General features: G+C 35.1%; 4 protein-coding genes across 4 annotated transcripts; 3 read left to right on the top strand and 1 right to left on the bottom strand.

Moving 5' to 3' along the window:
- The first annotated feature begins 3,416 nt into the window (after positions 1-3,416).
- On the top strand, positions 3,417-3,902 carry LOC112020830 (uncharacterized). Its single transcript, XM_024053388.2, has one exon. It carries the CDS (start codon positions 3,417-3,419, stop codon positions 3,900-3,902), a length of 486 nt encoding a protein of 161 aa, XP_023909156.2.
- A 9,797-nt stretch (positions 3,903-13,699) lies between these two features.
- On the bottom strand, positions 13,700-15,427 carry LOC136066473 (uncharacterized). Its single transcript, XM_065770834.1, has 2 exons — positions 15,221-15,427; positions 13,700-14,239 (listed from the first exon to the last, which is right to left on the bottom strand). Exons 1-2 carry the CDS (start codon positions 15,425-15,427, stop codon positions 13,700-13,702), a joined length of 747 nt encoding a protein of 248 aa, XP_065626906.1.
- A 7,232-nt stretch (positions 15,428-22,659) lies between these two features.
- Positions 22,660-25,293, top strand: LOC112020834 (L-ascorbate peroxidase, cytosolic). The gene is made up of 10 exons (XM_065770789.1): positions 22,660-22,792; positions 22,940-23,070; positions 23,167-23,341; positions 23,565-23,630; positions 24,134-24,182; positions 24,290-24,375; positions 24,513-24,592; positions 24,699-24,801; positions 24,901-24,959; positions 25,062-25,293. Exons 2-10 carry the CDS (start codon positions 22,952-22,954, stop codon positions 25,075-25,077), a joined length of 753 nt encoding a protein of 250 aa, XP_065626861.1. The 5' UTR covers positions 22,660-22,792; positions 22,940-22,951; the 3' UTR covers positions 25,078-25,293.
- Positions 25,294-43,757: 18,464 nt separating this feature from the next.
- Positions 43,758-48,076, top strand: LOC112020827 (mitogen-activated protein kinase 3). Its single transcript, XM_024053386.2, has 6 exons — positions 43,758-44,213; positions 44,340-44,469; positions 45,158-45,295; positions 45,390-45,722; positions 46,060-46,243; positions 47,544-48,076. Exons 1-6 carry the CDS (start codon positions 44,038-44,040, stop codon positions 47,711-47,713), a joined length of 1,131 nt encoding a protein of 376 aa, XP_023909154.2. The 5' UTR covers positions 43,758-44,037; the 3' UTR covers positions 47,714-48,076.
- Positions 48,077-72,089: the final 24,013 nt, after the last annotated feature.

A 72,089-nucleotide genomic window follows, 5' to 3' on the forward strand; every position in this document is an offset into this window, starting at 1 on the left:
CTAATCACTTGTGATCAGTGGAAAATATTTAGAATTTTACTAAGTGTTTGTTGATCGTCCACACCCTTTAGTGATGTGGACAACCTATATCTCTATGGATGATTGGTATCCATTTGGATGGCTTCCTTTTACATTTGTGGTGCTCTTTCTCTTTTCTCCCTTCTAAAGGCTGTCTTTGACGTGGTTGGGCTTGGATGAACCTTATGGACGGATTATATTTGTTATGGATCACCATCAACATTGAACATAATTTATTTTAAGAATGGTACCAAAATATATATATATATATATATGTTTAACCTTTTTTTTTGGGTTACTTTTTTAAAAATATATCAAAATAAAATAACCAAAAGTGTTCATGATAAAATATGTGTATATTTGATCGATTTTATGTGTAAACATTTGTGTATATGTTTATTTATAGTTTCTTTTGACATATAAATATTTTTTTTGTACATGTAATATACAACTTTGTTTAAGAAGTTCCCAAATTTTTTTTTTTTTGAGAAAGAAGTTAAAAGAAACTAATCATTAATTCGTATGGTAGGGTATAGAAATTTTGGACACAACATTTTGAAATGGCGATATATATAAGTAGTAATAAACAAAAATGCTACTAAAGAATTTTCTTTTTGAGAATCTGTAGACAATAATGCGTTTAATATTGGGTTGCTTTGTATAAAAGAACAACAATTTTTAGTAAGATTAAACTAATATAGTTTTAGCTATTTGTAACTTTAAATTTAAAAAAGAAAAAAAGAAAAGAAAAAAAAGATGTATAAGAATGATGGTGTGAAAAAAAAAAAAACAGTAAATTTACAAAATTTTACGTGGCAACACTAGAAAAAAATCTAGTTTGGTAGAATAGAAAAATGGAAGGATCAATGTACATTTATACAAAAAAAATCCCCCTCCTCCACTTGTTGTAATAACTGAATTATCAAAAAACTTTTCATGTTATACATGTTATAGATTTGAAATTACCGTATGCATTTTCTATATAAGTTGTTTACCTAGTAAATTTGGGTTCAAAATTCAATTCTTAATACTTTCATTTTTAAAGGAACACAAACTTTAGTAGCATAATTGTATAAAAGTGAACTTGGCAGGACATTACGACCCTCTATAAAATCTAGGTCACTCAAAATATAATATGTTTGGTATGATAGAAAAGTGGAAGGATAGAAATGAAGAAAATAAAAAAGATAGATTGATATTTTATTTTGTAGAGTATAATAGAAAAGTGGAGTGACAATTTAATATAAAAATACAATAGATATTATAAAAATTTCTTTATTTCCTCTTATTTTTCTATCCCTCTTAATAAACACCTTTAATGCCTATTAAAGAGGGTCAGCCCATATCCATCATCTCTCTAATTTTAGTAATTTTGTTTTATAAAATTACACTTTGCCCTCCTTAATATTATCATCGATTCTTTTACAAGTAATGCTACGAGCACAAAGTTTTCTACATCATTTATTGGTTAGCATCTAGGCCCATCACTTTTTAACTTACCAATAACCATTCACTACATCAGTAATTTATAATAAAAAAATGTTATAGCACTAGCATTTTCCTCCTTTTAAAGATCATAAAAAAATTTATAGATCTAAAATCTAAAACAAAATATACAAGTCCAAAAAAATTAGGCCAACAACAAATTTACCATTAGTAAAGCTAAAAACAATTAAGCTTAACCAACCAATTTTACCCAAAATAAACAGCTCAATCCTTTAAAAAGTTTTAAATGAAATAATTTTGTCCTTACCTAGAAGCAACACACACATCAAAAACACACAAATAAATAAATATAACTTATTAGCGCTTAAGTAGTAGAGCCCAAGGCCAGAGCTGCTACATGTAACCAGTAGCAAAGCTGCCTCCCAAACTCTAAGTCATGATTCCGTCCCTGGCCATAAGGCCTACATTTTCTAGCGGGGTGTATTCATGATCAGGCTCCATCCCCCAAAAAGTACAAGGAATCACTTGAACTCTCATGTTGATGATAGGACAATTGGCCAACCAAAAAGCTATCGCACTAAACATTTTACTCTTGGATCGCTCAACAAAACCAGTAATCCAATCGAGGAAAAATGGTCATTGTACTAGGAGATACTTTTACTCAATTTCCTCTTAGAATGAGTATCTTTGGGTATCTCGCTTAAGACGCTTTCTCAAACTTAATTTAGTTAGCTTCCTGTAGAAGGCAATAGTCACATTTGCAGTTAATGCTCTTACCAAGTATCACCTCTACATCAAATGCAAAATGACCGCTTTGGAACAATGAAGGTGGTAGAGTTAGCCCCCAACCCATCCCTTTGTCCTAATAACTAACTAAGATTTGACTGAGACCTTCGTTCTCCCTTTTGGAGATACAAACCAAGAGCCCTTATAAATTCCCATCTAAAATCTTAACAAAATATTTTGCATCCAAGAGTGAAAAATTAGAGAGAAATAGGGTGTGAGAGAGAGAATCAAAGTCCATCACTCTCGAATCATTAGCCCTTCGTACTTCCAAACCAACATTCAATTCAACTCTTGAAGGATGAGAAACACACATAGACCATTTTGTAAAAAGTTAGAATAATTTGGCTATTTTAGTTCAACCTAATGTAAAAAGTTTATTGAGCCAATTCATAGGTCTTGTTTGTAGTCACTATCCATAAAAATAAATAAAGATAAAATTATGTTATCTCTACCCACTACATCTATTTAAAAAAAAGCTTGTAATGAAAAATATTACTATTTTCTTTCCATCTTTCTTCTATTTTGTATCTTCTTGTTTTTATCCTCCATACCAAACAAAGCATTTGGGGCAGTCGTAATTTAAAGTTTGAATAGATCAAATAGATTTGATCGAGTGGACCACAACAAATCAAACTTCAAAAAAAAAAAAAAAAAAAAAAGCTTTGCCTAATCTCTTGATTTATTGTCCAACCAATGCTTAGTTTAATAACACATTAACACTAATTTAAAACTCATATATATATATATATATATATCCCGGAAAGGTGTTGGTGTCTCCCTGAGATAACAACGTTATCTCTAGGGCTTGTGGTTTTTTTTTTTTTTTTTTTTGGGGTTAGGAAACAGAGTGTGTTCTATCTTTCTTAGCTTCATACTATAGAGACATTTACATCAGAATGGAACCGTTTCTCTCTCTCTGAGAAAGAGGGTTCGAGTTTCTTGCTTTTCAATAGCTACCAGTCCAACAACTTTACTCTTGCAGCAAAATTTTTGACAAAAAGAGCATTGAGTGTCGATGCAGTGATCAAAACCTTCAAGCCATTGTGGCGGTCTCGAAACGGCTTTAAGGTAAAATATGTGGGGGATCATATTTTACTTTTCATCTTTGACAACAAACTGAGGCAGATAGGGTGATTAGTAGTGAACCATGGAGCTTTGACAAGCACATGGTTTTATTTCAACACTACAATGGGGCGGTGCCTATCCGCAACCTTGTCTTTGACAAGGTTTGCTTTTGGGTTCAGCTCCATGATATTGTAGTCAGATTTATGAATGTGGAGGTTGTAAAAAAACTGTGTGATGTCATTAGAGAAGTGTGTGAACCAATAGACGAGGCGGATTGTGATGGGGGTGGTTTCATGAGAATCCGAGTATCTATTGATGTCAACCAACCTTTGTGTAGGGGTCGGGTAGTCACGCATGAAGATGGTAGTCAATTTTGGGTGGCATTTAAGTATGACAGGTTACCGAACCTATGCTACTGGTGTGGGTGTCTTGCCTACAACAACAAAGATTGTGCCATATGGATAAACAGCGAAGGGAGTTTGTTTGATGATTCAAAACAATTTGGTCCCAGTTTGAGAATTGCTCCTTTCTTTCCATCTCGGAGAAACGTTGTCTCTGTTCCAAGCATATTCTCGAGTCAAAGGTAAGCACGACGAAACCAAAGATGGGATCTTCGTCGGAGCATTCAGATCCCGATATGGAAACCGATGGTGTTGGGGAGTATTCAATGTAGAATTTGAATACAATATTAGTTACAAACACGCCTCCTCTTAACTTGGGACCGAATATGGAAAACGAGTCAAGTAAGGAAGGAAGTAATGAGGCATACCAAAATTGTAGAAGTCCAGATGATTCGGGTAACGTAAAACATGCAAATAACGCTGACAGTAAGGACACGCACGTTACTGCAGTAAATCTGAACGTTAATGAACCTTACGTACTTCCCACTCCCACAACACATGCCCCTAATAACCCAAACACCCATGCCCATGAGACCCAAGCCAATCCACACAATACCCCTAACCTCTACCAGGATCCCACTTCAAATACTCATCCTCAAACAACAACCTGGAAACGCCTACCCCAAAAAACACCTACCCAGAACCCATCCCAAGTTACTCCTCTCACAAAAAAACGCCACTCCTCTCTTGATTATAATCAAATTGAAGGTTCCTCAAAACGTCGTCTAGCATCTCAAGATGATTCTGAAATCCATGTTTTAATGGCGGAGGCTGTCAACCAGCCCCGCCAACAGCCATGAGTCTTCTATGCTGGAACTATCGTGGGCTTGGGAACCCATATACAGCTCAAGAGCTTGATGACTTAGTCCGGGCACAAGATCCTATAGTCGTGTTCTTGGCTGAAACATGGCTGGAAGAAGCTAGGCTTGATGGTATTCGTGATAAATTACAAATGGGGCATAAGTTTGGAGTGTCCAGAATCCAACAAGGTGGTGGATTAGCTATGTTCTGGAAGCAGGATATAGACTTAATAGTGGTTGACTCTTCTTCAAATTTTATCGATGTGATTTTCAATATGGGAAAAGAGAATTCATGGTGCTTTACAGGGTTTTATGGTGCACCAGAGACTTAGAACCATCACTAATCATGGAACTGCCTTTGGTAATTATTCCCAACATTTTTTCTACCTTGGATTTGCACAGGAGATTTCAATGAGATTACAAGATCTCATGAAAAGGTCGGGGGAAGGCTGAGACCATACAGGCAGATGGAAAAATTTCGAGATGTGTTTGATGAGTGTGGCTTTGCTAATCTTGGATTCGTGGGAAATAAATTTACATAGAGTAAACATTACCTTGATGGCTATACGGTTTGGGAAAGGCTTGATAGAGCTGTAGGCACATGTGCTTGGTTAACAATGTTTCCAGCTTCCATGGTATGTCATTTGGAATGTGGAACCTCATATCATAAACCGAATGTTGTTCACCTCAATGGAATCCCAGAATGTAAACAAAAGCCATGGTGGTTTGTACAAAGCCATGGTGTTAGCAAGTATGGTTGAGTGAAAGTGGGTGTCATGATGTAATTAAATCTGCTTGGCCTAGCACGAACAAAGGTTGTTATATGGAGGATGTTATGGTGAAGGTGGATAGATGCAAGAACCGACTTCAACATTGGAGTAAAACCAGTTTTGGAAATATCACAAAAGCCTTGAATGACAAAAGAAATGCACTGAGGAAGGCAAAATCTGAAGATCAAATGGGCAGTAGCTATGAGAGTGTCTTTATTCTCAAAAAGGAAATCACAAAATTATTGGCCAATGAAGAAAGACTCTGGTAGCAACTTTCAAAAGCACATTGGATCACATCGGGCGACAAAAACACACTTTTTTCATAGGAAAGCTTCACAAAGATTCCGGCGAAATCAGGTTGATGGTCTCGGAAATCAGATAGGTGAAATGTGTCTTGGAGAAAATAATGTGGCTAATATTATTATTAATTATTATCAATCTCTATTCACTACATCTAACCCATGTGAAATAGACTTTGTCCTCCAGTTTGTTCCATAGGTTGTCACTGATGAAATGAACAATATGTTGTTAACTGAATTTACAAAAATTGAAGTTGATATGACACTCCAGCAAATGGCCCCTTTAAAAGCACAAGATCCAGATGGCATGCCCCCATATTTTACCAGTATTTTTGGGAGAGCATTGGGGATGATGTGGCCAAGGCTGTTATCTCTTGTTTGAATTTAGGGGTGATCCCAACAGGCTTAAACCACACATATATCACACTTATTCCCAAGGTCAAGAGTCCGGAGCATATAACTGAATTCCGCCCAATAGCTCTATGCAACATCCTGTATAAGTTGATTTCAAAAGTCTTGGCAAACAGGTTGAAGAAGATCCTACCTAAAATAATTTTTGAGTCACAAAGTGCCTTCCAATCAGACAAGGCTATTAGTGACAATATTCTAGTGGCGTTTGAGACTCTCCACCACATAAAGAAGAGAAGAAAAGGCAAGATGGGTTTCATGACTATGAAGCTGGACATGAGCAAAGCGTATGACAGAGTAGAATGTGATTTTCTTCTTAAATGAATGGGGAAAATGGGCTTTCAAAGGACATGTATTAATCTCATCTCAGCTTGTATTAGCACGGTGACATATTCGATTCTGGTGAATGGAGAACCCAAGGGTAATATCATCCCCACAAGAGGTATCAAATAGGGTGATCCAGTATCTCCCTACTTATTTTTATTTTGTCCAAAAGGGCTAATAGGTTTTATTAGACAAGCTGTGTAGGAGAAAAAAAATTAGAAGGTCCTCATTATGCAAAGGAGGCCCAAAAATTTCTCTTTTTTTTTTTTTTTTTTGGCAGATGATAGCTTGCTCTTTTGTAGAGCTCAAATGGGAGATATTCAAAGCATCCAGAATATTTTGGAGAGATATGAGAGGGTCTCGGGGCAACAAGTCAATAAATCCAAAACTACTTTGTTCTATTAGTACAAATGTCTCTACCGCTACAAAAAAAACTCTATCCAAGAAGTTCTTGGCGTCCCTAAAGTTAAGGAATATGAGAAGTACCTGAGGTTACCGGCAGCAGTGGGGAAAAATAAACGAACAAGTTTGAATTTCATCAAGGATAGAGTGTGGGGAAATATACAAGGTTGGAAAGAGAAGTTATTATCTCAGGCGAGTAAGGAGATTCTTCTCAAAGTGGTTGTCCAAGCCATATCAACCTTTGCCATGAGTTGCTTCAAATTACCCGTGGGGCTATGCAAAGATATTGAAGCAATGACGAGAAAATTTTGGTGGGGACAATACGGAGATAGGAGGAAAATCCATTGGAGAAAATGGGAGGTACTATGCATGCCAAAAAGTGAAGGTGGGATGGGTTTCAAAGATTTGTGAGATTTAATGAGGCAATGCTGGCAAAACAGGTGTGGCAATTGATAATGATACAAACTCCCTCTTCTATAAGGTGTTTAAAGCGAAGTATTTTCCCAATGGATCAATATTTGAGGCAAAGCTAAATTCGGGTTCATATGCATGGAATAGTATTTTGAAGGCAAGGAAAGTCATATCTCAAGCATGGTTTTGAAACCCGGACCGGACCGTACGGTCCAACCGAAAAAACCGCGAACCTCTGAGTTTTGGGTTTTTTTAGCTTCAAAAACCGTTCTATGAAAAAAAAAAGAACCGTGTGAACCGTGGTCGGACCTTACGGTTCTGAGAACCGTGACCGGTTTTTAAGGTTCGAACGGTTCCTTTTTTTCGGCAATGTTTTGGCCAATACTTCAGCAGTTCTTTGATTTTTTAAGATCTGGAACCAAATGAAAGGGAGAAAAAAAAAAAAAAACAGAGAAGGAAGAAGAAAGAAGAAGAAGCAGAGGAAGAAGAAGACAACGAAGAAGAAGGAGAAAAGCAAAAATGAAGAAATCAACCCTCACAAGTCACAGCAAGCAGCCTTCATCATGTGAACCCAAGCATATGACTAACTTCCAGATGACTAACCCAAGCATCTTACTCTTCTTCTTTGTTTCGTCCTCACCTCCAGATGCTAACTTCTCTTTTGCTTTTTTTTTTTTTTTGGCTTTCTTTTGTACTTGTTATTAAGTATTCAAGCCATTGAGATACTCCAAGAGCCGGTGCTTTCTTTTGTATTGATTTTTAGTTTTATGAACCCAAGCATGTGACTACATTGGAAATGATAAAGGATGGTGGAAATGACTACATTGACAGCTTGCTTTCTGTCAACCACTCTTTTTAAATTTCGTTGGGCTCCTTCTTTAATCAATTTTGTAAAGCCTAAGTCTTTATCCGGCCACTCCTCCAGCTTTTGTTTATTTTTTTATTTTAAAAATTTTCTTAAAGAGTTAATATTCAAATGGGCTTGGGCATAAAACAATTGATTGGATGGTCTAATGGGCTTGAGTATAACTTGAGATAGTTTACACATAAACTCTTATAAAAAGATTTAAAAAAAAAGTAAAATACTGAGTTTTATCAAACAATATTTATGTTTGCTTAAGATTTCATATTTTTTATTTGCCTTATGAAAGTTGTGATATAAAAAAGACATTTGAAAATTAGATGTTTATATTTATTTAGACTATTTTAGTTCATTTTTTTACTTATATTAATTTAATATATTAATTTATATTTTTAATAATTATTAAATTAATTATGACGTCATCACGGTTCGACCTCGGTTCAACTTCGGTTCGACCTCAAAAACCTTGAACTTCTCTCTTTTACGGTTCAATGAATGATCCGGGTCTGAAAACCTTGATCTCAAGGTGGCCATTGGCGTGTTGGAGATGGATGCAAGATCAAAATCTTTGGTGACCCATGGCTGTTGGATAACAATGTGAGGCAAATTATTGCTCCAAATAATTCCCTACCTGAAAATAGCACGGTTGATGTGCTTATTGACCAACAGACGAGGGAATGGAAGCATAATCTAATTGATTCTTCTTTTACCCCTGATGAAGCTAAGCTTATTAAGGCTATCCTATTGAGCTCCCTGCCCCAAAATGATTTTCTGTTTTGGCCTTTGGACAGCTACGGTGATTACATAGTAAAATCGGGGTATAAAATGCTGAGTGAGGAATGTAGTTATGAGGAGGATAGTTATGCAGCTCGTGGAATCAGTAAATTAGTTTGGAAGGGAATATGAAAGATGTTCACGCTTGGAAAAATTAAACACTTTCTATGGAGAGCCTGTTCTGATGCTTTGCCCACGAAATCAAACTTGGTGAAACGAAGAATCCTTGAAGAGGACACATGCCAATTCTGTGCTAAGGAACCTGAAACCATCTCACACGCCTTGTGGGAATGTGAGTTGCTGCATCAGGTGTGGAGTACGAGATTTAATTGGGTGGACAGATCCCAGATTTCACGTGGAGCATTCTCAGAACTTGTGGAAATGATTCAAACAAAACCTCACTTCCTAGACCTCTTCACCACAACAGCTTGGTCCATCTGGTGTAGAAGAAACAAGGCACGACTCAATGAACCAGTTATGCCTCTCCAAAAAGTTGCAACGGAAGCCCACCATTATCTCGTTACCTACAGGTCTGGGAATAACAGTATACAATAGAAACAACCCCGAACAAGGATGAGATGGCATCCTCCCCCACTTGGCAGGTGTAAGACAAATTTTGATGGAGCAGTGTTCGAAGAAACAGGGGAAGTAGGAATAGGGGTGGTGATTAGGAACTTAGCCGGAGAAGTAATGGCTTCCTTATCTGAAAAAATTCCCCTCCCATCCTCAGTTGAAGCTATGGAAGCTCTTGCAGCCCATCGTGCAGCCAGATTTGTGCAGGAAATTGGCATTATAGAGTCAATTTTGGAGGGAGAGTCCCTTTCCATTATCTCCACTCTAAAAAATGGGGATAGGATGAATTATGCTATAGGACATTTAATAAAAGACATGTTGTCTTATGTACTCCACTCTCTATATATATATATATATATATATGCAAACACACACACTAGCACAAAAAAATAAATAGACCAACCACAAAAAAAATTACTTTTTTTGTTGTTGATAATTTGATAATTACAACACTAGAGGGGATTTGAATACCACTATTTCATTTAGAAGCACCAATTGAGCTAAGTAAAATGCATCAACGAAGAATTATGATGAATGGAAAGTTTTGTCATTTAAAAAAAAAAAGGGGGGCCTTTAAGCACACGCAACGCCTATGCGAAATATGTGTGTATGTATGTAACTAATTTAAACCAATAATGGATTTTTTTTTTTCAGTATAATTAAGAAAAAATAACTCTTTAGTTCTTCATGTGGATCGAATCTAGTCTGGTCCACTATTTCGCCAACCTATATAATGAGATGGTCTAAATTGTACACTTCAATAGGAAAAAGTGATACTCCTTTCAGAAGTCATTACATAAGGATGAAGGGGCGACACTACGAAAATGATAATGATAGGTTGACGCTACAAATACGATATAAATAATGGTCTCCTTACACATATTCTCATCAATTGACTATAGGTATAAACGCAAGAGTTCTTTCTTATATCCCAACACAAGAGTTGGTATTTATTTGTGACTTTGTGTAATGGCTACAACTTTACTGACTACTGCCACATATATGTGGAGTCTATAGGAATATTTGGCAAATCACATATCTAATTCAACTTTCATACAAACTGAAGCGAAAGCAGAACCAGTTCAATTTTTAAACTAATTAAGTTTTGTTTATATCACGTTTGTCTCGAATCAGATCAAAATTAATTTTAGTTAAGACTTAAGATGCATATCAAGTAAATTTAAAACTAGATTTTGATGAGAATATGAATGTGAAAACATCAAAAAAGTTAAACTTGATTTTGGGAAAATGTCTATTTGAAAGAATTAAAGTCACTTAAAAACTAGTTTTTAAGACTCTATCGGATTCCATTTTGAACCAACTCTATTTGTTTCAATAAAAACCCTTATGTGAAGATAATTTTCCATATTTTTTTTTGTGTTTGTTAGTATAAAAAAATAGGTTCAAGAAAAATTATCTGTTGATTTTTCTTATTTAGTTTCGTATGAAATAGAGTTGTTTTCCATAAATTCTGTGTCCGTTTGGATTGAACTTATTGTTGCTGAAACTGAAAATTGAAAACTGAAAACACTGTAGCAAAATAATTTTTAAATGTGTAAATAGTACCGTGGGACTCATTTTTAATATTTTTTATTGCGTGAACAGTGCTAAACAGTGCATGAACAATGTTTTTTTCCTCTGCACAGTAAAATCATGTGATTTTACTGTTCACTTGCAGGGAAAAAAAAAAAGAAGAAGGGAACAACGCAAAACGTGGACTTAGCTTTCAGCTGAATCCAAACGCCCTCTCTATCTTACAAGAAACTAAGTAAAGAAAACACCTGTTGAAGTCCAAAATGTGACAAGGAGCCTAGCTCGTGAAGATAAAGAAATCCCAACCTATAGAGACAGAAAATGGAGGGCCTAAGCCTTAATAGAAAGGAAGCCTAGCCTATAAAATTAAAAGGGCATGAAGGCCCAAAAAGCCCAATGGGAAAAGGAGGAATTAAGGATAAAGAAGCCTAGGAAGGGAGAGGACTTGGGCTTAGGTTGCGGATGGGTCCTCCATTCCCAGGAAGCGGGTCCTTACAGAAGTTTGAAGGATGCTAAGTAGGACGTGGACAGCTCAAGAGGTGGTTTGGGAACAAGGCATGCTTATTTCGAAGAGGAAGAGAAAATGAGGGAAGTTCTGTCAAAGTCAAGCTCCTGGGATGCAGAAGGAAGTGATAGAGACAAGTGATGGCTTCGGGATCAAGACCTGGTGAAGGAACCAAGGAACCTTGAATAAGGCACAAAACATGGAATAAGAGAAAGGTGGCTAGAGGCCTTTCAAGCCCACCATTTGCAAGAAGGAATCCATTTCATTTTCAAAAAAAATGCCAAATTATGAAAAGTTAACATTAAGGACTTAGGACATTCGAAGTGTCCTTTTAACTTTTAAGGCCTTGAAGGAAGATTAAGAAGCATTGAACTCAGAAGGGAATCTGGGTTTACCTAAGGAAGGAGCTCCCATGAGTAGAAAATTAGTGAATGAACTTTCAGGTATGAGTTCCCAGGAAAGCGAAATGAGAGGAAATAAGGAAAAGATCAACCACCAATATTTCAGACAAATGGTGGGCTGACTCAAGTACCTAGAAAAAACAAAGGGAAAGAATAGTAATTTGAAAAGCCCTCCAAGAGTAGTATAAAAGGGAGCAGCTAAGCGGACAAAAGGCATTCAGACACAAGGAATCAAAAGAGAAAAATACAAGAAAAGATTCTTACTTTTCCTAGTGGAGAATAGAGGCATTGTAGAAGATCTAGTGACAAGATATTTGAGGAGCTACTTAGATTCAAAGGGACTCAAACCTCATAAGTCTTGAAATTCCAAAGGAGATTAGTCAAGTTTGTGATCTTTGAGCTTTATTGAGCCTTATGGAACATACTTATAGAATAGGATCTAATGTACTCTAATACTTGACTTAATCAAATGAAATATAATCTTCTTTGAGGCATTCATAATCACCATTGTTTACTTTGCATTGTATATTTATTGTTCCTTCATTATTTGCTCAACCAATATATATGTGTGTTATGGAGTTCACTTGTCTTGTGCATAGATTGGTTCGTATAATGGCTTGCCAAGTCTAGTCCAACCAAGATCCATTCGTCCCTTATGGTGACCCAGGATCCCTTATCAACATTGGGCCTGGGAATCACCAAAAAGAGGACCCACAACAACTTTATCTCATTCAAAGCTAAAAAATAAGGGATATTTACACTACAAAAAACTCGTTCTACACCAGTGTTTTTTCCCTAGCGGTTTTGAAAACCGCCACTATAAGAGAGCTATAGCAGCACGTTTAAAAGCTGCCCCTATAGGTTAACCTATTATGGCAGTTTAATGCCGGCGCTTTTTAAATCGCTACTATAGACAACCTACTGTGGTTTTTCAATTCATTTCAAGGTCGCTACCAAATATAGGTGTGGGGATGCAAAAACTAGCCCTCGTGGAGTCCTTAACGGATTCTCACTACAATTATTCAAATAACCAACATATAAGTAAACAACAAGGGATAAACACTCCACAATGAGAAACTCAAGCAATTGATTTCTTTGACCTCATATATTACAATTTCAACCTAGATATTACAGTAGATAACTCTCTCGTTCCTACGATGTTACTCTTACTCTCTCTGACTGTTTTTTCTTCTAAATGTTCCCTTCCCCCCTCTTTTGGATCCCTTGTCTTTTGCCTTTCCTTCCTCTTTTATAGCTTTAATCCTTGCTCTTATCATTACAATTGTCCTATTGCCGGCCAAAGTCTTAGGGATATTTTTCTTAACTTTATTGGTTTTCTCCCTACCCTTATCTTGGAACTCTGACTTTTGGGGGTTGTTTGTACTGTTCAGGTTGTCTTACTTGTATTTAATATGGCAGAGGTTAGGTAAGACCCCATCATTAATGTGGGGGCAAAGTTCTTCGACCTTCTTGCTTGTTCCGGAAGTTTCTCATGGTCCTAGGCATTGTTTGGAAGCTACATGTGGATCATCCGTGCACCTTGCCTCAAGTAAGGTTTGTCCCTCTCTTTCTCCACGGGAATCATTTTTTCATATTCTTCTCCTTTCTTGGGTGTGGAGGATGGTTCAACTTCCTCTTTCTCATAGCTCATTGTCTTTTAGGACTTCTCTCAAACATACAAGCTTGGCCTAGTTTGCTCCGGTGGCCCAATCCATTATTACAGGGACGGACGTAGGATTTTAAGTTGGGGGGGTCGGAGATAAGCGAAAAAAAAAAATTTCAAATACACATCCATATAGTATTAATAAACTAACAACTAAGACAAATACCCAAAAATTATTGTTTCTTAATATATTAAGATACAATCATCTACTAACAAAAACAAAATACACGAAACATTATTGTTTCTTTATACAATCATCTATGAAAAGGGAACTCGACGCTCTCTCAAATCTTCAAAATCATTTACGATTGAATCCAAACTAGATGTCAAAGCTATATCATTTTCAATGTATAACATCAAAGAGTCCGTCAAAAAATCATTTTCCATTTTGTTTCGAAGGTTAGTTTTGACAATTTTCATAGCTGAAAATGCTTGCTCTGTAGTAGCAGTAGAAACTGGAAGAGTATGCACAAGTCTCACCATTCTATAAACAAGTTTGTAATATTTTGAATTTCCAGTTCTCACTAACCATTGAGACAACTCAGATAAACTTTTCAATTTTTTGAACTCCGGATCCTGGACTACATTATGCTCAAAATGATAAAGCTCCTTCTCCAACACTTGTTTGTCATAATCTATGAAATCTTGTGGATAGAAATTCTTTACCAACAAACAAAGATCACTACTTTTGAAAGATTTTAATGCCTCTCGAGGTTCTAAAACTGAGCTAAGCCTAAGTAACTCCATTGCATTTTGTTGGTGCAAATACAACGGTAATAGAAATAACACAAAGAGAAACTGAAAAAATACTTCTGAATATTATTAACGTAAAGAGAAATTACACAACGCTATTTGGACTGAGGCGCGGCACTCGCTCTCTTTAAGGAGATTCAAGCCCTTGGTTGGCTAAACTTTGTAACCTCCATCATATCTTGCCCTCGAATATTTTGTATATCGAAGCAATGTTGAGATAACAATGATATATCTCCTTCTTTAAAGTTAAAGCTGCAGTGTCAAACCATGAATAAGCCAAAAAAACGTTTTTCACAAAGCCTTCTACATCAACATATCTAACTGACCAAAGCTTTGCTCTTTCATGGACTCATCACGAGCTTCATCAACCATTATGCAAAACTTTGCATCATCAATTTCTTCCGAATGGCCTTCTTTACTTTGGCTGAGAAAACATGTAAAATTTCCTTTTGAATCCTAGGTGATGTGTAGGTTGCATTTTTGGGAGCTTTTTCTATTATTTCAGCAATCTTCTCATTAAAAAAAGTCATAATACCCAATGATTCAAAAAAGTTCCCACGGTTTAATGAACTAAAACTTTCATCATTACCTCTAAAAGCTATAGCTTGAAAGGCAAGATACCGGACAATAAAAATTGAGGCTTTCAGTTGCAACCAATTATTTGCAATTTGTTCAGTAGTGAAGATGATCAACTACCCTTTGCAAATGCTGTGATTGGTTCATCAAATCCTTACACATTTGCTCGGCAACTCTATGAGCTGACTTAGGATCTTTTTCTATATGACCTTGAAAATAACAATCTTTGCTCCCAACCTTTTTCCAAGATCTAATCCACCAACAATGAATGCATTTTGTTGTCCCACAACCTCATTTGGATTATGAAAAACAAAGTAAGGTAGACAATAAGCTGCATCTGTTGTAGGAGAATATTCAAGCCATTTTGAATTATTTTAAACCAAGAACCTTGAAAGCTACGATTGCGCTTTCCACTTTTTTTGAATGTCTCTAGAGGAGGTTGGTGCGGACCTTTTTTAATGTAAGCCTGTCGAATTTCATCACGTTGATTAACATGATATTCTCATATTTGTTTGCGTGTTTGGGATTATAATCCAAAGAATCAAGGTCAATTCTTTGAAATTGTGTTTGAGAGATTGAAACATCGACATTTTCCAGAATTGGAACATCCACATTTTCTGGAATTGGAACAGCAACATTAGTTGTTGGCAATTCCATGTTGACTTCGGAAGAATTTGAAGTTGAACATTTTCTTTTGAAAAAATCAAGCATTGTAGTTGATTTTTCCATGATCTACAAGTAAAATAAGAATCACCATTATTTTCTTAAATTTGTGTGACAATTTTCTATAATATATGATTTTTTTTTTCTTTTTGTTTTTGGTTTGCCTTTATTTATGTCTTTGTGTTTGTCTGCCTTTATTTATGTCTTTGTATTGTCTGATTGTCTCCCTCTTTCTAACACTGACCCACTAACCCAATGAATCCCACTGGCCACTGCCGACACTAATTGACCTTACAGGGAAAAAAAAAAAAGAAGGTAAAGTTGTCTTTAACTTTACCTTTTGTTTTGTCCGTTGCCCAACCCCAACTCCACTTATCTGGTTGTCCCTATTATGCCCAACTACCAGACAACAAAGAAAAAATTAATCCCTACAACTACAAACTCTACTCTCTCTTTCTCTCTCTCTCTTATCTATATAGAGAGTCACAAACACAGTTACACAGAGTCACAGCCAAAAAGCCAAAAAAAAAAAAAAAAAAAAAACACCACAGGTAGCAGCTGCAGCACAGATTCAATTCACAATCAGTCAATCACTAACATTACATCAGTTTAGTTTATCAGTAAAAACACAAACAAGCACAGTTTTTGTGAATCTCAGATTCTCAGATCATATCACAAACATTTTATATTTATTAAGTTTTGAAGGCAACTCTAAGAGTAAATACCTGTGAGCGGCCGCGGCAAGTGGGTCTCGCCAGCGTGACTGGCAGCAAGATCAACAGATCAAGATGGGTCTTGACATCTCGCTCTCGCAATCGTCACAAACTCACAACGACACGGCGTGGGCGGCGGCGGCAGCGGCAGTGTCACTAGATCAGGGTGGGTCTCTCTGTCTCGCCTCTCTATTTTTGATCTCTCTGTGTCGCCTCTGGCTCTCAGTCTCAGCTCTCAAGTTCACTTTCCTTTCTTTTCTTTTTTGTTCTTTTTTTCCCTTCATTTTTTTGCTTCTCCGTTTGTTTTTTTTTTTTTTTTTTTTTTTACATGGGTCATGGGTTGGCCGGAATCTGATGGGCTCTCAAGTTCACTTCCCTTTCTTTTCTTTTTTGTTCTTTTTTTTCCTTCGTTTTTTTGCTTCTCCATTTGGGTTGGTTTAGGACTGCTGAGTTTGTTTGTTTGTTTGTTTGTTTTTTTTATTTATTTTTTTTACATGGGTCATGGGCTGGCCGAAATCTGATGGGCAGCCAGGCAGGGGTTCATATTTTTGGGAGGGGGGCCCGAGCTAAAACTAAAGGGGGGCCCAAGCTCTTTTCTCATTTTTTTTTTTTAAGAAAATTTTAGCTGCTAAATTTTTTTTTTTTGGGCCTAGGGGGGCTCGGGCCCCTTTGCCCCCTTCTGGGTCCGTCCTTGCATTATTGGGCCTAAGGCCTAGACGGTGATTCTTGTAGTCCCCACAATAGGTAAATGAGTTACTTTTCTATAAAATGATTCACTTTTTTTTTAAATTTTATAAAATGTTAATATCAAAACAAACAAAATTGTATTTGGTAGCATAAGAAAAAAAAAATTCCTATGAAAAGTATTTTGTAAGGATAGTTTTATCCTTTATGCCTTTCCTTGTATTTGATAGTATAGGAAGATATTATGGCACTTTGTAAAGAATGAATTCTGATGCTAATGATTACAAGCTGCTACATACATAATGGAGTTTGTGGAATGTGATTATTGCTGAATTTGTGGATCTTTTGAACTCAAAATAGGATCTGTGTCATTGAAAGGGGCTTGCATTCATGAGGATATTAAGCTGATATAGGAATATTTTGTTAGTATATCCTTTGTTGTTGTTTCTTTATGATGTATTCATGTTGCTCTAGCTTTAGCTAGTGTTGCAAAAGAGCTCGAGGAGAATGCTCCTTTTCTCTTTCCCATTGTATAATGTGTTATTAAATTAATAAAGTCTATTATCGTTTCCTTTCAAAAAGAAAGATAGTATAGGAAAAATTATGTCAAATGAAAACTATCATTGATCAACAAAAAATTCTATTAAAAGTATAACCTATTTTTTAGAGATTATTTTTCACAAATTTTTTCCGGAAAACAACTTTATCTTATGCCACGACCATGCTAAATAAAAGAAATTAAGAGGTAATAGGAAAACTATTGAAAACAACCAAACATAGGAAAGATATTTTTATCGAAACAAACAACGTTGTGTTTAGTAACATTAGAAAAAAAATATATTTCTATGAAAAACTTTTTGTAAATATAATTTTATGTGTTTCCCTGTATTTGATAGAATGGGAAAAATTATGTCAAATAAAAATTATCATTGGTCAATGAACAATTCTAGTAAAAGTATAACTTATTTTTTTAAAACCATTTTTTGCTAAAATTTTATGGAAAACAATTTTATCACGTCACACTAAATAAAGAAAGTTAAAAGGTAATATGAAAACTATTGAAAACAACCAAACATAGAAAAATGAGATAGTTTTTTTTTTTAAATACTTTTTTAAAAATAACTCATTTAAAAAAAAACGTTAATATCGAAACAAACTGAATGTAAACTAAAAATAATAAAAAACCAATTAAAACCAATTATTTTTTTCTTCACTTGCCTGATTACATGACGAGTCTATTTGTGATTCACTTATTTTGTTGAAACTGAATTTTTTTTTGCTAAAAGTACTATAAATAAAGATAAAAGTTAGCTGAAATAATATAATGAGACTCATGAATAGTACCAAAAAGTGTAGTGAGACTCATAAATAGTAGCAAAAATAAATTGAATAATAAAATAAGTTGACAAAATTAATCATGCTAAATGAACTCGACATGTGAATCAATTTTTATTGTACATGTCAAAGAAGGAACGTAAACGTTGCATAAGTGCATAACACACCATTCATTTGTATTTATAATTTTATATTATAATATTTTTATTAGCTTATTTTGCTTAGGATATGTGAATATCCTTTCGCGCATGTCCAATAAAGAACGTGTAATTTTGCATATTATTTATACCATCCATATGTGTTTGGATGAGTAATTATTGAGCAGTTTGGAAATACATCAAAATGAAACTTCTTTATTTTTTTGTATATAATATAAATTCCACCAATTAAATTTAAAAATAATTACAAATTTTATTATATAATCTTTATTCTTTACAAACTTGGTGATGATAATTATGAAATGAATCTCTATCCTACCTTCATTCATCTCCTTGTTTGCTAGAGACAAACAAAACGCTAGGTAGAACCCTCTCTCCGTCGAGTAAATTTTTTTTTTTTTAAACAATAATACAAGTAGTGTATATTTTGCTATAATTGTTTTATGTGGTAAATTGAGTGATTGAGAAAAAAAAAAAAAAGATATGACAATGTAATAATAAAATATAACTAATTATAATTTATCACATAAAATAATTATGAAAAAATATGTGTAAAATAACGCAATACCACTGAGTACTTCCAACATTTATTGTTTTTTAAAATCAAAATAGAGTAGAGTTGTCGTGGGTTGCAATGGTGACCATAAGGTGCTCACTTCTCCTTCTCGCGAGTCGTGACACTTTGGTATATTCCTTTCCATATTACAACAATGCAATTGTGCGGTTCTGCCCCCATCTGCCATCATCGTACTACTACAAACACTTAAATAGTTTTGGAGTAGTGCTCCGGGCTCTCACAAAGTAGGTGGGCTCCATGGTGTGACCCACGTGTGGGGCCCACCCACTTTGTGAGAGCCCGGAGCACTGCTCTGGGACTACCTAAGTTTTACCCCTATTATTGAGAACATACATAATAAAATAAAATTTCTCTAAATTAATTAATAATATTTTTTTTTCTTTATGCACGTTGGAAGGTTTTTTTTTTTTTTGGTTAAACTGTCGGAAGTTGTTTTAATGGAAACATTTCAAACTTCAACAAAAAAAAAAAAAAAAAATTTAACATAATTATATTTTTGAAAATTTAATCTATTAAATTATATATTTTTACATTTTTAACATATATGTTAAATTTCATTCACTCTAATATCAATTATTATTCAATTCATAAATATATTTTTATGCATAATTTAAAATTACAAAATTATGAAATTTAAATATTTGATTGATGACATAATTTAAAAAAATATATTGATGACATAATTATTAATTATTGATTTTCTTAAAATTTTAGAATTTAAAATAAATTTATTAAAATTCACATCAAATAAAAAGATATAAGAATAATTTGACGGGTTTAGAGAAAAACTTCTCGAATCTATTGTTTCTCAAAAAAAAAATCTCTACGTTTCTCATTGTTTTATTATTCTATTGTGTCTTCTCCTCAAAAAAAAAAAAAAAAAAAAAAAAAGAAAGAAAAGAAAAGAAAAAAGAAGAAGAAAAATTCAATCAATCAACGTTCAGAGCGGGACGTAATAAAGTGCTATGTGAACTATGTCAACGTGGCAGATACGCCCAGGAATTTTCTCACCCTCAAATCCGTCACAGTTGTGTTCATATTCACGTGGCGATCTACTTACAACCCAGTGATATCAAAACTTTTTTTTTTTTTTTTTTTTGAGAAAGCAATGATATCAAAACTTGGCCGTGATTATTGAACAAAAAAGTTAGAAAAATAACGCACGTGCAAGCATGAAAGGTTTCTATGTAATGTATGTGGCCCAATCAAATTAGTAGGGGTGACAAAAGTGGTAGACTTCCGTGGGTGACTTGATCATTGCTCGAACCGAATCTTCTGAACTTGAAACGCGTTCACACTCGGTGATAAAAGATTTTTTTTCACGCTTGGAAAGTTCCTAATCTGTTTGAAGAGGTAAATGACAAAAGTAACCTTAAAGTGAGCTTTTATTTATGTGAAACTCTTTTTTCGGACTCCTAAAATGTGCTCCGTCTTCCATCAATGCTGCCTTGTTTTTTTTAGTAGAATTATCATGCTGTCTTTGCCCTCCTTAGAATAATGGAATATTATTACAGCTCTTTTTATCTCATTATATGTTCTTAAAAAAGAAAAAAAAAAAAAACTCTCTTTTTGTCATCTTAATTTCTTTTTAAATTTTTATAAGTAAAAAAGTTTATCTTTTTTTTTCCCCTTTATTTCTTAAAAGTACACATCTTAAGAATTCTACACAAACAAATAAACTAAACATCTAAAAAAAAAAAAAAACTCATTATTAACATCTATTTAACCATTAAATGGTGGGAGAGAGCCTTCGAACCCAAATTCTCATTTATAAATAAACTAGATAATGTCAGTGAGGTTTTTTTAAATATATACCACTGTCAGTTTTTTAAGATATTTTTCCTTCTCCCCGTGTGTGTGTTAAATACTTAGTATTCTTATAAAAAAGAAGAAGATAATGTCAATGAATTAAAAATAAATGAGATAAAACTAGTCAACTAAACAATGAAAGGTTGTTATTAACTAACAATTAGTTGACACATTCAATTGAATTAAGATATTTAATCTAAAAGAAAAACAATGAACTACAACCTCTAAAATATGTTTTTAGAAACACCTCTACAAAGTTTGTCAAGGTTCTTATCATTTTATTATTATTCTTTTATCACTTAATCTACACTAAATCATGAACTTATTGAATCAAACCAAAGGATTTGAATTTAAATTGGATTGTTTAGACTCAATTATTATCAATAAAAAAAAAGTTTGAATAAATTTCTTGATTATGTTTTTAATCAACCTTAAATATTAGTTATAATGAACAATTTTTTTTTTTTGGTATCGATATATAATTTCACATAGGCAATATTATTTCTACTAAAACTAGCATTGCTACAACAAATCTCTCTCGTATTCAAAGAAGAAGCTTTTATGCCTATTGTTAACATACAAATGAAAAGTCTTGTCTTCCATTCTTAGTCAGGATTAATCATACAATCTCGAGTTGAATTGGTTATTGTACATTTTGTTAATTAGGTTTGAGTTCAATTGTGGATGATCCATCATATAGAAGTCAAGCACATGTTTGAGAAAACAAATAAGTGTGTTAATGCTTTAGTCACATCGGGGGTATCACAAACTTGAGATTTTGTTTTGTTTTTTGCTCCACTTACTATATTTATTAGTATTGTTAATTTTGATAGACTGGTTCATTTTATACTATATATGATTTCTTCTTAGTGTTTCTTAATTTATGTAATTTCCTAATTATAAAAATTTATATAATTAAATTTTTTTTTTTGCTCATAATCAAATTCTTCTATTAATTCATTAAAGGCATTTATGTGGAAAAGTTTTTTTTTGAAGGAAAATCAAAATGAAGTAACATAAAGAGGAACATTCTTGGGTTGACACGTCCATATAAATTGTATGGTTAATTATTTTTCCCTTGAATCAAATTTCTTGCTAAATTATTCTCAATAAAAAATTTTCTTGTTAAATTGTTGAAATAAAAATTTTAATTATTTTATACTCATATTTCTTGGTTCTAAAAAAAAATTATTTTAAGTTATTTAAAATAAAATACATTTTTTATCAGATTGATGACCAAGGTTTAGAAAAAGTATTTTGTATCAAATGATACCATGTCATCAATATCAAAATTTAATAAACGAGAGACGTGTGTAAAAATAACTGCTCACTAATACATGTCTTTCAATTATTAGTCAGTTAATTATTTTTTGCTGATATATCTCATACTTTTTAGATTTTAATACTGTTAATATGGTATCATTTGATACCAAATATCTTCTCAAAGGATTGACTTACACGTTACAAGCTTATCAAAACCAACAGGTAGATATTAGTTGTAAATCTGGTTTTAGTAAATTTTTATTTTTGATAAAAATAAAAATCTGGTTTTAGTTGGCGCAACTTATTTATTAGCAAATCCTAATTTGAGAAAAATAAGTGGGGTAGTTTAGTCATTTAAGAACACTCCACCTCCAAAGTTTCCAATTCTCCTTTTTCCCAGCGGACCATCTCATCAATTTTTTGTCAATTACCCCACAAGTCATTCGATTTGTTCAGTTTATATTATGTTTCCTTAATAGCCCTCTTGACCTTTATTTTATATCCATTTTCATCTCTTTTTTTTTTATCTGTTCTATTTTAATCTTACACCAACCCCAAAAGCTTGGCCGTACATTTTTGGCTATCTAAACTAATCACAGCCGTTTAAATCCAAATCCAATACTATCCACAGGATCATCTTAATCCAACGGCCTTAAAAAAAACAACTAGAACTTTCTTTTCTACGGGCCTTTTAGCTTCACCTTTATAACCTCATTCTCCCAGGCCTGTGTTCGACTCGTGCCACTCTCACTCTCTCTCTCTCTCTCTCTCTAGGGTTTGAATTCTCTCACTTCTCGAATCGGCTTCTCTGTTTCCCAAGGTTCGTTACTGATCTTCATCGATCAAGGATCAAGCTATTTTGTGTTCTATTTGTGCGTGTTTTTGTTTCTTCGATCGATCTGCATTTTTGAATCGAAGATCTATGTATGTATTTTTTGGGTTTCTGATTTGGTTGTTTGGTTTGTAGAATCGTTGAAAAATGACGAAGCAGTACCCAACCGTGAGCGCTGAGTACCAGAAGACCGTCGAGAAGGCGAGGAGGAAGCTCAGGGGACTCATTGCTGAGAAGCACTGCGCTCCTCTCATGCTCCGCATCGCGTACGATCTCTCTCTCGATCTCGCAGTCACTCAGTTTCAACGGTGAGGATTTGTTGTTGGTATTAACGGTGTATGATGTGATTGGGGGTTGTACAGGTGGCACTCAGCTGGTACCTTTGACCAGAAGACAAAGACCGGAGGTCCATTCGGAACCATGAAACACGCAGCTGAGCTCAGCCACGAAGCCAACAATGGCCTCGACATCGCCGTCAGGCTCTTGGAGCCCATCAAGGAGCAATTCCCCACTCTCTCTTACGCCGATTTCTACCAGGTACTCTTTTTATATATATATATATATATATTTTATAATTTAAATTAGCTCTTGGAGCCCATCAAGGAGCAATTCCCCACTCTCTCTTACGCCGATTTCTACCAGGTACTCTTTTTATATATATATATATATATATTTTATAATTTAAATTTTTAGATTTTTAATTAATCTTAATTGGATTTCAATTAATTAATTAATTATTTATTTATTTTTTAAATTTTAGTTGGCTGGGGTTGTTGCTGTTGAAATTACTGGTGGGCCCGAGGTACCCTTTCACCCAGGACGCGAGGTCAGTGTTGGCTATTTGGAATTTGGTTTTTCAATTTCTATAATGTTTGTGTGTGTTGCATAATATCTGGTTTGCTTTTAGGAATATTTGGCCATACTCTTGCAATAGTTTCGTTGTTCTGTCTGTTACTTTTTGACTTGATTGGTTTCGTTTATTGAAAAATAATGTGTACCAAACGCACCCGATCATCCCGACTTTTGGTCTTGACTTTCTTGATGCCACGTGAATGTTTGTTTGTTTGTTTGTGAGGAGATTTGTGCTTAATTTATTTGATTTGGTCGGCTTTGCATTTTAAAAACTATTGAATTTATTGATGTCATTTTCTCTTTACTCCTGGGAAAAGAATATTTGAAAGTAGATTCTTTTGTTACAAGAATTTGAAATTGTGTAGTTTTGTTTATTTGTCATTTAATTGCAATGTTGTCATTTGTGGGACCCATGGGTTTGTTGTTTGTATTCATCATCAGTCACTGATGATACTTGGTGTTGTTTTGTATTCTCAGGACAAGCCCCAGCCACCTCCCGAGGGCCGTCTTCCCAATGCTACAAAGGGTTAGTATTCTTGTACCAGTCGATATTCCCAAATCAAAATGGCATGTGCTTTGAAATTAATTTATAGAATGCCTTATTTTTTTACTTTTATTTAATTGATGATGCAGGTTCTGACCATTTGAGGGTTGTGTTTGGCCAACAAATGGGCCTTAGTGACCAGGACATTGTTGCTCTTTCTGGTGGACACACTTTGGTTAGTACATCATTCCTTGGGGATCGCTTGCTAATTCTTGCAAATATCGGTTGTGCTGAAATCATAATGCTTTTGATTTTTGTCTTTTTGGGGCTTTGTTACCAATGTTATTGATTTATGTGAATTTGTTTTTGTAGGGAAGGTGCCACAAGGAGCGTTCTGGCTTTGAGGGACCATGGACTGCTAACCCACTCATCTTTGACAACTCATACTTTAAGTGAGCTTCCTGTCCTGGTCTGACTTTCACGGTCTAATTTATTTGCGTTGTGTTTGTTCTTTATTATGTGCTTCACAATGCTAAAATATGCTCTTGAACTTGATAGGGAGCTCTTGAGTGGTGATAAGGAAGGCCTTCTGCAGTTGCCTACTGACAAGGCACTTCTTGCTGACCCAGTCTTCCGCCCCATTGTTGAAAAATATGCTGCGGTATGTATTTTCTGTGTCTCTTAGTTGTCAATGAGATTTCACTAATGATGGATTAATTTGTAGTTTTCTGATTGCTGTTGATCTTGTTTTAACTCTTAGGATGAAGATGCCTTCTTTGCTGATTATGCCGAAGCTCACTTGAAGCTCTCTGAGCTAGGGTAAGTTCGGATTTTAATGATTTGTGGGATGCTCAATAATTTATTTTATTTTATTTTCATTCAAGAAGTTGTGAGACTAAATTTATTCACCTTGGTTTGCAGATTTGCTGAAGCTTAAGTACTTTGGAAAGCATGGGACGTAAAGGATGGTGCCAATCCCTGCTTGCCTTTACTCTTTCGTTTTGGATTTGCTTGGAAGCCCTAGTTTTATTTTAGGCAGTTGTTGGTTCATGAAAGTTGGGGTGTTTTATTGCTTTGTTTTGTTGGACATGACAAATGAACGAAATTGAGTGTACTCATCCTTCAGTTTTAAATAATTTAAATTACTAGTCAATATGTTTGCATCTCTCTTTCTCAATTACACACCTGTGATTTAAGTGTTTAACAATCCCGAGCACATAGGATTTTTGTAAATTTGGTTTTGCTATCTAGTTGAATTTTGAGCTACATTCTACTAGAGAGGCCTGAGGAATACAGGGTACTCTCATTTGAGAGGATAACTGAATGTGTAATCGCTCTTGCTATGCCCTCTCCTTGGCTGTGTTTTGCTTTTTCATGCCATCTAGTTCAGACTTAATTTTCACTGGCTTGAAATATATCTCTTTAATTTGATTAAATAATTTCATGGTTTAACGTGATGTCCTTGCGGCGATTTGATTAACGTGGATTAGTTGATCTGGGGGCTTTTTCTTTTACTCTTTTAGTACTATGCTCCTACACAGTAATGTAGAATAAATCATGCTTGATGAACTTCGTTTACAAGAAGGAAAAGTTAATGAACTTCTAAAATATCCTCAAAAAGGATCCTGGTCTTGATCCTGAAAGTGTAATTTCAGTAAATCATTGACGTGGGTCAATTGATCTGGGTTTACTATTGTGGGGCTCATGGGCCTGATAGCCTCGGCTCATCGTGTAGTAGGTCCAAGGCTCACGCAAAGGAAGACTGACCATTCAAGGCTAAATTGGAGAAAGCCTCTTTTTCAGATTCACGTCGAGGACCTCTTCGTCCTCGGCATGCCAAGGATGATTTTGGGAAAGACCAGGCTCAGAGCAAGCTGTCACCCTCACACTTAATGCATTCACCTAACCCCTCTGGCCGCATTAATGGGGATATAACCCCTTAGCAGGGCAACGTTGATCAGTGTGAATCACTTGAGTACTGATAAGACCTCTGAGGGGACAGATGGCCAGAAGAAAGGCGAATGGATGATCAACAGATGGAAGAACGAGATAGGGCGATGAAGACTATATAAGAAAAGCGAGTAAAGTGAGATTGGGGGGGGGGGGGGGGGGGGGAGGGGGGNAATAGAAGTGGTAGACAGAACCAAGGTATTGCATGGTCCTCGGACCCAAGCCTATGGTAAAACTATTCACACCATTATACCTGGGTACTAGACAGAACCAAGGTATTGCATGGTCCTCGGACTCAAACCTATGGGGAAACTAGATACTTACAGAAAAATAGAAGTGGTAGACAGAACCAAGGTATTGCATGGTCCTCGGACCCAAGCCTATGGTAAAACTATTCACACCATTATACCTGGGTACTAGACAGAACCAAGGTATTGCATGGTCCTCGGACTCAAACCTATGGGGAAACTAGATACTTACAGAAAAATAGAAGTGGTAGACAGAACCAAGGTATTGCATGGTCCTCGGACCCAAGCCTATGGTAAAACTATTCACACCATTATACCTGGGTACTAGACAGAACCAAGGTATTGCATGGTCCTCGGACTCAAACCTATGGGGAAACTAGATACTTACAGAAAAATAGAAGTGGTAGACAGAACCAAGGTATTGCATGGTCCTCGGACCCAAGCCTATGGTAAAACTATTCACACCATTATACCTGGGTACTAGACAGAACCAAGGTATTGCATGGTCCTCGGACTCAAACCTATGGGGAAACTAGATACTTACAGAAAAATAGAAGTGGTAGACAGAACCAAGGTATTGCATGGTCCTCGGACCCAAGCCTATGGTAAAACTATTCACACCATTATACCTGGGTACTAGACAGAACCAAGGTATTGCATGGTCCTCGGACTCAAACCTATGGGGAAACTAGATACTTACAGAAAAATAGAAGTGGTAGACAGAACCAAGGTATTGCATGGTCCTCGGACCCAAGCCTATGGTAAAACTATTCACACCATTATACCTGGGTACTAGACAGAACCAAGGTATTGCATGGTCCTCGGACTCAAACCTATGGGGAAACTAGATACTTACAGAAAAATAGAAGTGGTAGACAGAACCAAGGTATTGCATGGTCCTCGGACCCAAGCCTATGGTAAAACTATTCACACCATTATACCTGGGTACTAGACAGAACCAAGGTATTGCATGGTCCTCGGACTCAAACCTATGGGGAAACTAGATACTTACAGAAAAATAGAAGTGGTAGACAGAACCAAGGTATTGCATGGTCCTCGGACCCAAGCCTATGGTAAAACTATTCACACCATTATACCTGGGTACTAGACAGAACCAAGGTATTGCATGGTCCTCGGACTCAAACCTATGGGGAAACTAGATACTTACAGAAAAATAGAAGTGGTAGACAGAACCAAGGTATTGCATGGTCCTCGGACCCAAGCCTATGGTAAAACTATTCACACCATTATACCTGGGTACTAGACAGAACCAATGTATTGCATGGTCCTCGGACTCAAACCTATGGGGAAACTAGATACTTACAGAAAAATAGAAGTGGTAGACAGAACCAAGGTATTGCATGGTCCTCGGACCCAAGCCTATGGTAAAACTATTCACACCATTGTACCTTGGTACTAGACAGAACCAATGTATTGCATGGTCCTCGGATTCAAACCTATGGGGAAACTAGATACTTACAGAAAAATAGAAGTGGTAGACAGAACCAAGGTATTGCATGGTCCTCGGACCCAAGCCTATGGTAAAACTATTCACACCATTGTACCTGGGTACTAGACAGAACCAAGGTATTACATGGTCCTCGGACTCAAACTTATGGGGAAAGTAGATACTTACAGAAAAATAGAAGTGGTAGACAGAACCAAGGTATTGCATGGTTCTCAGACCCAAGCCTATGGTAAAATTATTCACACCATTATACTTGGGTACTAGACAGAACCAAGGCATTGTATGGTCCTCGGACCCAAGCCTATGTTAAAATTATTCATACAGAACCAAGGCATTGCATGGTCCTCGGACCCAAACCTATGTTAAAATTATTCATACAGAACCAAGGCATTGCATGGTCCTCGGACCCAAGCCTATGTTAAAATTATTCATACAGAACCAAGGCATTGCATGGTCCTCGGACCCAAACCTATGTTAAAATTATTCATACAGAACCAAGGCATTGCATGGTCCTCGGACCCAAGCCTATGTTAAAATTATTCATACAGAACCAAGGCATTGCATGGTCCTCGGACCCAAGCCCATGTTAAAACTATTCACACCATTAAACCTAAGTACTAGACAAAACCAAGGTATTGTATGGTCCAAGGACTTGAATCTATGGAGAAAATAAGTATCTGTAGAAAAACCAGAGTGTCACCTAGATTCAAGTTATAATACGGTCCTTAGGCTTATATTCGAAGGATAGCAGGTGATCTCATGAGACTAACTCCAGAATAGAATACAAATATTGAGCAGAATAATAGAGTAAAGCAAGTAAAAGAAAATATCCATAGTTGGAAGCAAAGTATTGAGCATTCATTTCAAACAGAAAATATACAGTTTCCTTACAAACGCCACCAAGGCAAGAAATAAAATGAAATAAAAGAGAAAATAAACAGAATTGTCCTATGTCATATACCAGTCTCCCCAACTCAGTAGGCAAACTAATTCGACAAGCAGATCAAAAGGCTTTAATCAAGGCCTAAGGGCTTTGTCTCGAAGGGTCCGTAGGAGGCCTCGCCACTTCTTGTAGTATTTCCTGACTCTCGGTTCCAACTCCCCTCAACGTTCTCTGGGGTTCAACCTCCCCGGGGGGTTGGTCAGCTGAAGATATATCCTCGACGGTCTTATTGTGGCTCTCAGTCGTTGGTAATATGGACCCCTCCTCGGGAGCAGCAAGGGCAGTCTCGCGAATTGCAATAGGGTAATATACCTTGTCCTCCCTCTTAAGGTCAGATGAGGCATCAACCCCTGCTTGATTGAGGGCTTCATGCCAGGTCTGAGAACAGTAATGCCTGCACACTGCAGGAACTTGAGCACAAAGGGTGGCTTCAGTCTTAGCCACCCCATCTACAGAAGCCTCTTCCTCCGCCTGTTCTACAGAGCGCTCAGCGTCTATCTTTGCAAATACCGCCTCATCTTTGGCTCTCACAGCCTCGTCCCTGGCATACTCGGCAATACTTTTCTCATGGATTGCCTTGGTCAACTTTTCCTTCAGGTAGGTAATGTCCCCTTTGGCAGTCTGTAGTTGGCCCTCAACGTCTTGCAAGCGATTGGTTTGATCCTCAGCTTACTTCCTAGCCACGGCTAGGTCGGAGGCAGCAGTGTCCCTGGCCTTTGTCATCTCCTCCAGATCCTCGGTCGCCTTTTTTAAGTCGGCCTCAGATCTCTTGAGGGTACTAGCAGCTTTCAAGAACTTGTCACGCTCTTGCGTTAAGGCACTGCTCTGGCCATCGACCTCCTCGTCTAACCTGAAAAGAGTCTGGATAGCCTGCTAATAAAAACAAGTAACTCCGTAAAGAGAAAGGAGAGTACTAAGCGACAAAATTCGAATAAAGTAAATAGGTACCAAAGGACCCACTATGCCAAGATATTTCTTAAGGTCAAGGACAACCTCTGACCCACTCATATTTCTTAACTCGGCCATGTCAGTGGGAAGAAGAAGAGATTTCTCCAGGGCATCGGCTACGAGAGCCCCGTCAGCTCCTTGAGATTCTCGTATTGATTCGTTATCTATCAGGGGCTGATTATGGAGCATGGCAGCAGGCAGCCAGGCTTGAGCCTCGGACTGCTGGATGGTCTTCTTACCTTTCCGTTGACCACCTAACTTCAGTTGCTTTGAAGGCCTGCAAAATCCACCTTCCTCGGGCGGGGAATGAGATTTGCTCCCATCCATTGGCTCCTTACCCTTGGAAGGTCTCTTCCTTTTTGGGTCATGAGACTCGGTCTGAGGGTCTGATATTATGGGGACAGAGGATGACCTGGTTTGCACAGTTAAAATCTGGGGCGGAGGTGTTGGGGGCTGGGGCTGCGACTTTTTCGGTGCACCCTTCTTGGAGCTGCCTTCAAGCAGGTCAAGAAGATTGGTTTGAGGCTGTCTTTTTAAATCCATCTCAGCCTGAGTACCAACTCTTAAGGACCGGAGATCAGCTTCGGACAGATGAGGGTCTCCTAGGTCACCAGAGGGATCCTCGGACTGGTCAGTTAAGTTGAACACACTATACTCGTCCTCGGAAGAGCTCAGTTCAACCACCTCCCTTGCCTTCTTAGATGGTCCTTCCTCGGCCATCGTTACTTGTTGGGATGAGGAGTGACCTACTAGCGGAATGCCTTCAGGTATGTGAGACTCCTCGGAAAATGCAAAACCGTCTCCACCACGGTAATCTGCGTAAGCCGAGGGTCACGAGCTCTAATTACGTGCTTCGGGACTGGGAATGATTTCTGAGCTGGGTCACATCCGAGGATTTAGTGAGCAGCTCTGACCTGGTTATCAGTTTCGTTCAGGAAAAGTTCTGACCTAAGAACGGTTTCCAAATCCGCTTTATTAACCAGGTGGAAATGACGTGCAAAGGCGTGCGGATCTGTGAAAAGAAAAGTGAAACTCCTGTGGTTAATCAACCAAATCGGATATACGGTTATAAAAATTAAAAATACTGAAACCTAGATTGTCTCTTACTTCGGATACCCTACCTAGCTCCCCTCTACTGTTGGGCAATGAAAACCATCGTGCCATTCTCCCGACACTATGAGGAAATCTTGGGTCAACCCCTTATTGGAATCAGGAAGACATTGGATGAGACGAACCCTATTGTCCCTTGTCTTCATATAGTACGTCTTACCCCTCAGGTGATGAAGGTTGTAGCACCAGTTCACATCGTGGTGAGTCAGTCTTAGCCCCATTTTCTCATTCAGGGTATCTACACACCCTAATATCCTAAATACATTCACGGCACACTAGGTAGGAGCCAGACGGAAATGCCTAAGGTAATTAAGAGTCACTAGCCTCATAGGGATTCTCATCCCTCCCTCTACGAAAGCGACTATCGGGATCACGACTTCACTCTCTCTCCTCTTAATGTACCACTCCCCTTCTTCACAGTACTTCAAACTCACATTATTGGGTATCCCATAGTCAACAATGAATTTGTTCATCATCTCGTCGGACTCAACCAACTTCTTAAACTTACCCATCCCCCAAGGACGACTAAAGATTCTAGAAGAAGAAAAGAAGGAATAGAACCAAGGAAAATTTGGGGTCACTAGAAGAAGAAGACTTACAGAAATATGACGATTCTCTTCAGGTAGTGTGCAAGTTGAACCATATTCAAATCATATGCATCAATGGTTGTAAGCGCGAAAATGAGGAAACCAGACGGTTCAAACAGGTACTTATACTCCCCCTTAGGTTCCCCAAATGTAACCGCTTGCCCATAAAAGCAGGAGATCCCCACCGAACAATTACCATCATACCGTTGAAAGTGGGAAACGTGGTGCCGCCAAAATTTAATGTGGGCACACATTAAGTATTGAAACGCCAAAAACGCACATCGGGCAGTCGAAAAGTCGCCAGCATTAACACGAACCGAAGTGGGGCGATTCGTCTAGAGGGCTCGCAGGTATCAAAACCCTCCTCCTCGTCCGAGGGAACGTGCAACAGGGTTTTGAGGGGCTATTGTGGGGCCCATGGGCCTGATAGCCTCAGCCCATCGTGTAGTAGGCCCAAGGCCCACGCCGAGGAAGACTGACCATTCAAGGCTAAATTGGGGAAAACCTCTTTTCCGGATCCACGCCGAGGACCTCTTCGTCCTCGGCATGCCAAGGATGATTTTGGGAAAGACCAGGCCCAGAGCAAGCTGTCACCCTCACACTTAATGCATTCACCTAACCCCTCTAGTCGCATTAATGGGGATATAACCCCTTAGCAGGGCAACGTTGATCAGTGTGAACCACTTGAGTACTATTAAGACCTCTGAGGGGACGGACGGCCAGAAGAAAGACGAATGGATGATCAACAGATGGAAGAACGAGATAGGACGATGAAGACTATATAAGAAAAGCGAGTAAAGTGAGATGGGGGGGGGAGGGAGAAGGAGGAGAAGAAAAAGGGCTCCTCGGGCACGGGCCGAGGAGCATCCCCCCATTTGTAAATAAGTTTTAAGTATTTTCTTTTATAAAAGAAGAAAGTTCATGTTTGGTGAACGACGGCCAGTGCCTAAACCTTCAATCCACTCTCTATAAATTTATTGTTTGGACTTGTTGGGCTGAAAACCCATTCATACTCTGGGTCCAATCCAAATTGAGTCTCTACAACTATTATGCGGTCTATGCCCCATACAGTAATGTAGAAGAAGTCATGTTTGATAAAATTCTGTTTCAAGAAGTAAAAGTTAATTACATTTTTCTTGTTAGAGGATAAATTATCAGGATCAAGATCCTTTTCTTTTTTTCCCCCCTGCTTTTAGTTAATTAACTTTTTAACATTAGCTCAAAAAGGATCCTGATCCAGAAAGTTTAATTTTAGTAAAGCAGAGGCAAAGTCGTGACGAATTAAAAGCCTTGGCAGAGTGAGTTGAACACGCTCAGTCCCTAAAATATAAACTTACGCTCCTTTCTCTTTTTGTTTTTATGAAAACTTTGTGTAAATGTAGTTTTTTGTTTTTCAGTTTTTGATAACGTTAAAAAAAATAAGTTAAAGGAAAATTATATTTTAGTCAACAGAAAAAGTATGGCTTATTTTTAGAAATTGTATTCCGTTAATTATTTTTGGACTCATTTTATAGAAAATAATATTGTCAAAACAAACAGAGTGTTAATAGCATTCAATGGAATCATAAAGTTAGGTTTTTTAACCTTGTCACATAAATCCTCTGCTAAACACATGAAAATAAAGGATAAGTGTATCTAATGGTGGTGCCAAGAGTTTGTAATTTAACTAGTCGTGGTTGGTACCTTCTGATGTTTTCAACGGAGACATCCAAGTTCAAATTTCTTTTTCTCTAATTATTGAATTATCAAAAATAGAAAAGAAAAAAAAGAAAAGAAGTGAATCTAATGATTTCTCAATGCCAATTTTACAATTGGAATCTATTCAATAATACACAGGCCGGCTTATTTGATCATTCATTTTTTTTTTTTCACTCTATACTTTTACCCTATTTACAATATCTCTCCAAACTATCAATTTGCTTGATTAACACTCCAATTTTCATGGAATCGTATCAATATACCATCTATTGTCTAAATTGAGAATTAAGTTCAATAAAAATTGTGTTTTTTCATTACCACCAATTAGTGTTGTGTTTTTTTTTTTTTTTGATAAGTAAATGGGAGTATTGTTGTAATTTTTCTGTCTCATGTTAATTTAACATGAAATTGTAGTTTTTATCTCATTTAACACCAAATTTAGATGGTAGCGGGCACATTGATACAACTATGTCAAATTGAGTGTCAATCATGCAAAATGATAATTTGAGGAACATTGCAAATAGGACAAAAGTTTAGGGTAGAAAAAGTGTGATTTTTCCACACCTCTTTTTAAAATGTACATATGTAATGAGAACTTAGTATCAAGCTTTAATTGTCTTTAACAATCAAAATATGTTCAACCAAAAAAAAAATAAAATAAAATTAATGTCAATTCTATTATATATCATCACCCAATCAAATTGACAATTTCTATGGCTTAGCTTACCATAGGACATTGTAGCAGCTTTGAAATGCTACAATCTTCTAAGTCAAACATCATGTAGAGAAATTGACGACAACTTCTAATAAAATAGATTAAGTTACATTTGACTTCTTATTTTACTGCAATACAATACGCTCGTAAATTGGAAACAAAATCTTATAAACATATATGAGCTCACTACAAATTTAGTTCTAATCCATATCTATCTAATTTATTAAATTAATAGTTTAATCAATAATCTAAATTGAATTTTAATTGTATTCCAAGTTTTTGTCAAGTGTTATTCTAATTGTACTCTAATTTGATATAAAATGTCTTTAAATTTTAAATGCACTCTAATTTTATATCAAGTATCCTTCCAATTGCACTATAATTTTATGTTAAATGTCTTTATATGTAAATTTATTAATCTAAACTTAGAAAATATTATGAATGTGTAGAACTTGTTGCTTATAAATTTAAAAGGAAAAAAAAAACATTTTATAGAATAACGTTTTTTCTTTCTTTTATACATCACTTTATTCAGTGATCACACAAAAAAAAAAAAAAAAAAAAAAAAAATTATACATCACTTTATTCAGTGATCACACAAAAAAAAAAAAAAAAAAAAAAAAACTAATTCAGAGAGGATTCCGTATGATTTTCATGAAGATGATTTATTATCAAATAAATTGTTTTTGAAAATTGATGTAACAACAAAAAATAGTAATTATTAAGAGAAAAGAGTCACAAGTTTTGAATATGATAAAATAATAATATCTTACAATATGAACAGTAAAAGTGAACAGTAATCCATGAACAGTAATCCGTGAACAGTAATTTTTCTTACTTTTTGACTTGAAGTCTTCAGCAAATTTGGAATATTTGATGGAGATGCTTCTGACTTGGAGGTGACAAAAAGCAAGAAAGATCATTAATGTTGCATGTAGGAGCATAGGTAAGGAATATGGTACCAATCATCATATTTTTGTCAGACGCATGGCCTTGTACAGGAGTATCATATATATATATATATATAACATCTCAATAGCTAAATTAGTATATTTATCCTCAAGTTCGAAACCTAGTCAAATCTCTACACACAATAGTTGGATCACATGTCAAATGTGGCATGTATATGATGTAACAATTATGTGCAATACGCCTTTCACTTATATGTGAAATTTATGAATTATGTTTGAATGAGGATAGATGAGAGAAGACGTGATAGAAATATACAAACATAATGTAAATCGCATAATGATTGGATTGAGAGGTCCATTGTATATGGCCGTAATGGTTGGATTTAGAGGTCGTTTGATGGCGAGGACATATGCAAATATGGTTATCACCCAAATTTTTTTTTTGGGTGGGATAGTTATCACCATTGATTCATTGTGGGAGTTGTACCACCTCTTTAGATGTAGATTTCAAAAGACCTAAACCCAGAGAGTTAACATCTTTTAACATCAACCATTAGCGCATATTGTTTTATTACACATCTTAATATATACCTTCCCTTCTCGTTTTAAAAAGATATTTTAAGTTTTCATTTCTCCTTTTAGTTCATCACAAACTGTATGCCAAGGATATGATTGACGAATAATAAGTGGACAATAATGAATAAGCTTTTCCTTTTCATTTGTTATTTGCATAAAAAGTCACTTTTTATTTGATGCTTCCATCCTTCTAAGTAATAGTACATGAAGGACATTAATAAATTCAAATTAAAGCTACTTTCAGTGCCGAAAAGAGCAAGATGATATGATAATTCTGATGAAATTAGTTGCTAAGCTGTGTGATGCACAATGTAAAATAATAAGTAAATTGAAGATGTCACAAGTTCTGGACCACGGGCTTTCTTGCTATGCATCACAGACTCGCAAATAATTGTTGGGCTTGACATGATTGTGTCCTGGATGAAGAAGAAATTGAGTAATTGTTTTATTCAAAACAGCCTTCTCTCTCTGTGTGATGAGAGAAGTTATGCATAGGTATTTATATACAAATGTTGAGTGTTTGTACAGAGAAGAATTTCAAAATAATTCAAAGTGTGTAATTATGAGTGGAGTGATTTTCTCTTGGAGCCAAATTATTTGTTGATCTTCAGTAACGGTAAGAGAGCCAAATATGGTGTTGATTGAGTAATGGCAGAGGATTTTGTGTGATTTGTCTAGAGATGAATGATTTCCAAATTTGTTGCTCTGTTATTCTTTCCTTTTGTGTACTGCTGACTTTTCTTCTTCTTTACTAGATACGTGTCCTGCAAGAGGTTGATAATGGAAATCGAAATATGTTGGCTAATGTATAATGCTTTTGAAGAAATGGTGCTGTTACATACAAATGGGAGAAAATGAAGATGTCGGTACATATTTTAAACCCAAGATTTTCTCGTATATACCTTTTTTTTTTTTTGAAAAAGAAGTAAGTAAATTTTATTAAGATAAATTCGATTGGAATACATCATCCAAATCACTAGGTAAAGATTCTATCCATACATCATTGTCTGCAGATAAAACTGCTCTTCTAGTTAAAGCGTGAGCTAATCTAATCCCCTCATTTCTTGGGATACACTTGATAATGTTTCGTCTACATCTATACCATGTACCATATATATAGGTAGAAAATATGTGAGGTATAAAAAGCCTATAACTATGGGCCTAAGTTCATTGGGTTAATATTCTAACACAAATAATCAAAGATGGGTTTGATGAAATGTTTCCTGGGATCCCTTTTGTGGTGGTCACATGTTAACTGCTGAAGAGTGGGGTTGGGCCAAGCTTGAAATTCACATGGATCCAAGGACGGTTGGTGGCTACCATTGCACTTTTTTATGCATGCGAAGGCGCCTTATTTAGCTACCAAGAATCGTTTAATGGAAAAATAGTAATTTCAAACTATGAAAGATATTTTTGGGCTATGCTTGGAGAGGAAGTGGATCATTAAAGAATTTAGATACTATTATCAATACCCCAATTATAATATAAATATACAAGCCCATCATATTTTAGCTTTTTTTTTTTTAAAAAAAAAAAAAAACTTATTTGAACTTGTATTTAAAGTTGACCATGACACTTGAAGCCCACACATCCTCTTTTTTTTTTGGTTTAATTATCATTATGGTCCCTAATGTTTGCCCTATGTGTCAAAATGATCCCTAATGTTTTAAATGTATTAGTTTAGTCTTTAACATTTTGGAATTATGTCAAAATAATCTCGATGTATAGTGGTAAATGGAAAAAACTAACATGAATAACATTAATATTGTAAATGTTATTTTATACCACCTAAGCTTCCATGTGGCCTTAATTAAAAAAAAAAAAAATTCTAAACTAAAATTACAAACTTGACACAGTTGGGATTGAAATCCCTAGAGTCTCAACTGATAATAAGAAGAGTGAGATTTCTCTCTATATGAGAGAGAGAGAGAGAGAGAGAGCACGGTCAACAATATTGGTGGCTTAAAGATCAGGAAGAGGAAAATTCCAAAATGAGAAGTTAAGTCTGAGATTTAGAAGTGGATTGTGTTTGCAATGTACTTGAAAGGAACTGTATCTAAAAGGTTAGCACTTAGCAGAACTAGGCATGAATTTCAACAAATAAAATTAGTTTTTAAATAAATAATTGGATTTATATTTCAAGGGTCAATAAGTTTTCCATCAAAGGTAGTGGGTTATCAAATAAAACGTAGTTATAAGATAAAGAAGATCCATTCTTGGCAAGAGCATTTGTGCACCTATCGGCTTCCCAATAGAAAAAAGTTTCACGAAAAAAGTCTACATATTATTTAGACTGTATTTGGGAATTATTTGTCATATTAAAAAGAATTACAAATTGCCATACAATACAAGCACTTTACTTTTGTTCTTAGCAATTAGCATCTTTAAGAAGATTATTGTCATTTTTAGAAGTATCATTATATGTGAAAAAAATTGTGTATTTATTCTTAATTCTTAACTAGACGTATCTAACCAGGACAGACTGTTATTATGGCCAACAGAGTGGACCAAAGGGTATTGAGAATCTGTACGAGTATGATGATTACCTTTGTCTTTTGTTGGATTAAACTTCATATACTAAAACCGTAAAACGCAAAGTTATCAATTATCTGCTTAATTGCTCCGCTATAATTGGTCCAAATTTTGTAAAATAAATAACTAAACTCGGATTTCTTTTCAAAAGTTGGAACTCTGTTAGGGGCCATCAGTTTGGACCATGAACTTAACTTTACGAAAAGGCGATTTTGCCTAATTTTTCACCCTTATATTGATAAAGGAACAAAGGGTATTGAGAATCTGTACGAGTATGATGATTACCTTTGTCTTTTGTTGGATTAAACTTCATATACTAAAACCGTAAAACGCAAAGTTATCAATTATCTGCTTAATTGCTCCGCTATAATTGGTCCAAATTTTGTAAAATAAATAACTAAACTCGGATTTCTTTTCAAAAGTTGGAACTCTGTTAGGGGCCATCAGTTTGGACCATGAACTTAACTTTACGAAAAGGCGATTTTGCCTAATTTTTCACCCTTATATTGATAAAGGAATTAGGGATTTTGAATATTTCACTTATATATATATATATATATATTGGTAGTGGCAGAGCCAGGATTTCAGTTAAGAGGGTTAAGATTAAAAAATAATACTTCTAAAAAAGAACCTAAAATTATTAATTGATATTAATAATAAAATTATAAACAACAATAATTGTCATCCAAAATCTATTAAAATTTAAACAGTTGTAAAATAAATAAATAATTGTAAAACGTTCCAGACGATCAATCATCAAAGTAAGAGATTAATATATATATATATATATATAAATATAAAGTTTAGACATTTAATTTAATTTCTCAAAATAAATTGAGAAAATAAATTTCAACTTTTCTTTCTCTATTTTTCTAATTATTTAAAATTTGGATTTATGATAAAACTCAAATTTTGAAACTATGAAAACGCAAGAAATGAAGGAGAAATAAATAATGGATGTTTTATTGCCTTAGTACCATACAAGATATTATTATTATTATGTGTAAAGTTTGAGTTTCACGTGCTTAACCTGAAAAGAAAGAAAGAAATTTGGATAAGTAAAAAGAAAAAGGATTGAGTAATGGTCAAAAGTGTAGTCAGGTTTGGTGGCATTTATTTTGTGTTAGGCTCATTATTTAAAGTGGAAAGAGTTTTTTTTTTCTTTTTTTGAAACCGGAAGCAACATTCATTCATTCACTAGATAATGAGTCGTTGTACAATGCATGTAAAGCTGGTGGGGGGGACTCCTCCATCCAGTACAGTTCATCATGGACATTCCTAACAGACGATCAATCATCAAAGTAAGAGATTAATATATATATATATATAAATATAAAGTTTAGACATTTAATTTAATTTCTCAAAATAAATTGAGAAAATAAATTTCAACTTTTCTTTCTCTATTTTCTCAAAATAAACGGAGTCCAAAATTGGAATCTACACGAAAAACTGAGCAAGATAGGCCCTTTCGGAAATTTTGACTTTTGATCAAAGGTCAACGCAAAAAGTCAAAGTCAACTGGTCCAGGGTCAAAGTCAATGGATACTGGTCCGGGTTGGTTCCGGGTTTCCGGGTCGGGCAGCAGAGCCGTTGACGTCATCCTATGACGTGTCGCTGACGTGTACTAGGGCTGATGTGGCAACGGCTTGCGTGGCGCTGACGTGGAGTGATGACGTCATCATGTGACGTCAGATAACATCAGCCGCAATTTTCCGGCGCGTGGCAGTAGCGTTCAATGTTCACCGGCGCGTGGAGGAGAAGCCAGACATCCCAGTGGCGCGTGAAAGCGCGTGCGGTGTCAGATGGCTGCCGAAATTTAAGGTTCTGTTGATCGGTCGACGTGGAGGCCGTATAGGTGGCGCGTGTACCAATAAGACTACCTGGAAATGGAAATCTGAGGCGGCGCGTGGGAGGTTTACCGGAGCTGTTGGCGGCGCGTGGAGGCGCGTGAGGACGCCGTTGGAGGCCGTGTTCCTGGGTTTTGGTCGCGGGAGGTCGTGGATCACGTCTGTGGTGTTGGTTTCATCAGGCGAGGCTTGGATTTGCACAGATTTGAGAAGTTGAGTCACGGCTTTGCTTGAGTTTGTGGATCTTGGACACAGCATTGAGCCATGGTGGCTGCAAGATGTCATGAAGTCTAGATTCAGCAGAGAAGCATATGTGACTTCTGATGGTGATGTGCACATTAAAATCTTCTTTGCTTGTTAGAGATTTTGTTTGATGCCAAGAACGGAACCTGGCTCTGATACCATGTTGAATATTAGCTCTGATACCATGTTAAATGGAGAATATTATCAAACGCAATGTGTTATACCATGTTGTGTATGCTAGAGTGGATGCGGAAGAGGAAGTATAGAATAAGAACATCAAGAACACGAGGGTTACGTGGTTCAGCCTTGACGGCCTACATCCACGGAGGAATCCCTTAAGGGCTACATCTTTATTGTGTAGGAGTGTAGTACAATAACCTCTGTGTTATAATGAACCCTAACATAAGTATATATAAGAGACTAAACCCTAAACTACAAGTACAAGTAGGACTGGGCTTGGGCCTATTATATTGGGCTAATATCTGTCTAATATATATCTCTAACAATGATAAAACTCAAATTTTGAAACTATGAAAACGCAAGAAATGAAGGAGAAATAAATAATGGATGCTTTATTGCCTTAGTGCCATACAAGATATTATTATTATTATGTGTAAAGTTTGAGTTCCACGTGCATAATCTGAAAAGAAAGAAAGAAATTTGGATAAGTAAAAAGAAAAAGGATTGAGTAATGGTCAAAAGTGTAGTCAGGTTTGGTGGCATTTATTTTGTGTTAGGCTCATTATTTAAAGTGGGAAGAGTTTTTTTTTTTCTTTTTTTGAAACCGGAAGCAACATTCATTCATTCACTAGATAATGAGTCGTTGTACAATGCATGTAAAGCTGGTGGGGGGGACTCCTCCATCCAGTACAGTTCATCATGGACATTCCTAGCAAATCTAGCAAGAAAGTGGGCCACTGTATTGGCTTCCCGTTTGACACAGCTGATAGCCTTCCAGTGCAGACCATGAATTAGGCAGAGGACATCACCGTCTACACCTCCAAGCAAGGAATGATAGGGAACCTGGGAAGAAATCGAATGTATCACATTGACATTATCCCCTTCTATGATCAAGTCCAAGAACCCAGCATCAATAGAGAACTCTAGTGCTTTTCTACAAGCTAAAACCTCGGCCTCTTCACTGTCCGCAACAGGTGGTTCGAGAGGAAGAGTTATTGTTTGAGTAATACCACAAAATCTCATAATATTTTTTTAAGGGAAATGCTAACGAGTGCATTTAGGGTATTGGTTAATAATCTATTTTAGAAAAATTTTGACATCACTTTTATGAAAAATAAAAAAAAGTTGTCAAAATATTAATTGAAAGTATCAGTACATTTTGGTCAATATATATATATATATATTTATTTTAAGATCCATCCCAACTAAAAATAATAGTGTTATGAAAATATTGTGAGATTTTGTTGTATTTTTAAACTTTCTTAAATAAAAATGTGTATTTTATTAATTTTTTATTTCATGTTAGGGGTATGGTTTGCTTTATAGAAAAATATGAAAGGACTTTTTTTTGGAGGAGTCAGTGGGGCAAGTGCCCCCTCACCCCCTCTGGCTCCGCCCCTGTATTTTGGCAGAGGGCTATCAAATAGTCAACAAATTCTTCTTCTTTTGGTCATCTCCTTGAGATAGTTTGCTTCTGAAATTCCTCTCTGTAGGGTTTACAGAGTCATTTTCCTTTGCTTCTAATCACATTCTTAACACTATGGAAATCCTCATATAGTCATATTGACTGGAGAAAACAACCTAAATTTTGATGTGGCTCTTCTGGTCTCGCCCAAAAGATGATGCAATTGCGTACGTTTTTTGTTTTTTTGTTTTGTTTTTTGTGAGCTACGAGAACAAAGAAAAAAAAAGTCATATTTCATTGTCAATGCAAAGAAAAATATTATTTGAAGTGCTTATCACTCAACTCAGGAGTCAGGAATCAGGATCAATACGAGTGAGTAATTTAATTGAGAAGTCTGCAATTCCAAAACCTTGGAACAAGTTAAAGCTTTTCTAACGAGTTAAAGTTCAAATGACATTTTCTCTAACAGTAAAATGAATAAGCTCGTCAAACACACGTGTTTCACAACTTTAATTCCTAAGATAATTGATCGGATTAAAAATATAATACCTTTTCAACTCGTTACTCTATGGACTTTGATGGCCAAGGCATATTACATAATATTATAATTTACTTTAATTTAATAAAATATCTGAGTTGCACCGAAAAACAGAAAAACTACCAGTCAAATCAGCAACAACCCTAATAATGGAGAAGTACCAATAATTGAGCACTCTGAATCCCAAAGGGCTTATTCAATTTTATTTTCAACCTTTTAATTTAATATTATTCCACGTCTACTTATTAGATTTGAACTTCCGACATATTTACTATTATATAATATTTTCTTCTTATATTATTTGTTCTTGTTAAATTTGTAAAAATTAATTGTTATATTATTTGTTGAGAAATTTAGAACCTGATTAATAGAATTAACAAATTTTAAATTCAAGTTGTTAATTAAATTTATTATGAATAAACTTTGTTAAAATAAACAAATATCAATATCATGCACAGTGAAATAGTAAATAAGACAAGATATGATTACTTAGAAAAACTAATGTAACAAACTAGTTTCACAGTAAAAAACTAGAGGAAATATTATCGAAAAGCAATTCACTATAGTAAAGAGAAGTTTCAGATCTAGTACAAAATTTTTGTCTCTAAACTCTATGATCCTCGTAGATGAACTTATAGTAGAAACCTTCTACCGTTTCAGAATTTTTGAACTCTTCAATATATGAACGCCACCCTTTTGCACGGATCTTAATATGTGACTAACTCTAGCAATTTGAAGATGTTGTCGGTTGCAAAGTTCTTCACTTCATCAACAATGAAGATTGAGAAGTACTTGATTACAAAACTCTAAGCGCAAAAGACGCAAGTAACTTATTGTAGAGAGAATAAGGCATTAGGTCACTTTTTGCATGTGTTTTCTATTTATAATGACTTTTAAAATAAGCCTTATATATATCTAGGATTGTGAGAAAAGAAACTCTACACATATATGTCAGCTAAGGCCAAAAATCAGATTTGGAAATTCTAATTTTGTAGATCTCGACAGATTCAGCTTCTATTAGTTTCGTTCTTAAATATCGATAAATACTGTTTTTGTCAAGGTATTTGTCGAGTTTTAATGAATAGTTTTTCTTCATTTTTTTCTTGGTTCAATTTTCATCTTTAATACTTGACTTGAACTCTTATTTATTGAAGTATTAAACACATCTTAAATCTACTAAATTACAAGTAAAATACATTTTGTTAAACGATTAGCTAATTACATAAAATATGTCCTTAACATTATTAATTAAATATTTAAATTTTTAATTTTTGTAATTTAAAATTATGTATAAAAAATTAAATTTATGAATCGAATAGTAAATAATATTTAATTAATATGAAATTTGATATTGTAATTTAAAAATTAAAATTTAAAATATGTAGTTATTTTAATATTTCAAACATAAACCCAAAATTGAACAAGACCTTTAATATTTTAAACATAAACCCAAAATTGAACAAGACCAATTTGCTTTTCCCACGTACATACAAGCAAACAATACGAGAAATTGAGAAGTGGTACATAATTTCTCACCATTATCAATCAGTACAGCACAACTCATGCCTTCTAGGTGGGACCATTTTCAATTTTCTTTAAAAAAAAAAAAAAAGAATAGTAAAATACCACCAGTCTTAACTTATCCAAAGTTACCGATGGCAGTGAAAGAGGAAATGGGCGTTGACAAGATTGAACAAGATGATAGAGGCGGCCGTAATCAGAGCCGTTCATCTCGTCTAAACGCGTTGCGAGTGGCTTTCTTTTTCCATCTTTTCCCTCGCGCGTTTTTTCGCGTCCCTTTCCTCGCATCTGCTAAGAAGTCACCCTGTCACAAACAAAGAGAAACGGAGAGCACTCTGATTCTCTCTCTCTCTCTCTCTCACTCAATTTCAATACCAAAACTTCGTATTTAAACCTCCTCTCACTCCCTCTGAATTCTTCATATTCTCTCTGTCAATACTAAAGAAATTCTCACAGAGAGAGATTGAGACTTCGAAAATGGCTGATATGAATCAGAATGTGGCGGCGACCGGTCAGTACGGCGAATTTCCGGCCGTACAGACTCACGGAGGTCAGTTTATTCAATACAACATCTTCGGCAACCTCTTCGAAGTCACGGCCAAGTACCGCCCTCCGATCTTGCCGATCGGCCGCGGCGCGTACGGTATCGTTTGGTACTAGTTTTTTTCCTCAAATTCTTTCTTCTCTTTTTAAATTTCTTGTTAGCTATCGCGGCTTTGTTTGATTGGCTGCAGTTGAATTTGTGGTGGTTAATTAATTAATTGTTTTGAATTTTGAAGCTCGGTGATGAATTCGGAGACGAACGAGATGGTAGCGATGAAGAAAATTGCGAACGCTTTTGATAACCACATGGACGCGAAGCGTACGCTAAGGGAGATTAAGCTGCTTCGCCATTTCGATCATGAAAATGTAAGTTAATTTTTTTGATATTACTATTAATCTTCTGTGATTAAACCTATATTATCAACTATAAAATTTAGGTTATTTATTAACAAATTTTTTTCTTTTGGAAGGAAGTTTTCAGATTTAAACTTGTTTCTCTTTGTGAAGATTCATTTAATTAATGCTTTTTGTTTGGGTATATTCTTTGCTTGATAATTAAACTATGCTAGTTGACCCACTCAACAATTGTGAAATTTAGTGTGAAAAAAGTTGTGTCTGTTGAAAGGTGGATAATTGTGTATGTTTAACAAGTTATAGCTTTCTTTGGCGATTTCATATAGGAATGGAATGAGTAAATTATAAAGTAATATACTCGAATTAAAAATATCTTGTTTCGATGTTTTAAAAGGAAAGGATGGAAATTAATTAACCTTCAAGAGAAGAAACAACATTACAAGAGAAAAACATTTTCATATAGTAGTGTTCAATAGACATCTACTGCAGAAACTTGATTGTAATTATTATTTTTCAGGAACAAGAGTATTGCAATATTTATTATCAAAGTGTACATATGACATATTGATTTTCACCAAATTTATAATATTCTTTTCTTGCTATTTGATTATGCATCATGAGATGAATAGCTTTTGAAAAGTAGACTGTGGTTTTGTTAGTACTGGAGTTTGAAAGGTGGATAATTGTGCATGTTAAACAGGTTGTAGCTTTAAGAGATGTGGTTCCGCCACCTTTACGGAGAGAATTTACTGATGTTTACATTGCCACGGAACTCATGGATACTGATCTTCACCAAATAATTCGTTCCAATCAAAGCTTATCTGAGGAGCACTGTCAGGTATTAGTCTTTTTGGTTTTGAGCCATAATTGTACAGTACCTCAACATTCAAAATAAAAACTGAGATTAACTTTATGATTGGAATGTGCTGCAGTATTTCTTGTATCAGATTCTTCGGGGCCTAAAGTTTATACATTCGGCGAATGTTATTCATAGAGACTTAAAGCCCAGTAACCTCTTACTGAACGCCAATTGTGATCTTAAGATATGTGATTTTGGTCTTGCTCGCCCAACTGCAGAGAATGAGTTTATGACCGAATATGTTGTCACAAGATGGTACAGGGCACCTGAGCTACTGTTGAACTCTTCAGATTATACTGCTGCTATTGATGTGTGGTCTGTGGGTTGCATCTTTATGGAGCTTATGACTAGAAAGCCTTTGTTTCCAGGGAAAGATCATGTGAATCAGATGCGCTTATTGATAGAGGTAAGAAAAACATTTAAGAGCAATTTTAGTTTTAAGAGAGCTCATTTACAATTTTGGTATGTTTCTAAAGAATTTTAGATTTAAGTTCTGAAGAAGAAATAACATAACTTAAAGTATTTATGGTAACAAGTAACAACTTTTCTATTCTGGTTTTTATTGATTCAATAAAGGTGTTCGATGGAGCTGATTTTTAATTATAAAAAAAATGAGATATATGTAAACTGTCCCCTCTTTACAATTCTGAAGCTGATTAAGTATATTGGAATAAATTATTACTTTATTTTCTGAAAGGGATTTCTGCTGGATATATGCTTATTCGTGCTATTTTTTTTTATAGCTTCTAGGCACACCAACTGAGTCTGATCTTGGCTTTGTTCGAAATGAGGATGCAAGAAGATATATTCGCCAACTCCCCTCACACCCTCGGCAGCCATTAGCTGCGGTTTTTTCACATGTTCATCCATTGGCCATTGATCTCATAGAGAAAATGTTCACATTTGATCCTACTAAAAGGATTACTGGTAATTTTCTAATCTACTGTCAGTCATATTTTTATGCTTTAGGGGACTGGTGAAATTTATTACTTGTTAATTATTGTATGGGTTTTGATGTGAAATTTTCCACCAATCACCTTGAAAAAGAAAGCCATCACCATACTGTGGTTCCTAGTTATTTGAAACCTGCTTCTAGGCCATGTTAGCCATTCTAAGACGTAAATTTTCTTTTTGTATACTTGCTTAGGCTTTTCATAGCTTGAGCATAATAATACCATGTTCATTGAATAGAATCTTATTCCCTTTGAAGTGTCAAGGGGATTATAAGTATGAGTTGACATGTGTCAATGATATGACAGCAAGGACAAAAGAAGCGGCAACCAAAAGAATTTTCCCCCCTTATTGTGAGTAGAATAATAAAATCATATGTTAGTGATGTGAAGGAAAAGACAAAGTGGAGCAATCAAAAGATGTCTCACTGTAGGGTCAACGAGAAGCAGATCAATTAGGTGGCTGGTGAATTGTAACTCATACATCCAAGTGCAGTTTGAATCTGTTTTTTTGTTCTTTATTTTTGAATAATCTAATTAGAAGTAGGCCCTACGTTAATTAATTTTCAGGATTGATAACTATTAATTAGGGAATATGAAGAGACAAGTTAAAGGCTTATTTCAACGAATCTGGTCAAGAAAATGTGATTTGTACTTCTTGCAATATTATGCATTGTAGTTGAGTTTCCCATGTTCCCCTTCCACTCATCATCTTACCCTGAAAATTTGTTGATAAATGGAAATTATAAGTTGCTTCTTTGCTATAGTGTACGGGCAGCTATGATATGCAGGCTTTTGTCTCCCTCTAAAATTAGCATGTCCGACTTGTCCAAATAATAAAGATTGACCAATTTGTTTACTTTAAATGTGCCGTAGAACTTGTAACCTTCATCTTTCAGTTACGGAGCCCGCTTAGAAATATCCCCTTCTTCAATTTTTTACCCTGCAAGGTTTATCTACATGCACACAAAAACTTGAACTTGCATGCATATAATTGAAACTTTTCAGAATTACACATATAAATCCATGCTTTCATCTCTAGATCTGGGAAATTATTAGTGCTTGAAACTGAATATTGTCAAGTAACACTCTTGTAAGAGTCAACAGATTAATTATGGACGGAAAATTCTTTGACTGCCTGTGGTCATAATGTTGACATGTATGAAATTGAATTGGTGTAATGCAGAAGACATGCTTTGAAGTTAAAGATTCGAGTTTAAATATCATATTTTCCTCACTGTACCTCTCTTTAATGGTAACATTTTGTCTCTGGACAGTTGAAGAAGCATTGGCCCATCCTTACCTTGCAAGATTGCATGACATAGCTGATGAACCAGTTTGCCCAAGGCCATTTTCCTTTGAGTTTGAGCAACAACCCTTGGGAGAAGAGCAAATGAAGGATATGATTTACCAGGAGGCCTTATCACTCAACCCAGAGTATGCATAAATTAAAGCAACATTTTTTCTCAGTTTTATCTCATAAGTTGATAAGCCTGTAAATTACTGGGATAATATTGCAACCAGAAATCTAATAGGTCGCAGATTGAGGAACTGAGATCCTATTTCATCTGTGCCATTTCTCTGGTGGGTCTACTGATATTACATTACACCAATGACTGCAAATCAGTTGTACTGGGCTTATGAATTTAATTTTGGGGTCAGTTTTTATTTATTTTTTGTACCACTTGTATTTGCTTAGATGTGTCTGTATCTTAGTTATATCTGTGATATGCTAAAACTGTATTTGTATAGCGGGTTGAATTGTAACTAAGTTGGATTTAATAAAAATTACCTATTGTTTTGTTCTTCATATCAAGGTGCCAACAGTCAAATTTCTAATATAATTCTAGGGATCATAATATTATCATGATATCATGCTGCTACTTCACATTTTTCATCTGATGTATGATACATGGCCTGAAATTGTCACCTTTTTGTCCCTCTCCTCTCTTCTCTGTCTCCGTCCTTTATTTGTACTCTGATTTGATCAGTTTTCATGTAATTTATCTTTTCCAAAAGTATATATGTTTCTTTCTTGGAAGAAATTGGACAAAATTGGTCAAGTATATATCTATCATTAATCAAATAAGAACTAAATATTTCTGTAGAAGTGGGAATCTTATACACCGACTTATAAAAAAAAAAATGGCGGAAATAAATAAAAAATTCAGATTTAGTAGCAGTTGGATATTGCATGTCATATGTTAGATTGATGAATTGGAAATGGTGGAAAACAAACATTTCTAGATATTCGAGGTGTTAGGCTCTAGATTTGGCATGGTGGAAAGGTATATTTGACCTAAGTAAAAATGTGCGAAAAATGGCCAGAGAGTCTTCAACGTGAGGATCTTGAGTGCTTAGTGCTAAGTATGAAATCCTTCTGTTATGTTTGGTAATGAATATTAAATCCATGTAATGGAGGTTCGCTGCCGAATCCGTATTAGATTGGAAATCTTCTCAATATCTCCACATTTTGTTGTTTGGCACTCAATGACCCAAATTCTCAATCCATGACTTGGCAGATTAGAAGAAGTAATTTTTAATCCAATTCCTGCTTACAAGTGTAGGGAGAGCAAATCCCAGGCTCCTAGCTATTAATAAAAAAAAGGGAAAAAACAGAAGGCTAAATCCAGGCTGTTCTTATTACAGGACCACCTTATTTGATTTTGAGTTTTATATACATATGACAATTTCAGATAAAAAACTAATCAAAACATGCAAAGAAAAATGCGCATCAAGATTAAAAAATATAATAAGAAAAAGTATAGAAAGACACTAAATTGATATTAAATTTCACATATATATGATAAGTCATTATTAGTTGTCAATAATGAGAGATAATAAAGTAATGTCAACGGTAAACCTATATAAGAATCAATAATAACTTGCAAACTTATCAAGTGTGAATTTTGTTAGGAAAATTATTGTGTGGGTAGCATTACTCATGTAACAATGATATTCTCTCCCATGAAAAAAAAAAAAAAAAAATTGGAAGAAGAAGAAACTAATAATGAGATGGAAGATCAAAAAGCAAATCAGTGAGACATTTAAGACTAAAAAAGTCAAGTCCATTAAAGGCAAATGGGCCTAAAAGAGAAAGTACCAAGTCTATAAGAAGTAAGTTTCACTTCATAAAAGGGCTCCACCTATACCTCTGGTTGCCTTTCTTCTCGAACTCCACCTTTTTTTTTTTTTTTTTTCATTTCCTTGTAACCTTCAATTCTAAATAGCTCAAAACTTGTATTTCAAAGTTAGGTTGTAAGTATTTTAATTCAATATTATTTCAAATTTTAAATTCATTACCGTGATCTAGTTACATTTTATGCTTTTTATATCTATTTTATTTGTTTAATTTATTAAAATTTCTTATTTATTTTAATTATTTTATTAGGAAATTTACCTGGCTAACATTTGTTTTTGACAAATTCAAATTATAGAACATGATAAATACAAAACAACATTTATATTCGTAAGGTCACAATTCGTAGCCTAAGCCCAAAAGATATGGGATATGAGCTTAATGAGCTCAGTACAATAAATTTGTAGAGAGTGGGTGAAAGAGCTGGGCTTGTACAATAGTTAATAAAGATTTCAAAAGAAGAACTAGCATGAAACACATGTAAACTTCAATACAATGATCGTCTGAGGAGATATATTGTGAAGTAATCTATTAATTCTTGAGGTTAATATAATTCTTAGTGCTACAGCGATTTCCTTTCTCTTTTTTCTCTCTCCTTTTTCTCGTCCTTCTATTATGGGAGATCTTTTACATTATATAGTTCCTTCCAGGCTATACTCATCGTATACTTGTTTATCATCCAAGCTTTCACTCGAGTACATGTCCCATCAAACATCTTCTTTAACTCTCTGCGAATAGTGGTAGCTAAGATTGCACTGTTCAGTGATCTTCTCCACATAAATGCGGCCAGAAAAGTTGCTGCCGAGCATTTAATGTGGTGGTAGCAGCTTTTCCTTTAGATATTTCTGTGTTCTTATTATCTTTGTACGTTCTTGAGATTCATCTTGATCATCGTTGGAACTTTCTGGAAGGTCACCTAAATTATCCAAATGTGTGCTTGACCGATATTCATCATGTTCAAGAAGGAGATACTCCTCGGACTATATGCCTCCATTCTTTTCCTCTGTAATTCTCAACTTTGGGGTCTCTTCTAATCATTTGCTCCTCCTCGGATATATCCACGTCCTCGAATAGGGTCCAAGGCCTAATATTTAAATTTGGGCTCTTATCCCCACAATATTCCCTTTTGGACAATATGAATGAAATGTAATGCCATTGAGATTGAAAAATGCTTCAACAAACTTCCAGAATATCATTAATGATATTATTAATCAAATCTGAAAATTTTCAATATTCAATAATGTCCTAATGTTTTCAAACACTATATAAAACCTTTTATTCATATTACATCACTCAATAACTTCTATTAAAATTAACATTTCAAAAATATTATTGTTGGATTACACGTTTTTATTATTCTTAATATATACATCAAATTTTATGTTAATAAAATATTATTTACTGTTCGATCAATAAACTCAAGTTTTTATGTATAATCTTAAAATATAACAAACTTGAAATTAAACATTTTATAAATGAGATAGATATTAATTTGTGATTATTTTGAAATTTTATACGTATAAAGGGTATAAGAAAAATGACAAAGTTTAGCTACAAAATTTATTGTAGCCTAAGGTTACAACTTTACTTAATATCTTTTTATTGGAAGTGAATTTTGACAAATTTACCATTGAAATACATCTTCTTCTTATAACCTTTATGCTTGCAAAATTTCAAGAAAATTAAAAATCAATAGTTATATCATCAATAAATTATTTAGATTGCAAGTTTTTGTAATTTAAAATTATGTATAAAATATAAGCTTATACATAGGGTCGGCTCAAGGCCTAGGCAAGTTAGGCTTAGGCCTAAGGCCCCACCAATTTTTTTTTTCTTTCTTTAGGTAAAAAGGCCCCACTTCCAATGGTTAAAGATCCAAATTTTTATAAAATCATATATATTTTTTTAAGGTTGTGTATTTATTTATTTATTTATTAGTGATGTTAAGAATACTACAAATTTTACTATTGGCTTACAAATTGTCATGTTACCAATCACAAAAAAGTAATTTAAGCATTCATTAGTTAGATTAATGAATTTTATTAATGAGAGTCAATGTTACATCATATTGTGAACATTTTATAGTACTTTTAATTCATTTTTCCTTTTTATTTCTATTAAGACTCTCAATATACGAGACCAATAGAACCCTAATCCAATTGAAACTCTAAGATGTTGCAAAAATATATTGCAAATGTGTTAAATCATCAATTATAGATTCATCTCCCCTAATAGTTTGAGACTTTAATTTTTGTAAACTGATATCCTACAAAGCCACACACTAAATAATATCCATCTCCTCTCTTAACAAGAAAATATAAAATTAAAAAAAATTAGATTTTAACTTTACTTAACTATGTGTTGTTGTATATCCAAAATAAAGTATTTTTTTTAATCGTAATATATTTTTATATTTTTATTAATATTTATAGTTCAACTATGATATTTGTAAGGGCAGGTTTTAGATCCTAAGCCCAAAAAGTAAATGAATTTAGGCCCAAAAAGCCCAATGCAATGGATTTGTAGAGAATTGGTTGAAAATTAGGCTTTAATAACTAGGACAACACTCATAATGGAAAAGATGATAAGAAGACAAAGACAAGCAAGGTTTTTGTAAAGAAATTCTTCCTCGGTCAAAGTCCGAGGATGGTAGTTCTTGATTATATTCCTTTCAAACTTGAATACAATTTTAGTTCTTAACGCTACAATACTTTCTTTTCAATTCTCAGATGAACCCTCTCCCTATCCCTGGAGGATCTCTCACATTATATAGCCTCTTTTGGTTGATTTTGGCCTTCCATTTGTTGATTATGTAGGCCAAAAAAAAAAAAAAAAAAAAAAATGGAAGAAGAAGAAACTAATAATGAGATGGAAGATCAAAAAGCAAATCAGTGAGACATTTAAGACTAAAAAAGTCAAGTCCATTAAAGGCAAATGGGCCTAAAAGAGAAAGTACCAAGTCTATAAGAAGTAAGTTTCACTTCATAAAAGGGCTCCACCTTTTTTTTTTTCATTTCCTTGTAACCTTCAATTCTAAATAGCTCAAAACTTGTATTTCAAAGTTAGGTTGTAAGTATTTTAATTCAATATTATTTCAAATTTTAAATTCATTACCGTGATCTAGTTACATTTTATGCTTTTTATATCTATTTTATTTGTTTAATTTATTAAAATTTCTTATTTATTTTAATTATTTTATTAGGAAATTTACCTGGCTAACATTTGTTTTTGACAAATTCAAATTATAGAACATGATAAATACAAAACAACATTTATATTCGTAAGGTCACAATTTGTAGCCCAAGCCCAAAAGATATGAGATATGAGCCTAATGAGCTCAGTACAATAAATTTGTAGAGAGTGGGTGAAAGAGCTGAGCTTGTACAATAGTTAATAATGATTTCAAAAGAAGAACTAGCATGAAACACATGTAAACTTCAATACAATGATCGTCTGAGGAGATATATTGTGAAGTAATCTATTAATTCTTGAGGTTAATATAATTCTTAGTGCTACAGTGATTTCCTTTCTCTTTTTTCTCTCTCCTTTTTCTCGTCCTTCTATTATGGGAGGTATTTTACATTATATAGTTCCTTCCAGGCCATACTCATCGTATACTTGTTTATCATCCAAGCCTTCACTCGAGTACATGTCCCATCAAACATCTTCTTTAACTCTCTGCGAATAGTGGTAGCTGAGACTGCATTGTTCAATGATATTCTCCACATAAATACGGCCAGAAAAGTTGCTGCCGAGCATTTAACGTGGTGGTAGCAGCTTTTCCTTTAGATATTTCTGTGTTCTTATTATCTTTGTATGTTCTTGAGATTCATCTTGATCATCGTTGGAACTTTCTGGAAGGTCACCTAAATTATCCAAATGTGTGCTTGACTGATATTCATCATGTTCAAGAAGGAGATACTCCTCGGACTATATGCCTCCATTCTTTTCCTCTGTAATTCTCAACTTTGGGGTCTCTTCTAATCATTTGCTCCTCCTCGGATATATCCATGTCCTCGAATAGGGTCCAAGGCCTAATATTTAAATTTGGGCTCTTATCCCCACAATATTCCCTTTTGGACAATATGAATGAAATGTAATGTCATTGAGATTGAAAAATGCTTCAACAAACTTCCAGAATATCATTAATGATATTATTAATCAAATCTGAAAATTTTCAATATTCAATAATGTCCTAATGTTTTCAAACACTATATAAAACCTTTTATTCATATTACATCACTCAATAACTTCTATTAAAATTAACATTTCAAAAATATTATTGTTGGATTACACGTTTTTATTATTCTTAATATATACATCAAATTTTATGTTAATAAAATATTATTTACTGTTCGATCAATAAACTCAAGTTTTTATGTATAATCTTAAAATATAACAAACTTGAAATTAAACATTTTATAAATGAGATAGATATTAATTTGTGATTATTTTGAAATTTTATACGTATAAAGGGTATAAGAAAAATGACAAAGTTTAGCTACAAAATTTATTGTAGCCTAAGGTTACAACTTTACTTAATATCTTTTTATTGGAAGTGAATTTTGACAAATTTACCATTGAAATACATCTTCTTCTTATAACCTTTATGCTTGCAAAATTTCAAGAAAATTAAAAATCAATAGTTATATCATCAATAAATTATTTAGATTGCAAGTTTTTGTAATTTAAAATTATGTATAAAATATAAGCTTATACATAGGGTCGGCTCAAGGCCTAGGCAAGTTAGGCTTAGGCCTAAGGCCCCACCAATTTTTTTTTTCTTTCTTTAGGTAAAAAGGCCCCACTTCCAATGGTTAAAGATCCAAATTTTTATAAAATCATATATATTTTTTTAAGGTTGTGTATTTATTTATTTATTTATTAGTGATGTTAAGAATACTACAAATTTTACTATTGGCTTACAAATTGTCATGTTACCAATCACAAAAAAGTAATTTAAGCATTCATTAGTTAGATTAATGAATTTTATTAATGAGAGTCAATGTTACATCATATTGTGAACATTTTATAGTACTTTTAATTCATTTTTCCTTTTTATTTCTATTAAGACTCTCAATATACGAGACCAATAGAACCCTAATCCAATTGAAACTCTAAGATGTTGCAAAAATATATTGCAAATGTGTTAAATCATCAATTATAGATTCATCTCCCCTAATAGTTTGAGACTTTAATTTTTGTAAACTGATATCCTACAAAGCCACACACTAAATAATATCCATCTCCTCTCTTAACAAGAAAATATAAAATTAAAAAAAATTAGATTTTAACTTTACTTAACTATGTGTTGTTGTATATCCAAAATAAAGTATTTTTTTTAATCGTAATATATTTTTATATTTTTATTAATATTTATAGTTCAACTATGATATTTGTAAGGGCAGGTTTTAGATCCTAAGCCCAAAAAGTAAATGAATTTAGGCCCAAAAAGCCCAATGCAATGGATTTGTAGAGAATTGGTTGAAAATTAGGCTTTAATAACTAGGACAACACTCATAATGGAAAAGATGATAAGAAGACAAAGACAAGCAAGGTTTTTGTAAAGAAATTCTTCCTCGGTCAAAGTCCGAGGATGGTAGTTCTTGATTATATTCCTTTCAAACTTGAATACAATTTTAGTTCTTAACGCTACAATACTTTCTTTTCAATTCTCAGATGAACCCTCTCCCTATCCCTGGAGGATCTCTCACATTATATAGCCTCTTTTGGTTGATTTTGGCCTTCCATTTGTTGATTATGTAGGCCACTACTCGAGTGCTTGTCCCATTAGACACCCTCCCAAGTCTTATGTGAGTTGCGGGAATCAAGACAACACTGTTCAGATATTTTTTTTACATAAATGCGGCTAGGGAGTTTGGTGGGGTGTATTAAATGTGGTGGCAGCTACCATCTCTCCAATCATGTCAAGGCTAATCCCCTCTCTGAAGTTCTTCCTCTACAGTGTGGCCCCCTCTAGTAATGTGCCATTGACGAGGCCATGGCTCGCCTCTCCGGCTTCATCGTCCAGGTGTATGGACTCCTCGGAACTGTATTGGCCTCCTTGGCCTTGGGTATGACACGTGACATTATTACTTTATTAAATTTCTGTATCCCACAATAATTAATTCTCTATATGAAATTAAAATTAGTTTAGTTGGTAATATTCATCAAATTATATATTTAATGTATCAAATTAACCTTGATTTGATTAGTATTAAATAATTTTGTTTAATTAATATTTACATATTAAAAGCCCCGCATAAATTTTTTGCCTTGGGCTCCAAATAATGTTGAGCCGCCCTTTATAGATTATATAGTAAATAATATCCGATTGACACAAAATTTGACGTATATTAACAGAGTAAAGGATATGCAATTCAACGGTTAGATTTTTAAAATATACAGTAATTTTTATTTTATTGAATAAGATTATAGCCTAAGGCTACAATTAATTTTGTAACTAAATTTTATCCTTATTAAAAGTTCCAACACACTGGAGTAGTATTTTTTTTGGGTATATAACCAAGTATATATAAAAATATACACACAAGATATTAATGTGAAAATTCAAATTGGTAATAAAAACACCTGCTTATAGAAAGTCAGAAGAGAGTGGGTGATACTGTTCTTTCTAATTTTTATTTTCCATACCATTTCTTTTCAGCAATGGAGGTGTCCCAGCCCCTTGCATAATTCACATTGACTTTTTTGGCCAGACTCTGCTATATTTCTCTCATCAGAAGAGATAGTTGTTATTTGCTGTTGTCAATATGTTAATCAAACAAGGCTAAACAGACGGGAGATCAACGTGGTTCACTCAATACAATATATTAATGGTTATTTGGTGTAAAAAATTTAACAATTTGGTACCACAAAAAAGTCACTTTATTTATTTTACTGCCTCACTTTACAAAATACCCAACATTAGTGGTTTTATTTTAGCATTTAACACAATAAAATAATATAAACAACACAATAAAAAAAAAAAATACTACAATTGATGATGCCAAAAAATCATTAGTTAGTCGCACGGTCCTCACGTACTCGATACTAGACCTGCACAACATTGAACAAGAAGACCTTAGGAGAGCACCGGTATGGTACTGGCCAAAGACCCTTCGAAGGTTAAGTTAAAAAGCTTTTCACAACTCTAGAATACCAAAACTGAGGTAAATTATGTGTACCTTTGTGAGAGAGGGTTTTGGGGGTTACATAGTGGTGTAGATTTGACCTTAATTTCTTGAGGGGGAAGGCCTTTCCTTACAGGGAGAACTCTCGATCAAATTTCTAGATTTTTCAGGATAGTCTTCCTTGTAGACGACCCTCAATTATGGTTGGACGTAGGGTGTAAAGCTTTTCCATATCAGGATTCTTGATGAGCACTTCCAACCACATGGGAGCCACGTGAGTACTGTACGTCCCCCTCTATTAGGTTTGTTCGCCTGGGGTCCATCCATATTGAGGTTTGCCTACCTGAGGTTTGCCCACGAAATATTGTTTGCCTAGGGTCCATCCATATTGTTCGCTTGGGGTCCATCCATATTGAGGTTTGCCCACGAAAATGTGTTTGTCAGTCTTGTTATGTCATCAACTTTGTAGGTCTAAAAATACCCTTATCAACAATAAATAACAACTGCCACCACCAACATTATAAAATAATATAACTTTTAATAAAATATTGTTTCTTTTATCATCTTTTCTACTATGCACAACCATCTTTGGCTGTGCATTGTAGCTCAACAACTAAGCCTGTTTGGTACTGTTGTTAAACAACAGTTTTCGTTGTTTAAACAATAATACACATATTTTCACAATATTTTTTTCACTCTTATGTATTTTCAAAATACTTAAATAATATTATTAGAAATCTCTTACCAAACGGACCATATTTTTTGACTTTCCTCTATTATTGCAGCTTATTTTTTAACTTTAGTGGTTCTAAAAATAGTAGGATGACTTTTTAGCACCATATGTGCTAATGCTCTAAATCTATTTAAGTCTTATAATTCGTGATAGAAATTGGATTCAACGGTCCACACCTTTCGTGTCAAATCATGTCTTACCTGGAATGTACCTCCTTGTTCATTAAAAAAAAAAAATGGAATGTACCTCCTTATAATTTTATTAAAAAAAAAAATCAGAAGAGGGGTGAATGGTGATTACCATTCTTTCTATCTTCTTCTTCTATTGATAATTTCTTTTCAGCTCATCATGGAGTATGCCTCGGCATAATTCACGTGAACTTTTAGGCAAGATTCTATAATGTTTCACTCATCATAAGAGAATTGTTACTATGCAGTGACATGGATATACGTTTAATATAAATTTATATGGGTCATAACATTTAATGAGCACTATAGCTAGAATGTTTCCCTTCAAGTTTCATAGCCAATTAGCAGTCTTGGACTCTTGGTGCTAGCAGGTAGGAACCAAATTTGTGTGAAGGCTGTGCAATTATACTATTACACAACCATTCTCATGCCGAATATCACAATTTGCCAATTTGTGTAATTGTTAGTGTTCAACGAAAATTAGTAGGTTGCACAAGTCTTAGTGAACTAGAAAATACCAACCACTTACAATTGTACAAGTCAACAAGTTATAAATACATCGGATGTATCTCTAGAATTATTTGAAGGCCGTGTCCCACAATGATAAATTTGGTGGTTGAGTTGAGAGGCCGTAGTTCTGGGAGAGTTATTGCACCACTAGATGTGACAACACTTCCTATGCAGCGAAGTGTTGGGTTACATGATCTGTATATATTATATTAATTATTCAAGGAAGCTTTCCAAGGTGTTTATCTCCCTAACAAGTGGTATCAGAACCCATGGTGGTGTGAGGTAAAGGTGGCAAGGTTATGAAGGTTCCTTTCGTAGTCGGAGCAGGAACAAGGTATGTGTATTTGAAACCCTTTTACAAATGGAGTAGGGCGGGTCCCTTTCATTGTTGGAGTGGGGATGGTATATTGCACCAAGCAAGCTCATAAAGCCCATACAAAATGATCTTAAAAAAGGCCCAATAAAGGAGTATTATTGCCAATGGTGCTAAACAACGATGAGGAGTAAGGTTTCCATGGAGGATAAAAGACATACGGGGTTGACATGTGGAGGCCCATGGATGATGCATTAGTGAAGGGAGAGGCCCATTAGTCAATGGAAAGTGAGTATGACTTGTTCATGGCCCACAAAAGAGGTCTTGAAACCCACAAAGAGGCAGAGACTCACACGTGAAGAGGAGATTGTTGGGTTATACGTGTGAGTGAAGTTCCACATTGAATAATGACGAAAAAAATGAGTAGTTAATATAATATAATTGAGCACATATCCATTCGGCTTATGGCTTTTGGGTTAAAGTATGTCTCTATATGTTATATTAATTACTCAAGAAAGCTTCCCAAAGTGTTTACCTCCCCAACACTAAGATGTAGTTATCAATGAAAGTAACTGTGCTCAAGCCAAAATAAAAATATCATTAAAAGGGCCATTGTTATGACCCATTTGAGTAAAAAAAAAATAAACAAGGCCATTTAGGACATTTAATTACGATTTTTGGAACATGTTTTCCATGCCATAATAAGACACAACATTGCCTTCAAAGATAATAAAGACACAGCATCACTGGTTCTTTTTCAAATTTGGGTGAGATGTCTTGATCCTAGACATGATTACAGTAATTGATAAAGCACCAGAATCTTATCCTGAATTCCGAGAGCTTGAGCTGTAGTATTGGGGACCTTAGTCAACAATAAAATTGTAACATCTCTACAATACTAAAGGACTGCTTGTGTAATTTGTAAACACATAAGACAAGAGCACAAATGGCAGATTCAGAATTATAATAGTTGGGTTGCAACATGGATGAATTACTCTTAAGTGACATTGAAGCAAAAATGTCAAGTTCTCGTAGCAGACTGGGCGGTTGGATCACATTTTCCTTCATAATAGGTCTTTCTCTAAGCTAAACAACCATGTTGTGTTGATATATATATGCACTATTTCTTTCAAACGCCACTATGTTTCTGCCTTGCACCCAATTATATCTGTGCCTTTTGCCTGGACCAGGGTTGGTTACTGGGTTAAGTCTTGGTGCTGGTGGATGGCTGATTAACCTGATTGTATATCTCATTGAGGAATTCAATGTGAAGAGCATGGATGCTGCTTAGATTTCAAATGTGGTCAACGGTTGCAGTCTGCTTCCAGTTATCGGAGCAATTATTTCTGACTCTTTTTTAGGCTCCTTCTCTGTTATATTGATTTCTTCTGTTGTCTCTTTGCTGGTACTAGTCTTGATTCGTTACTACATGCACACTGTTTTTTTTTGCTCATTCTTTATCTGTGCTTTTAAGTTCATTAGCATTTATTATCTATATCAATATGATAGGCTTATTAACCTGATTGTGGTGCAATTTAGCTCATAATTATGGGGTGGGTTTGTGTAAGGTTGAATTTAATCAACCATTGTATTGGTTTTATTCCGTGCCAAATTTGTTTGTAATTTAGCAATTAATAACCCTGTATTTAGATGAGAATTATGTAAGGGTAGTGAGTGAGTGAGTGTAAAGAAATGCTCAAGATTGTGCAAGGATGCAAAGACTTGAGGCTGGGACTCACGACTGGCAAGCCGCCAAATGTAGCACACGAGTGAAGCGTGCGGGAATATGAATAGTCGCGCCAACTGGAGCACTACAGGACAAAAAGTCCAGCCTAGCCGTTTTGTTATCTCGCGGCTTGAACTTGTGACTCAGTCAAGTCGCGAGGCCAAGCCGCCAGACTGCCTTGTTTGGAAAAAATTGATTCTTCACATTCCTTTCTCACCCAAGAATAAATACCCTTATACCCATGAAATGTAGAGAGTTTCCAGAGAGAATTTTGAGAGAGAAACCCTAGAGAAAAACAAGATTGATTCATCTACAATCTTCATATAAAGACTCTTCAAATTCCTCTACTCTCATCCTCTCCATTGTTACATCCTTGAGAGGTTTTTACACAAATCCTTTTCTCACTATACCCACATCTGTGAGAAGGCTATTTGGTGGTTTGAGAAGCAGTTAAGAAGGGACCAATGGCTATTGGTTGATACTATGGGTTATAGTGGAATCCGGTAAGTTAGAAAAGACAAAGGTTCGACGTAACCTCGTTGGAGCAAAAAGCTTGGAGGGCTTAGGTACCTGGGTAGATTAGGTTTGGAGGGTCTATTACTGTTCATATATACCAACTTTATTTTCTAGTGGATTATTGACTGCTTGGAGGGCGGCGGAGAGGTTTTACGCCGAGGGCTTCGGTTTCCTCTTTGATAACACATCGTTGTGTTGTCCTTGTGTTTGCATCTCTCTTCCCTTAATTTTTCCATTTAATTTCTATTGTGGATGTGATTTTATTTGGTTTAGATTTTTTATCAATTATGATATAAGCTTATAATCATTTTCCGCACATACATTGTTTGATATAAAACTTGAATTGGTAATTTGTATTTAGGGGGTCTAAACATTCATAGTGTTTTCATTGCTATTTGAACATTCAATTGGTATCAGAGCGGGCACACTCACTGTGGTTTTATCACCTGAGTGTGATCCTAGACACCTTGGTTTGCTATGGAAAGTGCTATGACAAAGGCCAATGTAAAGTGGACTAGAAGTGTTTGTAATAATGACTCTTTGAGCATGTTTGAGCATTATTCTAGTAATGAACTTTTAGAGTTATTCAAGTCACAGATACATGCCAGAATTTTTATACACATGTTGAAATCATTAGTTCATAGAAATCATGATGTTCATAATAGCTTGTGTGAGTTGATTTCCTTGGTTGAAAAATATAAGAAAAGGAATAGATGATTATGTGATAAACTTGATGGTCTGAAAAGGAGGTTATATTCTTCTATGATTGAAGAAAATAAAGATGAGTCCTGCTTTGATGGTCAAGAATGCCTATCACATGCTTGTCTTTTTGTTCACACCGCATTGAAAGTATTTAATTCATGTTTGTGGTATCTTGACAGTGGGTGTTCAAGGCATATGACTGGAGACAAGTCTTTATTCAAAACTCTCAAAGAGAAGGAAGATGGTTATGTGACATTTGGAGATGGTAGTCACTCACAAGTTCTCGGAAATAGAACCGTTGAGATTTCGGGACTGCCCGTGCTGATTGATGTGCTGTACATCAAAGGATTGAAAGTGAATTTGATGAGCATCACTCAAATATGTGATGAAGACTTCTTAGTCACTCAAAACTCTCAAAGAGAAGGAAGATGGTTATGTGACATTTGGAGATGGTAGTCACTCACAAGTTCTCGGAAATGGAACTGTTGAGATTTCGGGACTGCCCGTGTTGACTGATGTGCTGTACATCAAAGGATTGAAAATGAATTTGCTGAGCATCACTAAAATATGTGATGAAGACTTCTTAGTTCAATTCTCGAAGAAGGGGTGTCTAATCCTAAATGATGAGGGTGTTCAAGTGTTGAAGGGACTTAGAACTACTGACAATTGCTATGGTATCATTCCCAAACCAAGTATAGTGTGTTGAAGTGCTCGAGTGAATATCTTGGAGCTATGGCATCAATGACTTGGGCATGCTAATTACAAGCAAGTGGCTAAAGTCTCAAAGCTAGAAGCAGTGATGGGTTTGCCAAAGTTTGGAAAAATTGAGAAAAGTGTTTGTGGCCCATGTCAAATGGGAAAACAAACAAAGTCAGCTCATTCTAAGGTGAATGTAGTTCCTACTTCAAGAACTTTGGAGTTACTTCATGTGGATCTAATGGGTCCAACAAGAACTGAAAGCATGGGCGGAAAGCGGTATATTATGGCGGTAGTTGATGACTTCTTAAGGTACTCATGGGTGGAATTCCTTAGAGAGAAATCGGAAACATGTGATAAAATGGAAAGATTATGCAAAAGACTACAGAATGAAAAAGGGGTTCCCATAATCAAAATCAGAAGCAATCATGGGAAGGAATTTGAAAATGCTAGATTTGAAGCTTTTTGCGATGAGCACGACATCAAGAAGGAATTTTTAGCATCAAAGACTATACAACATAATAAGATAGTTGAAAGAAAGAACTAAGTGATCTAAGAGATGGCTAGAGTCATGTTACTCAACAAGAACATTTCACAAAAATTTTGGGCTGAAGCTTTGAATACGTCATGTCACATTGAGAATAGAATTTATTTTTGAGCAGGGACAAAGAAGACGTCATATGAAATTTGGAGAGAAAAGAAGCCGAAGGTGAAATATTTTAGAATTTTTGGAAGTAAGTGTTACATTCTAAATGATAGAGAAAATTCTGGAAAATTTGATGCTAAGAGTGATGAAAGGATATTCCTAGGATACTCCATAAATAGTCGAGCATATAAAGTGTACAACAAGCGCACTAAGACGGTGATGGAATCAAAAAATGTGGTCATAGATGATACCATATCAGAAAAGGACATTGATGATGATGGCAAGGGGCTAAATCCTATGAAGAATGAGAATGATGATGATATGTTTCTAAGTGATGATGCTAATTAAGAATCACATGAAAAGGAGTCTACACCTCCTATATCAAGAAGGGAAACTAGATCAACACAAGAAGCTTTAAGCTCACTCTCACCTCCGACAGTCCAACCTCCAATCTCTCGTGATGAGGAACCTTCAACTTCCAAGAGACCATCATCAAGAGTAACTCTCAATCACCTAACAAGCACTATCATTGGTGATGTGAATGAGGGACTTCAGTTGAGAAAAGGACCAAGATACAGTGTGAATCATGTGACGTACAACTGTTATCTTGCTCAATTTGAACCCAAGAAGGTAGAGGAAGCTCTCAAAGATGAGAATTGGATAGAGTCTATGCACCAAGAGCCACATCAATTTGTTAGAAGTGATGTATGGGAGTTGGTCCCTAGGCCCAAGGATACACATGTTATAGGCACCAAGTGGATTTTTAAGAACAAGACTGATGAAGATGGTGAAGTTGTTCGAAATAAGTCAAGACTGGTGGCTCAAGAATATACTCAAGTTGAAGGCATAGATTTTGATGAATCTTTTGCTTTGGTAGCAAGACTAGAGTCAATTCGAATTCTTCTTTCCATAACATGTATTATGGATATCAAGCTGTATCAAATGGACGTAAAGAGTGTATTCTTGAATGGTTTTCTAAATGAAGAAGTGTTTGTTGAGCAACCAAAGGGTTTTCAAGACCTTTAGTTTCCGGATCATGTGTTAAGGTTGAAGAAAGCATTGTACAGGTTGAAGCAAGCACCAAGAGCGTGGTTTGATCACCTCACAACATACCTGTTGGATCGTGGTTTCAAGTGAGGCCAAGCCGATCAAACATTGTTTGTTAAAAGAGATGAGAAATCTCTCATTGTTGCCCAAGTCTATGTGGATGATATTGTTTATGGATCTACAATTGCTCAATTATCTCATGACTTTTCAAAAGAAATGAAAAGGGAATTTGAAATGAGCATGGTGAAAGAGTTGAACTACTTCCTAGGGCTTCAAGTGAAACAATGGAAGGATGAAATATTTATCTCTCAAGAGAAATATGCCAAAAATCTTGTCAAAAGCTTTGGTCTAGACTCTAAGAAACACACTTCCACTCCCATGAGTTCCTCGGCAAAACTGAGCTTAGATGTAGCCGGTGTCGACGTTGATCCAACACTTTATCGAAGCATGATTGGCAGTCTTCTCTACCTCACTGCAAGCAGACCAAACATTGCTTTTAGTGTTGGGGTATGTGCACGTTTCCAAGCAGCGCCTAAAGAGTCCCACTTGACAGCAGTCAAGCGAATCATTCAATATATCAATGGCACATCTGACTACGGATTTTGTAATCAAAAGATTCAAATGAGTGCTTGGCTGGATATTCAGATGCTGACTAGGCTAAGTGCATTGATGATAGGAAAAGCACTTCCAGTAGTTGTTTTTATCTTGGGAATAACTTGGTTTCATGGATGAGCAAAAAGCAGAACTCAGTCTCTCTTTCAACGGCTAAAGCTAAATATATAGTAGCAGGAAGTTGTTGTGCTCAACTTCTATAGATAAGAAAACTTCTACATGACTATGGAATCACTCAAGACACTATGTGTGTATTCTGTGATAACACTAGTGCCATAAATTTGTTAAAGAATCCAGTTCAGCACTTGAAATCCAAGCATATTGAGATCCGGTACCACTTTATTTGGGAATTGGTGGAGGACAAAATTGTGTGTCTAGAGTTCATCAACACTGACAATCAAAAGGCAGACATATTCACTAAAGCTTTTGATGGTTCGAGGTTTGAATCCTTACATAAGACCATTGGTGTCGGTATCATTCCTTGAACTCTATCTTCCATTTCTTTGTGTTCATTTATGCTTTTTCTTTTGTTATGTGTTCCTGCATTTTTTAATGTCTTTGCATAGATGCTTTTGGTCAATCTTTTTTTGCTTTTATGTTAAAAATCCAAAAACACATAAAAAGTAGAAAATCCAAAAAGTTTGATTGACTTTGTTGAGTTTTGTCTCAAAACATGTTTTGCCATGTACCTTTGTACTAATGGATTTGTGCATTTACGAGCTTAGCTTGTTTCTTATGCACTCATATCATCGTGGGAGAAATCTTGAAATCTATGTGACTGTTGTAAATAAATCTTCAACCTTATCATGAATGATTAGTAAATAGTTTTGTTGATCTTGAGACATGCATAGTCTTGTGTCTATATATCTTCCCACTATTTTTTATTACTTTCAATTAAAGAGCTCACTAAATGTAAATCTCCAAATGAAAGAGATCTTGAACTGTAAAAGCTTGTCGCATATACTAGTATTTGACTAGGAAAAAGGGAAAGTGACAAAAAAAAATTGTATGATGTCCAAAAAGCCAAAGGCTAACTCATCAAAGTGAAATATAAAAAATTTCAAGTATCGATCTCACAATGAGATGTGTTGATTTGAAAAGATCAATTAATATATTGAACATGGAGCCAAATGAAAAGCTTCAAAGATATTGTACTCAAGTTCATGTGGGAGGTCATATATAGATATTTCTATAATTGAGATGGGTCACATTATCTAGTGCTAGTTGTGTATGCCTTGATTGAATTAATCATTGAAGCTTTACATTAGACTAATGACTATTTCATTTCTGATATCCACACACATCACACATGTCTTATTCAATGAATGCCATATTTATTTGTGTGACTGTACTTAATTAAATGTGTTTTCACATGCTTAATCTTTGTTGATCAAACACAAAAAGATTTTTGAGTCTTTTAGTTTGTTTTTGGAAAGTTTTTGTTTTCACAAAAAGTTTCAAAAATTCAAAAATAGTGGTGTCCTGTTTTGATGACTCTGTCGCGGGTTGATCTAGTCGCATGCCCCAGTCGCGAGCCCATACAGAGATTTTTCGTAGCTCACTGGCCGGTTAATGTCCCAGTCGCGAAAAATACTTAGAAAAATTTTTCAAAATTTGATTTTTATGTTTCTCGCGGCTCACTGTGATGACTTGTTCGTGGGTGGAAGGTTTAGTCGTGAGAGGTACACAGAGATTTTCGCAGCTTACCTCGCGACATTCTCGTGGGTAGACCTTCCAGTCGCGAAAAATACTTAAAATTTTTTTTCAAAATTTTGGTTTTAAGTGTTCTGGCGGTTGGACCTGGCGACTTGCGCGCGGCTTGACCCAGTCGTGAAAAATGCGTGTTTTGCGTTTTAAAGGCAATTTTTAAAACTTTTCCCTCGATCTTTTTTGACTATTCATTGTTTTTCCCATTTGAACCTTTCTCAACCTCACCGTATTTCTCACATAAACCACCATTGTTGTCTATCATTTTTGTTTCCATCTTCAAGGAAAGGTATAGGCTTTGTTTCTTTCACATTATATTTCACATTTACTGCATATACCTTTTGGATTGTGTGGTTTGTTGATATGTGCATATCTCTTGTTTGAATATGAACATCTGATCTTTGCTGAAATTGCTGGGTATTTTTGGTGGTTATGAGTAAACATTGTGTTGGTAGTGACACACATATTCATTTTCATGTTTGGAACCTAAATCTCAATGTTTTAGGGTTTTAGTCTTCATCCATGACTTGGATCTAATCAAATGCTAATAATGCTTGGTGTCTTGTGTGGTTTTTCTTGCTTTTGACAAAACATGATGCAGGGTGAACATGTCTCCATTCAAGAGAGCAGTTGTAAAAGGGAGCAGCAGTAAAGGGAAAGAGCTTGTCATTGATGTTGATGGACTCTCACCTACAGCAAAGCGGACCCGTTCATCATCAGGAGTATTCGATCCCAACAAGTTTAGATCTTATGCTGCCTTTTAGACTCATGAGAATTACTTCAAAGATGCTACACCGTTGGTCGAAAGGTTCGTTGATCAACCTTCTCTTTTTGACACTGACATTCCTAAATGGTTTGCTCACAAAGATTGGACTACCTTCTCTCCGAACTTGATGAAGCATATGAGGGTTTGGTAAAAGAGTTTTATGCCAATGCAATTGTTGAAGGCGAAGAACTCAAATGCTAGGTTAGAAGAAAAAGTTTTTCAGTCTCTCTCGCATATCTGGCTGAGATTTTTCACATCAACCAGCTGATGTTTAAAAACTCACCAGTGTATGATGATCTATGTCCAGATGAGGACCTATTCCAGGATGTTCTTGGAAAAAACTTGGAATTCTCGTCAAATGGGAACTCAGTCAATGTTTCCTCTCTTCCTCCGAAATTGAGGGTCCTTACAATCATCATGTTTCACAAATCTAGCATTGGGTATATGAACCTCGAACGTGCCCTGTTTCTTCACGATCTGATCTCTAATGTAGAGATTGACATTTGTGCACATATCTTTCATGTTCTGTGCAAAACGGTTCTTTGAACTGAATCAAGGATATGCATTCCTTTTTGCTACCTCATTTCTAGGATATTGAAACTCAAAGGAATTCATCCTTCAACAGATGAGTCTCCTTGCACAAAATAGGCTGCAATCAACATGCGTACGTATAATGCTAGCATTGGTCAAGTCGGAAGGGAATCAACATAGAAACTTCAGCATCTCATTGTAGTTCATGCTCTAGCTAATCCACATTTGATGAGAAACTAGACAACATTGTGGAATCTGTCCATGAGTTGAGCACCAAGATGTCCGGAGTTACATTTATCTTGCACCATCTCAACATTCGGTAGGATCTAAAGTTCACCTCTATCCAAACTCAATTGGATCAAATTCAAAGAAAGCTAGAAGGAGATGAGGACTAGCTATTCCATGACAAAAAGGGAGAGATGATGTTGGCAGGGGGAGTACAATGATAGGGGGAGAAACAGCTGGATCAAAGGGGGAGATTTCAGCAAGAAGGACTATTTTTAATATTTTGCTTCATATTAGCATATTTCAGTCTTTATGCTTTGTTTTTTAGTTTAGGTTTTGGTTTATACCTGTTGCTTTTGTAAGCTTTTAAGGTTTATGTACCCATACTTTGTAGCTTTAGTACTTGTTATTAAATATCATACATTTTCTTTAAGTACATCACTCTTGTGCCCTTTGTTGGATTCTATATCCTTAATGCAATTTCCTAGTGTTTCTGCATTGGTTGAGGGTTGGACATGCAAATGATACTTTGCAATTGAGCCTATCAGCTTGCATGTTCGGATGTTTATTTCATGTGTGAATGAGCATTGTGATCACTTTTTATAGTGATTGTTTGTTTTTGGTCAAGCCTTAGTTTATTACTTATTTCCATTCTGCTTAATTGAATTGTGCTTGCTCTATATGCATTACAAGTTTTCTGCATATAATGATCATATTGTGTTGTTATGTTTCAGGAGATACTTGTTTTTATGGTTCAAGAGTTTCACAGATTCTAGAGTTAGGTGTGAGTGAGTTTTGATCAACTGTTCCCAACTCACACGTTAAGTCTAGAGTTTGTTGTAGGGTTTTGTCACGGAATAGCTAAAGGGGGAGATTGTAAAGTTGAATTTAATCAACCATTGTATTGGCTTTATTCTATGCCAAATTTGCTTGTAATTTAGCAATTAATAACTCTGTATTTAGGTGGGAATCATGTAAGGGTAGTGAGTGAGTGAGTGTAAAGAAATGCTCAAGATTGTGCAAGGATGCAGAGACTCGCGGTTGGGACTTGCGGGTGACTCGCGACTAGCAAGCCACCAAATGCAGCACATGAGTGAAGCGTGCGAGAAGATGAACATTCGTGTCAGCTGGAGCACTACAGGACAAAAATTTCAGCCTGGCCGTTTTGTTATCTCGCGGCTTGAACTCGCGACTCAATCAAGTCGTGAGGCCAAGCCCCCAACCACCCTGTTTGGAAAAAACTGACTCTTCGCATTCCTCTTTCACCCAAGTATAAATACCCCTTATACTCACGAAATGTAGAGAACTTCCAGAGAGAATTTTGGAGAAAAACCCTAAAGAAAAACAAGATTGATTCATCCACAATCTTCACATAGAGACTCTTCAAATTTCTCTACTCTTATCCTCTCCATTGTTACATCCTTGAGAGGTTCTTACTCAAATCCTTTTCTCACCATACCCATATCTGTGAGAAGGCTGTCTGGTGCTTTGGGAAGCAGTTAAGAAGGGACCAATGGTTATTGTTTGATGCTATGGGTTATAGCGGAATCCGGTAAGTTAGAAAAGGTAAAGGTTCGGCGTAATCTCGTTGGAGCAAGAAACTTGGAGGGCTTAAGTACCTAAGTAGATTAGGCTTGGAGGGTATATTACTGTTCATGTATCCTAACTTCATTTTCTAGTGGATTATTGACCGCTTGGAGGGCAGCGGAGAGGTTTTATGTCGAGGGCTTCGGTTTTCTCTCGTTGTGTTGTCCTTGTGTTTGCATCTCTCTTCCCTTAATCTTTACCATTTAATTTCTATTGTGGATGTGATTTTATTTGATTTAGATTGTTTATCAATTTTGGTATAAGTTTATAATCATTTTCCGCACATACATTGTTTGATATAAAGCTTGAATTGGTAATTTGTATTTTGGGGGTCTAAACGTTCATAGTGTTTTCAACGCTATTTGAACATTCAATTGGTATCAGAGTGGGTATACTCGTTGTGGTTTTATCACCTGAGTGTGATCCTAGACCTCTTGACTTGATATGGAAAGTGCTATGGCAAAGGCCAAGAGGTGTTTGTGATAATGACTCTTTGAGGATGTTTGAGGATTGTTCTAGTAGTGAACTTTTAGAGTTATTCAAGTCAAAGAAACATGCTAGAATTTTTATACACATGTTGAAATCATTAGTTGTTTATCAATTCTGGTATAAGTTTATAATCATTTTCCGCACATACATTGTTTGATATAAAGCTTGAATTGGTAATTTGTATTTTGGGGTCTAAACGTTCATAGTGTTTTCAACGCTATTTGAACATTTAATTGGTATCAGAGTGGGTACACTCACTGTGGTTTTATCACCTAAGTGTGATCCTAGACCCCTTGGCTTGCTATGGAAAGTGCTATGGCAAAGGCCAATGTAAAGTGGACTAGAGGTGTTTGTGATAAAGACTCTTTGAGCATGTTTGAGGATTGTTCAAGTAGTGAACTTTTATAGTTATTCAAGTCAAAGAAACATGCCAGAATTTTTATACACATACTAAAATCATTAGTTCATAGAAATCATGATATTCATAATAGCTTGTGTGTGTTGATTTCCTTGGTTGAAAAATATAAGAAAAGGAATAGACGATTATGTGATAAACTTGATGGTCTGAAAAGGAGGTTATATTCTTCTATGATTGAAGAAAATAAAGATGAGGTTGTGAGCACGCCTAATAAAGGCTAAAAACTATCATTTGAGGTTAGTTTTTTATTTACCAAGATTTTAATTTTTTTTACCTGAATCAAATTCTCCATTTTCTAGAAACCTCATAACAAAAAAAATAAAAAATAAAAACACACACAAAGAGTACATAATGGAGTAAAGAAAAAAAAAAAAAAACCCAAGAGAAAATAACACGTCACATGTGAAGATTGCAGCACCATTAATACATATTAACTTCGGCAAAATTTGCTGAACAAGTAGCTTTTTAGAAATCGTTTTGGTGTATAGCATGCGTTTGAAACTAATTTGTAAGTTAGATTATTTTTGAAATTCAAGTTTGGCAAACTCGAGTGGGTTGGAACTCGAGTTCCAAGCAGTATGCAGCAATATTGATTGGAACTCGAGTTTGTCAAACTTGAATTCCAGCCCAAACTCGAGTTCCAAAAAAAGTCTAGCTTACAAAATAGTTTTGTCGATATGCTGCTTTCCTAATTTTTTCCTAAAATCATGCTATTTGGCAAATTTTGCCTACATACTTCCCCAAACAACATTTCCCCAATTGTCTATATCCTGCCAAAAATAAGTACCAATCCCATCTTCTATATAAGTGTAAAACTTCCATTTGGCAATCCCAAGCACTTGTCCAAATCGCCTTATAGAACCTTTTCACTGTTTGACTGTTTGTCCTCTGCAAGCGTGGGGATGATATCAAATGAACCTCATTTCTCCAAAAAATTGAACATGAATATACACATTCACATCCATGTCTCTGGATTTAACCATATGAAGTTCGGACTCTTGTATCAACCAAAAAAAAAAAAAAATCTATTTGTGCTTGTTATTGTAATATGGATTGTGGTGACATACTTGAATCAATCTTGACTTTGGTTGCACTATCCATTTAATTGATAACTCTGGACTAAAGCAGAATTTGCAGAAGCTTATGGTAATCATGCTATAACAAAATACTCAATATCCAAAATTCTCACATATATATATATATATCTTCTTTGGGGAAGATGACCAGTGTTTAGGACCAAATTGTAACACGGGTGGTCCCTTTACACTTTAAAAAGATAAACTGGTCTCTAAAGTGTGAAGGGACCACCCGTGTTACAATTTGGTCCTAAACACTGGTCATCTTCCCCAAAGAAGATATATATATATATATATATATTTATATATCTTTGAGACTACTTCAGTACTATGTACATGATAAATCAACCATTGTAAACTCAATGACCCTTGCGAAATTCAAGATTGGAAAAAGAATACCCATGTTAAAAAATGAAATTTTATATTTTACAATCACAGAAACCCAACTAGAATGATAGTAATAAAGCAAAATCTGTACATGCAAGAAACTTACCGTATAAGATTAAAATAAGGCCCACACCACATGTTAATGCAAGGGACTAAGTGAAGTTGTAGATGATTATGGCTCCTTTGCTTGTTGGCTTGCCATCCTATAATCTTTTCTGATCAAGAAATACGAGAAGAACACAAATTTCTTCTTTAACATTTTGAAGATCAAATTTAAATGTGGCCAAATTGCAGAGCAGTGTCTATTATACATACTCTAGCATACACATGCATAATACAAGTTACTATTTAAAAGGGAACTTGCTACTTTAAGTCATGATTTGAAGTTCGAAATCATGACTTCAAGTCATGAGTTTCCTTATAATTATAGTTGTGTACACTATGTGTACACTAAGCTGTGTGCACTAGTCGTTTCCTGCCTATGGGGTTTGGATCATTTTCAAACACCCTCCATCATACTATTATTTTAAATATTTAAACCCTTGAGGTATTACAATTGGTCAAATTGACCTCTTCGATTTGCTTCCACTAATTCTAGCTTGACAATTTGTAGATATGGCAAATTTGGGTATTGGCATATTGGTTTTCTAGGTTATTAGCCGGTAATGGCTGAATG

Source organism: Quercus suber, unplaced genomic scaffold, assembly GCF_002906115.3.
Source record: "Quercus suber isolate HL8 unplaced genomic scaffold, Cork oak 2.0 scaffold_36, whole genome shotgun sequence".
Classification (NCBI taxonomy): domain Eukaryota; kingdom Viridiplantae; phylum Streptophyta; class Magnoliopsida; order Fagales; family Fagaceae; genus Quercus; species Quercus suber.

What these genes read in the sequence shown, in the direction of transcription:
- LOC112020830 (XM_024053388.2), top strand. Translation starts at nt 3,417, where the DNA reads ATGGTTTTATTTCAACACTACAATGGGGCGGTGCCTATCCGCAACCTT.
- LOC136066473 (XM_065770834.1), bottom strand. Translation starts at nt 15,427, where the DNA reads ATGGAATTGCCAACAACTAATGTTGCTGTTCCAATTCCAGAAAATGTG. An exon ending in ACAGGCTTACATTAAAAAAG is followed by an intron (nt 14,240 to 15,220) that starts GTCCGCACCAAC and finishes GTATTTTTTCAG; the next exon opens with TTTCTCTTTGTGTTATTTCT.
- LOC112020834 (XM_065770789.1), top strand. Translation starts at nt 22,952, where the DNA reads ATGACGAAGCAGTACCCAACCGTGAGCGCTGAGTACCAGAAGACCGTC. An exon ending in CTTACGCCGATTTCTACCAG is followed by an intron (nt 23,342 to 23,564) that starts GTACTCTTTTTA and finishes TTTAAATTTTAG; the next exon opens with TTGGCTGGGGTTGTTGCTGT. An exon ending in TTTGACAACTCATACTTTAA is followed by an intron (nt 24,593 to 24,698) that starts GTGAGCTTCCTG and finishes TGAACTTGATAG; the next exon opens with GGAGCTCTTGAGTGGTGATA.
- LOC112020827 (XM_024053386.2), top strand. Translation starts at nt 44,038, where the DNA reads ATGGCTGATATGAATCAGAATGTGGCGGCGACCGGTCAGTACGGCGAA. An exon ending in AGATGCGCTTATTGATAGAG is followed by an intron (nt 45,723 to 46,059) that starts GTAAGAAAAACA and finishes TTTTTTTTATAG; the next exon opens with CTTCTAGGCACACCAACTGA. An exon ending in TCCTACTAAAAGGATTACTG is followed by an intron (nt 46,244 to 47,543) that starts GTAATTTTCTAA and finishes GTCTCTGGACAG; the next exon opens with TTGAAGAAGCATTGGCCCAT.